Here is a 68794-nt window from a genome sequence, read left to right as displayed (position 1 = left end):
CAAATTCATGCAATCTGAGGTTTTAGGAGATGACTACGGCATGAGGTTCTTTATGTGTGAGAACTACGAATATGATCCACCTAAGCGATATGGCAAAGACCGGGCCAAGGTAGTAGGACAACATACGCTATTTTTCTCTATGACCTAACATTGAGTTATGATTCTAACTTGTGTTGGACAAAGTCTCCTCCGCCTCTTTGTGATTTTATGCAGTGGTTCGACACCGTGCAGTCGCAGCAGGCAAAGGACATTGTGGAACAAAAAACAAGATGGGCTGCAGAACGTTGGCGCCGAATGAAGCACGAGGAACAGCAAGAGGAGAAGCGCAACAAAGAGCAAGAAGAGATCCGCAAGAGGATGGAGGAGGTGGATCGTAAGGCGGCGGCCGAACGTGAAGCTGACAGGGAGAGAAAGCGAGAGAGGGCACGCCGTGCGAAGGAAGCCGGGCCCGAAGCAATTAGGAAGGGCAAATATCCTAGGTGCACTCAGTAGAGTAGTACCATGTAATCCCGGTATTTTACATTCCATAAGGCATGGTAGGTTTAGATGCAACAAGAAATTATCTTGTCGCGTGCACATGTCAGAACAATTAGTTGTTTATGTTTTAAGTTGAGAGCTTAACTCTGTGTGTTGTAGCATTTACCATTAATTTGCAGTTGTAGCCGGGAGTCTATGAAATCTTTGAACTTTTCCTTAATATTTTCGGAGCTTTTCATGTCACTAGAATACTAAAAAGCACACATTTTATTAATATAACGATAAGAATTAAGAACTAAGAAATACATCAGGGTCTGCTGCTAAAAAGCTCGAATAGCTCAAAATAGGAACCATAGTGTATCTAGCTGCGAGTACGAGATCACAGGTTGCCACTGCTCAGCACGGCGATCACGGGTTTCCCAAATGTCGCATTCTTTGCCCAGACATACGTGACAAAAGACGACAACCCAATAGCAGTGTTCTTCCAACATTTCAAAAAGATGTGACAACACGGCAACCACACCAGCTCACCTTCAAAGCAGTCTCTCTGGCGAGGACGACGGACCTGTCATTCTACAGCGAAGGTCTGTGGCGTGTAGTGGGGAAGGCGGCATCTAGGCGCGATCGACCGAGCGGCAGTAATGCAGTGCTGTGAGTCTGCATGCACAGAGATGCATCGAGTAGTCATTTCGAGAATCGAATCTAGCCTTTTCAGTGTTAGGTCAGCTAGCCTCTTCACTGTGTTGTCATGTAGGTTTTTTTGGTGTATTTACACTCCACACTTCGGGTATCAGACCTTTGTGCGCCTATAAATACTCCCAAGTTTGTGAACTCCCAGCACAACTCAAACATCAAACCTCATTGTATACCCAATGTCTGGAGGTGGGTCTAGCGGGAAGAATTACTATGGTTTTGGGAAAGGAAAAGGGAGAAGAAAGGGAGACCCTATAATATGGGAGGGGCCTCTTGGACCTGATTCCTTTCCGCAACCAGTGTTTGAGTTTCCGCCACAGCACAAGAGTGAATTTACCAATGAAACTCCTCTTCGACAATACGATAACCGTAGAGAACCGTGGCCAAAATGCAGACATGGTGAGGACTGCTTAGTGCAGATGTGCACCGACGGGATGGATGGCGGTCGGCGTTTCTTTAAATGTCCACACGCATGGGTAATACTCGGTTGTTTCATTTCTTTATCTTCAATGAGACACCTTACATGAAATTTATTTTGCAGTCTTCCGATGCTCCAGAAAACTGTGGTTTTACTAGGTGGGTAGATCATGCACCAATTGATTCTGTTCAGGAGTTCATCGAGTACCTCCAGATAAAGATCTTTGATCTGGAATGCAAGGTGAACCATTATGAGGAAGTGAGCGAGGGTAACAAAGACGACGAAGTTGATGATACCAGCAATGCAGCCGGTTCATAGGATGAACCATGCACTATTCCTTACTGCAACTGCCCTTGTCACAAGAAGATGGGCCATGTGCCTCCGGCACCACCGCCTGCACCACCAGCAATGGGTGGATACTGCGGAGAAGGCTCAACGCAGTTTACTACGTGGGGGTACGGCTACTAGGACTACCCTAGTGCTAGTGACATGCTGCATCATTGTGTTTGTTCTGTTTTTTTTAAATTACCTAAGGCATGTTAGGTTAGTCCGGAATCTATTTACCGTAGTTTACAACGGGTTCTGACATGCCACTGCATGTGTGATGTGTGTTTCATTATCGTTGTATTATGATGTAAAATTTGGTGGTTCACATTACGTAATGCATTTCTTAGTTCTTATGTTTATTTCGTGTCATGTCCGTGCCCAGCAGAGGGCTAAGAGAGTCCGATGCCATAGGGGTGGTTACATATCTCTGATGTTTATTTGTAATGAGATAGCTGTGGACCGCTTATTTATACACTTCAACGTTCGCCTCTGATCACTCTCGTATTTTCCATTACAATCAATAGATGATATGTTTATACTTCGATGCTCCATTACGACTAAGTACGATTCAAACTCGACATTATGTACATGTCCAGTGAATGCAAGTTTGGTGCGAGACATACATACAAGTATAATACAACATTAACAATACTAAATGCGAATACATCTTAAACCGATGAACATCATATGTTATAGATCATGGCATAAAATCATCTAGGTCGTCATCCCAGTTGATAAATGGTGGTGCTGCAGATGGTGTAGTATGGCTCGACGAACCTCTTGGCTTTCCCTTTCTCTCTTTTCTGATTTTAGGTTCATGTACAGGGGGATGAACATCATGTGTTGGAGGCCATGGTTTGGGGGGCATGAAGTCATCCATGTCATCATCCCAGTTAACACAAGTTTGTGCTGCAGGTGGTGCAACATGACTTGACGAACCTCTTGCCTTTCCCTTTGTCTCCTTTCTGATTCTAGGTTCATGTACAGGAGGAGTAACATCATGTGTTGGAGGCCAGGGTTTGGAGGGCATGAAGTCATCCATGTCATCATCCCAGTTAACACAAGTTTGTGCTGCAGGTGGTGCAACATGACTTGACGAACTTCCGGGCATCTGTTCTTGCGCAGGCCAAGTACTATCACCCGAAGATTTTATCCGCCTCCTTCGTCTAGTTTGCGGCATAAGTCCACCACCGAAGATACATACCAATTTACGGAAATTTGGTATCGTTTTGTTAATCAACTCCGTGTCCTTGGGGTAATCCTAGCATATAATTAAAAAACAATGTTACTGTTTCATAAATATGGATTCGAAATGACGGGCGGGATTACAACTAAATGAGAGTTACTTTAATGTGCATCTCATACACCTCTGGCCGCATCCATATCTTAGAAGAACTTTGTAAGAATCCAATGATATTAGGATGATTCGCTAGTTCATATACTCTCATGTATATCTTCCGACGTTCTATCAGGTGTTCCTTTACATCTTGCGTCGTAATACCTTGAAATAATGTGAAATCTTTAAACTCTACTACTTTGGATAACACCATCTCTATCGTACCATCCGCTAACGGATCCAACTTCTTACTGATAACAAGATGGGTCATGATATCAAGTATTACATTTGAGCCCTGTCGTCCCCCCATAGGGCGACCGGGGTATATTTTTGAAATTTTCCAAAACAGACATATATTTTTGAAATTTTAATTTTTTTTTAAATATAAAAAAGAAAAAACCGTGAGGATGACATCATCAGGCATGGGCCATGGCTCGCCACTAGATACCGGGCCGAGCTTGATTTTTCCCACGAGACGGAGAGCCGGCTCCAATCTTGAACAATGCATGCCTGATGAATGCTCCCCGATCTGGCGATCTTCTCTGCCTCTTGCACGGAACACCACCATTTCTGGGTTCCAGCCGGCGTCCGGCGAGAGGTGCCACGGCCCAGCCCCACCGGTCACCACCACGTGCTCGATCACACTGCTCACTGTATGTATAACATCGATGTCATACCCTGATTGCTTTGGATTTACTTTTTCAAAAAAAAAAGATTGCTTCGGATTTTATTATTTGGATCTGGTCGATCGTTAAAAAGTTTCATCAAGCTAGCTAGCTAGCTAGCACTCCCTAATTAAGGTAGTTCAAATTTGACTAAATTTATAGAAAAAAATATTAGCATCTAACACATCAGATAAGTAAATTATGAAAATATATTTTATAACGGACCTAATTATTCTTATTTTCACATTCAAAATATTATAAATCTTTTTTATAATAAGTTGGGTCAAACTTAGAACAGTTTGATTTAGAATAAATCAAAATATCTTATATTTCAGTGTTAGAGGGAGTAGACTGTCATTGTGCGGTGGGGTGTGGACTATTGTACGTGTTGTCAAACTTGCATGCCAAATAAAATGCCAGACACACCTAATGTGCTTAACAGTGCGATCGAGAGTGTGACGTGCATATGCACTATATATGGATCTGGGTGTGCGGTGATGACCAAATAGGGAGGAAAAAGGAGGCGAATGCGGCGCCATTCATGGATCCATGATCTCCCGTATACTATGTTAGTGGAGGTGGATACGCACTTCCTGTGATCTTCCTGCTGCTTCCACCAGTGGGATCGGATAATTATAAAGTCACACAAAGGTTTTTTGTTTCGTTTGGTTACTATACAGATCAAATCATAGATTTGACAATTTGTATACATGTGTGTCTCGATCGCTTTCACGACCGGTTACTTCTTTCAATGGTAGGTGACCGGCCGTCATCTCAACAGTCTCCCATAGGTATTCAGACAAAGGGGGCATGTGTACGTACGGGCGTTCCATGCCTTATTTTACATCAGTGAGGAAGGTTACTACGCACGTGTGACCTGTGGTGAGAGTTTCAAAACCTTTTATCGTTCTGCAATTGTGGTTGTGGTTCGTGGTGATGCCGTGCTGCCATGCCTATTTGTGCGTGGATGCGGTTTGACTCTAGCAGGTTTGCTTTTGTGTACTTAATTAATTGCTTGGTCTCTTTCTCCAGTGGAACTTTCACGACCCCAAATTTAAAAACATGTTTAACATTTAAATAACATCATCATAAGCATCATCAAGGCATAATGGAGCATCATGTGCATGTGAGTCTTTGCTTGAAATTTAAATTGATGCTTGTTTGAATGAATGCTTGTGAAGAAAGTTTAAATTTTTCTACACAACTTGGCCTCCAAAAATTTTATTCAAATACTATATTTCAAATGTTAATTTAAAAATATTTTTTTAGGATTTTATGACCTTTGAATAGAGCCACAAAATTCTAGGAAATTTCAAAAGTAGTCTCTTTGTTCTTTTTGTTGCGACCAAATTACAAAAGCTTTACGAGTGATTTTTGCTGCATCGTGTTCTTGGCGATTTTATCTATCTATAGTAAAAATTTGGTGGATTTTTTAGCCCACGAACACCTTTGTTTTGAATTTCAAATTCATTTTCTTTATTTTTCTCGCCCGGGCCCACCCGTCAGCCTCCCCTTCTCTTCCTCCTCCCTGTTCTGCCCGGCGCGTCACACGCGTCGCCGCCACCGGCCATCCATGTTCCGCGCGCATCCTTATCCGAAGTGCCCTCCGCTCGCTCGCCCTCTCCTTATCCGCACCCGGCTCCTCCCTCCCCCCCAAAGCCTAGCCTTGCTCCACCATGGGCGCCGCGGTCTGAGCTTCGTCGCAGCCGCGATTCACCGCCGCCGGTGAGGTCCTCCCCAATCTAGCGCACGCACCACCTAGCCCTCCCCATCCTCGACCGATTTGGGCCCTCACCCGGCCTCATCCCCCTCCCTGCTGGGCTCTCGGCGGAGCTCGCCGTCCGCCGCCGCCCAATGCCGCCGCGCCGCCCGTCCGACGCCGCTCCTCACTTGCGCCGCCACCGGTGAGGCTCGCCGCCATCCCCTCCACCCCATGCGCGCCTCCCCTGCCCCACTCCGGCCCCGCCTCTCCGCGCCGCCTCGTGCCGCAGCCGTCACCGCACGTGGGCGCGCGCGTCGCGCCGCGTGCACGCCGTGGCCGCGCCCACGGCGCTCCTTGGCCGCGCGCACCCTGGGTCAAGGCCACCCGGCCTGCCTTGACCTGGCCCGGGGGAGCCCCTGCCCATGGGGCCCACCTGTCGGCCTTTGGTCTGGCTGGTGTGGTCGGATCTTTGTGCTCCTAGCATTTTCAAGCATGTTTATTTAAGCAGCAAGTTTGCAAAATCCATAGAAATTCGTGTATAGCTCCAAAAAATACGAAACTTGTTTTGTTGGGTTCGTATCGTTGAGATCTACTTAGGTAAAATGTTGTTTTGTATGTTTCCTTGCTGTTTGTTAGGGTTTTAGTGTGTTTTCGTTTGTTCTGTCCGAAAATGGTTTAATGCAGACCTTTTGGCTAGAAGGTGATAAAATGGTAAAACTAGTTTTGTTACCTTTGTATTCATGCCTAGTATCTATGCTTGTTGTGTAAGTTTATTTTTTAATTCTTGCATCGCATTCATGCATTCTAGTGACCGAACCGTCGGAGGTCGAACCCGTGGAGCCCGTCGAGTCTGTTGAGCCCGAGCCCGGAGTCCCATTCGCGGTCGAGCCCGAAGTTAACCAAGGCAAGCAGCTAAGCATATGTCCTTGCACCTATTTAATCTGATTTAGTTTAGTTATCTCACTCGGATATTACTGGGTTATATAGTATGTATGTATTGCATTTTGGTACCTACTCTCTTGCATTATCCTTCTTTGAATTGTTATCCATGTCTTTGTCACTTGTTAGTCAATGAACTACTTAATTTGACTAGATGCTTAGCTTTACTTAGAATACTTATATCGGTTGCCAGAAAAAAGATGTTTTGGAGTATCACACTTGCCGGTTATCCTTGTTGCACTGGTTCGGCTTGGTTGTAAGGGTTTGGTAGTACCGAGATTCGAGTGGAATGGTAGGGCCTAGAGAATGGAGTCTCATGGGCATAGTCCACTTGGACCGATTAAGGACCGTCCGTGGATGACGTCGGTTTTGAGCACCTTTCCGTGCTACCACATATCTAATATAATGGTATGGATGAGCCAATTACCTTCTTTGACTTGATCATTGATGTGCAGTCCTAGATACGTGGCTAAGGGCTATGCAGAGAGGCTTAGTGTGTCCCCAGGTGGAACTATGTGTAGGAAAGTTTAGAGATGTCCCCGGTGGAACTAAGTCTCTACGCGTAAGCTAGGTGTGAAAATTTCAATGATCGAGCCTTGTTGGGAACGGTTGACGCGAGTACCCCCTTATCCAACTTTAGAGGGTTGGGTGAGCCACATGGTCCTTGCGTCTTGTGGGTAAAGTAGTACATCCTTGTAAGGTTATAATTAATTCGAATTGCCGCGCTCTCGGTTATGACCACGCTCTTTATCCCATGAACTCTTCGTAGAAGTGCGGACATGTTGGAATGTATTTTAGTAACTCGGGAATAACTATGTTATTCTTAATATGTTCTACTAAAATCTAATGGGGGTTCAGACAATATTAATTAATTTTGCTAGGTGTTAGTTTAGAGAGATCATGCTTATGCAATAATTACTTAACCTTGAAGCTTTTACTTGAGCCTTTGCATGATCCTTGTTTATTTAATCGCGTAAGTCTTGCGAGTACCTTTGTACTTAGGGTGCTTCTAACCCTAGTTGCAGGTGAACCGGAAGTGGTGTTCGGCCATTTCTACCCTGCCGTTCCAGGTACGGGGGAGGAGTAGTCCGTTGAGGCTAAGATGGTGTCCTTGAGCAAGACATCATCATCGTAGTAGGTTTTATCGTAATCGAACTCCGTGAGAGCATGTAAATACAATAAATTTTAAGTTCCTGTTTAATATTGCTTTCGCGAGTCCAAGGTTTGTATTGGAAGTTAGCTGAACCCTCCTATATTGAACTTGTAATATTAAGATTCGAACTCTGGTATTGTAAAACTGCTCTTTGTGGATTATTGGCGATGTATTCATTGTAAACAGTATGTGCTTATGCTGATTCTAGGCGTATGTTGGAGCACATACCGGGACTACCGAATTTGATATTATTTTGGATGAATGACGTGTGTAAGCATCTAGGCCCTCTAGGTATGTTTCGGTGATTAATGACAACCATTATTGTGACTAATGAGTTTGTGCAGCTTAATGAAACATTATTGCTCATTTGGTCATATGTTAAAGAGGCCCCTAAATTTCATTATTCAAAAAGTCGATCTCGGTATTCAACTCAAATATTTAACAAGACTAAGGATCTTTCTAGTCCTAAGTGTCGTAAGGTTGAGAAGGACACTTAGGTTAGTATAGGTTTTATAGTTTTGTAGATGTCGCACTATTAAGAGGGGTTAAGGCTAAAGTAACTTGAGCATGGACATGGTCAATCAAAAATGGATGCACACTATGGTCACTCAGGCTCTAAGAAGTTCAAATAAGTGGTTTTCAACTTATATCTCAAGAATATTTGAATTTCATTCAAGACTCAAATCAGAAAAGGCAAAATCAGAAAAAGTCTATACACCGGTTTAACCGACGACTCCATTTTTCTATACGTCGGTTAAACGCAGTTATCAGAGTCTGGACAAGTACATACACCTGTTAAACCGACGATATTTGAAATTAGTGTCGGTACAATTGTCCAGAACGTTGGTTTTCCAGGGTGTTTCAAGATTACATTCACCGGTTAAACCGACGATATTTGAAATTAACGTCGGTGCAATTGTCTAGTGAGTTGGTTTTTCCAGGGATTTTAGAAGTTAAACTCACCGGTTAAACCGACGATGGATTTGAGTTAATGTCGGTGTAGTTGTCCAGAGAGTTGGTTTTTCAGTTGATCAGTGGACAACTACACTCACCGGTTAAACCGATGATACGTCAGTTAATCTGCCTGAGTTGTAACGGCTAGTTTTCCAAATGGGCAGTTTACATTCATCGGTTAAACCGACGATGACTTTTGGAGGACCGTCGGATTAACCGGCGTGGTGTACTTTTCTGGCAGCTTTTCTCCAACGGCTCTATTCGTTTGAGCTGCCTATATATACCCCTCCAATGGGTCATTTTGAGCTCTCTTGACACCAGGCAACATTCATACACTTATACTATTGTTGAGAGCCACCTTGAGCTTCATCTTCCACACATTTGTTCATTCAATCATTCAAGAAGCAAGACTAAGGACTTGAGTAGAGAGAAGCTTGTGTGCATCTGTTCTTGGTGATCGGTTCTTGCTCAAGTGAAGGCCCTAGCTTGTTACTCTTGGTGATTGGTAGCACCTAGGTGATCTTGGTGATTGAGGTGTTTCTTCCGGAGCTTGCCAAGGATTGTGGGAGCCCAAAGAAGTTATGTATGTGGCTTGAGCTCCACCACGCCGGGATGGTGAACGGAGACTCTTAGTGAGCGCCCTAGTCTTGGTGACTTGGGAGGTGACAAGACTCTTAGTGAGTGTCACAACGTGGATTAGGGGTGTGTGCCAACACATCGACACCACGGGAAAAAATCCGGTTGTCTCTTGCCCACTCTTTACTTTCAAGCACTTACTTTCATGCAATTATTCATGTGCTTGACTTTGGATATCATAACTTAGCTCTACCTTGCTTAGTTTTTATAGCTTGTGTAGTTTGCTTAGTTAGCCGGTTGGTGAATTGAGCCTTACTAGTATTGCATAGGTTAAGGTTGCTTTATTTTGTCTTAGAATTTTGAAAAAGGCCCAATTCACCCCCCCTCTTGGTCCATCGATCCTTACAACATGTCGGTTATTCGTATCTCTAGATGTGGGATAACACATGGCACGCTCTCCGGCAAGCACGTGTTAACTCTCATCTGGATGATAATGACCGGCGGTTCATTTAAAATAGTATCAAATTGGGTGGTTCTCACAACGGGTATCAGAGCCGAGGTTCCATAAAGTGAACTTAAAATTTGCTTAGTGGGTTGAGAGTAAAATAAAATTTGATCACTTGCACTAAGATTTATGTTTGTTAAAAATTTGAACTTAAGGTAAAATGCTATCCTTTTTCCTTCGTCTTAGAGCTAATTCTTCCTTATTGCTTCACTTGTTTAACTAAAATGTGCTTAACCCCTCTTGTCTTTATGAGTAGCGGGAACGTAGGAAAACCCTTACCTGCTGGAAGTCTTTTGAGCCATCTACCGGGGTTGAGAAGGTGGGAATCACCCATTGTCCTAAGTGCTAGTAGGAGGGTTGTAGCGCTGCTGGGCAATGCGGTTGTTTCGGGTCGTGAGTGAGTGCTAGAACGTTAAGGCGTGCTCACGATGTGAGGAGACGACATGTTGCATTCATACATTTCGCATGCATGCACTCATACATTTATAATATTGTTGGAATATAATTGAGACAATTTTCTCAACCTTTTGTTCCCAAAACCACCCCCACTTGCTCGTATGAAGTTCATCTTTTTATTCTCTCTTGTGTGTACCCAATCACCATCTAGAAAATATTTAGATAGCTCTCCACACCACATCATGCCCTCTATATGAAAAACTAACCTCTACTTTCTTATATGTGTACAAAATGCTACCGGAGAAACGCTAGACATATCCTACCACACCACTCCACCCATGCTTTTGTACATCATCCCTTCAACGTTTTTCTTGTCTAGGTGAATATGGCAACAATACAACCGGAGCTTTAACCCTTCCTTTCTACCTACAAAATCTCGAGACGAGATTTTCTTAAGGGGGGAGAATTGTCACGACCCCAAATTTAAAAACAAGCTTAACATTTAAATAACATCATCATAAGCATCATTAAGGCATAATGGAGCATCATGTGCATGTGAGTCTTTGCTTGAAATTTAAATTGTGCTTGTTTGAATGAATGCTTGTGAAGAAAGTTTAAATTTTTCTACACAACTTGGCCTCCAAAAATTTTATTCAAATACTATATTTCAAATGTTGATTTAAAAATATTTTTGTAGGATTTTATGACCTTTGAATAGAGCCACAAAATTCTAGGAAATTTCAAAAGTAGTCTCTTTGTTCTTTTTGTTGCGACTAAATTACAAAAGTTTTTCGAGTGATTTTTGTTGCATCGTGTTCTTGGTGATTTTATCTATCTCTAGTAAAAATTTGGTGAATTTTTTAGCCCAATAACACCTTTTTTTGAATTTCAAACTTGTTTTCTTTATTTTTCTCGCCCGGGCCCACCCGCCAGCCTCCCCTTCTCTTCCTCCTCCCTATTCTGCCAGGCGTGTCACACGCGTCACAGCCGCTGGCCAACCTCGAGCCACGCACCGGCCATCCTCGTTCCACGCGCATCCTTATCCGCAGTGCCCTCCGCTCGCTCGCCCTCTCCTTATCCGCGCCCGGCTCCTTCTCCCCCCCAAACCCTAGCCCTGCTCCACCATGGCCGCCGCGGTCTGAGCTCCATCGCCGCCGCTGGTGAGGTCCTCCCCAATCTAGCGCGCGCACCACCTAGCCCTCCCCATCCTCGACCGATTTGGGCCCTCACTCGGCCTCCTCCCCTTCCCTGCTAGGCTCTCGGCGGAGCTCGCCGTCCGCCGCTGCCCAATGCCGCCGCACCGCCCGTCCGTCGTCGCTCCTCGCCTGTGCCGCCACCGGTGAGGCTCTCCACCTTCCCCTCTACCCCATACGTGCCTCCCCTGCCCCACTCCGGCCCCGCCTCTCCGCGCTGCCTCGCGCCGCCGTCACCGCGAGTGCGCGCGCACGCGTCGCGCCGCATGCACGCCGTGGCCACGCCCACCCCGGGTCAAGGCCACCCAGCCTGCCTTGACCTGGTACGGGGGAGCCCCTGCCTGTGGGGCCCACCTGTCGGCCTCTGGCCTGGCTGATGTGGCCGGATCTGTGTGCCCCTAGCATTTTCAAGCATGTTTATTTAAGCGGCAAGTTTGCAAAATTCATAGAAATTCGTGTATAGCTCCAAAAAATACAAAACTTATTTTGTTGGGTTCGTATCGTTGAGATATACTTAGGAAAAATGTTGTTTTATATGTTTCCTTGCTGTTTGTTAGGGTTTTAGTGTGTTTTCTTTTGTTCTGTCCGAAAATGGTTTAATGCAGAACTTTTGGCTAGAAGGTGATAAAATGGTCAAACTAGTTTTGTTACCTTTGTATTCATGCCTAGTATCTATGATAATTTTCTTGGATTTGTTTAGTTAAGTTTGCATGCCTTTTCTGATTTATCTTATTTTGAATAGCTAAAAATTGATCTATTTATGATTAATTATTGAAAAATGATTTTGCTGCAAAACTAATTTTCATGAATTTCTTGTGATGTCCTCTGCATGCTCAATTTAAAATGAGATTTATGCTTATTGTGTAAGTTTATTTTTTAATTCTTGCATCACATTCATGCATTATAGTGACCGAACCGTCGGAGGTCGAACCCGTGGAGCCCGTCGAGTCCGTTGAGCCCGAGCCCGGAGTCCTGTTCGCGGTCAAGCCCGAAGTTAACCAAGGCAAACAGCTAAGCATAAGTCCTTGCACCTATTTAATCTGATTTAGTTTAGTTATCTCACTCGGGTATTACTGGGTTATATAGTATGTATGTATGTATTGCATTTTGGTACCTACACTCTTGCATTACCCTTCCTTGAATTGTTATCCATGTTTTTGTCACTTGTTATTTAATGAACTACTTAATTTGACTAGATGCTTAGCCCTGCTTAGAATACTTATATCGGTTGCCAGAAAAAAGATGTTTTGGAGTATCACACTTGCCGGTTATCCTTGTTGCACTGGTTCGGCTTGGTTGTAAGAGTTTGGTAGTACCGAGATTCGAGCGGAATGGTAGGGCCTAGAGAATGGAGTCTCATGGGCATAGTCCGCTTGGACCGATTAAGTACCGTACGTGGATGACGTCGGTTTTGAGCACCTTTCCGTGCTACCACATATCCAATATAATAGTATGGATGAGCTAATTACCTTCTTTGACTTGATCATTGATGTGCAGTCCTAGATACATGGCTAAGGGCTATACAGAGAGGCTTAGTGTGTCCCCGGGTGGAACTATGTGTAGAAAAGTTTAGAGATGTCTCCGGTGGAACTAAGTCTCTACGCGTAAGATAGGTGTGAAAATTTCAATGGTCGAGCCTTGTTGGGAACGGTTGACGCGAGTACCCCCTTATCCAACTTTAGCGGGTTGGGTGAGCCGCATGGCCCTTGCGTCATGTGGGTAAAGTAGTACACCCTTGCAAGGTTATAATCAATTCGAATTGTCGTGCTCTCGGTTATGAGCACGCTCTTTATCCCATGAACTCCTCGTAGAAGTGCGGACATGTTGGAATGTATTTTAGTAACTCGGGAATAACTATGTTATTCTTAATATGTTCTACTAAAATTTAATGGGGGTTCGGGCAACATTAATTAATTTTGCTAGGTGTTAGTTTAGAGAGCTCATGCTTATGCAATAATTACTTAACCTTGAAGCTTTTATTTGAGCCTTTGCATGATCATTGTTTATTTAATCGCGTAAGTCTTTCGAGTACCTTTGTACTCAGGGTGCTTCTAACCCTAGTTGCAGGTGAACCGGAAGTGGTGTTCGGCCATTTCTACCCGCCGTTCCAGGTAGGGGGAGGAGTAGGTTGTTGAGGCTGGGATGGTGTCCTTGAGCAAGACATCATCATCGTAGTAGGTTTTATTGTAATCGAACTCCGTGAGAGCATGTAAATACAATAAATTTTAAGTTCCTGTTTAATATGGCTTTCGTGAGTCCAAGGTTTGTATTGGAAGTTAGCTGAACCCTCCTATATTGAACTTGTAATATTAAGATTCGAACTCTGGTATTGTAAAACTGCTCTTTGTGGATTATTGGCGATGTATTCGATTGTAAACGGTATGTGCTTATGCTGATTCTGGGCGTATGTTGGAGCACATACCGAGACTACCGGATTTGATATTATTTTGGATAAATGACGTGTCGGTTATTCGTGTCTCTAGATATGGGATAACACGTGGCACGCTCTCCGGCAAACACGTGTTAACTCTAGTCTGGATGATAATGACCGACGGTTCGTTTAAAATAGTATCAAATTGGGCAGTTCTCGCAGGAACAAACTTTTCTAAACAACACGGCGTCGGCATGCATCTCTACACTACTAGAAAAAGAGCTCTTAGCACCGGTTGGAAACAAACTTAGGTACCGGTTTTTCAACCGGTGCCCCCAAAGTGAGACCAATAGGATCTGACTTTGACACCGGGTAAATCACCCGGTACCAAAGGCAGCTACGCCTGTAAGACAGCTACGCCCGTTCCCTCTCATCATCTCCCGTTCTGTTGCTTGCACTCTCTCCCATTCCCATCCCATCCTCCACTAGCATCCCATCCTCTACTTGCAGTAGAGATTCATTCAAAAGAATCAACAACAAAATATTGAATTGATAAAAAAATACTCATAGATCCGACAAATCATTCAAAAAATCATTCACAATCTATAATCCCACATGCATCTCTATTTAAAAAAATAAGAAAAAAAAGAAACAATGCCCCCGGTCCGGGACTTCCATGAGCAGCCAGTCCCTCCTCATGTCCTCCGGCAGCGCCATGAGCGACCTGAACTGGCGGTCGTCGCGGACGAGCGCGCTGTAGGCTCGCAGCAGGTCGGCGCGGGCCAGGCGGGGTCAGATCGCCTTGAGCGCGTTGTAGATCTCCCCCGGGAGAGCGACGCCACCCCGTCCGCGCTCGCCGTCACCAGCCTGCAAGGAAGAAGAAGACGAGGAACGGTTGGCGAACCATCACCGGCGGCGGAGTGACCCATGGCCCGACTGACCGAATCGAGCTCGAGCACGAACCTGTCGTCGGCCGCCAACGCCGACCCCGAGTTGGAAACGGAAGCGGCGCGGGTCCAGGTTGAGCCGGCCGCGGGGGGCGGCGCCGGGCGCCCGGACGAGCGGAGGAGGCACGGCGGCGCGCGCGAACGGAGGAGCTCTGCCTCCGCGCACCGGGGCGCGCCCGGGAGCTCGAGCAGACGAGGCGCGACGTGCGTGAATGGAGGAGCTCCGCCTCCGCGCGCCCGGAGCTCGAGCTGTGGGTCCTCCACGTCCGACGACGAGCCCGAGGAGGAGTTGTCCCCCGCCGGCCCGCGCGCCCCTCCGTGGCGGCGGCGGCCGGCTCCCGCGGCGGCGGCGGCCGGCTCCCGCGGTGGCGGCGCCCCGCGCGCCCCTCTCCGCGGCCGCGGGAGATAAGGTGGGAGAGATGAGAGGTAGAGAATGAGAGATGAGAGAGACGAGAGAATGAGAAATCGATGTGAGAGATGAATGGAGAGGGACTTAAAATATCGCGGAGCCAAACTGGGCGGTAGGCCATGTTTTGGTGCCGGGCAATTCTTTCAACCGGTGCCAAAAGACGTGTTTTCAATTGCCTCCAACCGGTACCTATATCTAAGGCATGCACTGACACTGGGTTATGGCGTGACCCGGTACCAATGTCTGCACCAATAGCACCGGGTCGTGCCTCCACCCGGTGCTATTGATGCATCGACCATTTGGTACCGGCTCATAGCATTACCCGGTGCCTTTGTCAGTGCATTGGCACCGGTTTGTGCCGTGGCGCATCTTGCCAGCGCTCGGCGCAGGCCAATAGTACCGGCTAGTGTTGCAGCCGGTGCTGATGCCTTAAATTAGTACCGGTTCAAACAACAAGTGGTACTTTTGGCCTGGATCTTTGGCATGTTTTCTAGTAGTGCTAGTAACTATTAATTAAACCTACTATATTATCCGCTTCTCGATCTTTTGGCTGATGAACATCAAATAATTAACCAAAGCAAGCTGGAAGTCATTATTATTAGCTAGCTATTAAGCATGTAGGGACTATCAGAATCTGACCTGCGCTGCTTTTCCTTGGCGATGATGCCACTATACGACACCTGTCAGCATCCATTTTGACATATATTTACATGCATGGTTAGATGGCCTGATCAAAGAATTTGAATCCCTCGCCATATGTTTGCTAGAATTTTGCATCCTCTCTGGCTCGGACAACTAATATATACTGGTATGAACGCCTTAGCTTCCTTGGCAGAAATAAATTAGGTAACTTTTGTACGAAAATGCATTGGCCTAATTTGTGACGATCTCTAATTTGTGACGATCTGTGCGGGGCTAGCTCGTTCCTATTTTTCAGTTCCAACGATTCTTTCTTGCAACTTCAATTGCATTGCAGATGAAAAATAACCATCGGAGAGATAAGGCACCCACGCTGCCACGCAGACACAAATCATATAGAAATCGGGTTTGACATTAGAAGAATTGCAATGGGTTTGCAAGGTCACCTCACCGCACACGATTTTCGTCCTTTCTAATCAAACTTCAGCACGCAGTTTTAAGGATTTTTTTTTTCATTTTTGCACGTAAAATAAATTAAAGCAGTTTCAACTCCGATCCATATATATTTTAGTATTCTTTACATGCATGTGGTTACATGTTTTGACTAATTTTAAATGAGAACACATATAGTTATACCCTTTTCTTTTTATAATATGAAAACTGATCAGTCTATATTTAGATTATGTCGTTGACTCGAGCACGCACACCCCATGCATCCATCACATTCCATATGACCAAACATCCGGTATTTTTCCAAGAAAGAAATCTCCAGTGCCAACCCTCTTCCAGAGCCGTCCTTATCTTTCCCGCTAGTAAGTGCTACCGACAATCAAATCTAGGCTGTGTTTAGTTCCAAAAAAAAACTCCCCCCAATTCCAAACTTTCCATCACATCGACATCACATCGAAACATTAAATATAGCAAATGACGTATGCATAGAGCATTAAATGTAGATAAATAAAAAACTAATTGTATAGTTTTGATGTACACGACGAGACGAATCTTTTGAGCCTAGTTATGTCATGGTAGGACAACAATTATCACAAATAAACAAAAAGTGCTACAATATGCTACAGTGTCCGATGTGACTTTTCGCATCCCTTTTTCCTCCATCTAAACACAGCCCTAGTAGGCTTGTGTGCTCATTGTGTACTTCTATCTGAGCATCACATCACATCATATCACAACGCCTAGCAGGCTCCAAACTGCAAAGTGTAGGTCGCAGAGACGCGATCTCTTTCTCCCTTCCACTAGCACATATATATGTCCATGCAGCCCGTTAGCCCGCTCGAAGCACGATCAATTTGGCCCGGTCCAAGCACGGCCCGGCCCAGTCCAAACCGTATCCGGGCTGGCCCGGCCCGCTCCTCGTGCCCGGGCTTGGGACGTCACCCCAGCCCGTGGGCTGGCACAGCCCGGCACGGAGTTAGCAGGCCGGCCCGATATTGACCCGCTAACTCCAATGGCCAACACAGCCCAGCCCAGCAACACTCCACCCCTCTCTTCTCACGTCGCGCAGCGCCACCGCCCCAACCTTCTCTCGCGCAGCGCCCCCGCCTCCCGCTCCCCTCCCTTCTCGCGCAGCGCCCCCCGCCTCCCGCTCCCGCCCTCCCCCGAGGCCGGAGACTGCGACCGCGTCGCCGCGAGAGGGCGAGACGCCGGCCAAGACCGCGGTTCCACCCCCGCCACGGCGCCACCTCCTCGTCTCCGGTCCGCCCCGTTGGTCGCCGCTCCTCGGCTCCGCCTCCCGGCCGCCGCCTCGTCGTCTCCGCCCCGCCGGCCGCCGTCTCGTCGTCTCCTCCCGCCCGGGCGCCGCCTCGTCGTCTCCGCCCCGCCAGCCGTAGCTGCCTCCTCGACGCCGCCCCCTTGCCCCGCACCGCAACCCTAGATCTAGCGCCGCCGCACTTCCTCTCCTCGCCTCATGCTCTCCTCCCGCGACCGGCCGCCGGCGACCCGCGCCTCCTCCCACGACCGGCGAGTCGGCGACCCGCGCCTCCTCCCGCGACCGGCGACCCGCGCCTCGCCGGTCCGCCGCCCCTCCTCCCGCGGGCGACTGGGCAAGTCCGGCGCGGCGGCGCCCCCTTCGTGGGCCGCTGGGGGCCCGAGCCTGACAAGCAGGCCGGGTTCCGCGGGCTGGCCCGACACGAAACGGGCCCGCGGGCCCGTGCTTGGGCCGTCGGCACAGCCCGTGGGCTGACCCGGCACGGCCCGCTAAGAAGTAGGCCCGGGCCAGGCACGACCCGGAGATGACCGGGCCAGGGCTGGCCCGGGCGAGGGCCGGGCCGGGCAGCCCGAATGGACATCTATACTAGCACACTGCCAGCAGCAGAAATCGTCAGCGCCGCCGTTGAAGACGTTGTCTCTAGATCTCCCGGCCCGGCCGGTCGATCTGCTTTCCATGGCGCGCGGATCCGACCGAACCCCACATGGCTGGCGATGATGGAGAGAATTATTTAGGCGTGGAGTGTTATCGACACAGTTATCAAAATTAGAAATTTGATTTAGAACTGTGTCGGTGGAGTGTCATGATGATGACATTGTTTTTACATTTCGTGACATCTTTATTTTATCTCTTCTCATACTATTAGTATATATTAACAAATTTAATGTCTATGAACTCTAATAAGATTGGCGGGCGGCTCTGGGGATCGATAATCGATCCACCTCGCGCGCACCCGCCGGCCGATCGATCACGGCGCAACAGTGACTGATGCTAGTGGATGCCAGTGCGAACTGATCAATGAAGCTGCGTCCATGCACGGCAAGCCTCGTACGTGGCCGTGATCCCGCCCATTTATGGTGCTCGGCGCATGGCCAAAGCTTTTCGAGCCAAAAAAAAAATACCACCACCACCAGTCCACCACACCTATAGCTAGCTAGTGAGCTATTAGGAGCTAGGACAGGTAGAGCGAGGTTGCCCTCTTACCGGCAATTCCTAAGCAACACATAATGTGCTAGTTTGACCTCCGATGATGTGACCCCTGTTCACTAATGCACTTGCTTAGCTTCGTTAATCTTCTGCGCCAGGGCGTCAGCTACTCAGCTGGCTATATAAAGGCCTGTCCATCTGTCAAGACCTGACTACGGCTGCCTGCTTGCGTTCTTCTCCTTCCCTACAAAGCCGAAGGTGGATATATAGAGAAAGATCATGAGAAGCTAATTAATCCAGAATCAAGAAGAGGAAAGCTTCAACATTTCTGATCAGCTGATTTCTAGTGTAGCTTATTAGGTACTCATCACTAACTGCGGCGTGCGTGGGCGTGGCCATGGCGACGGCGGCGACGGGGAGGAAGGTGTCGGTCCCGGCCGTCCTGCTGGTGCTGTCCGTGCTCGCCTGCCTGCTCCTCGTCCACTGTTCGTACGGCTTGCTCGAGCTCTTCGGCCCGCCGGACCTCTCGCCGGAGGCCACGCCGCTGATCTTTGCCCTCTGTTTCCTCCTCCTCCTCCTCCTTGCAGCGGCGGCGGCCGGCAACCGGAGGGCTCTGCTGCCGAGGGAGACGGCCGGCGGCGACGTCGGCGCCCTCGGAGGGCAGGCGCTGCCCACGACGGCGGAGGAGGCCGCGGTGGGAGGGGAGGAGCCGCACCACCACCAGCTCGCCGACGACGAGGAGATGGCGGCGGCGGCGAGGCGGGCGGGGCTCCTGCAGACCGAGGACTACCCGGGGTCCGGCGCCAACAGCCGCCACGATCCGCGGAACCCGCACTGAGATTCGTGCCGGGCGGCCCTGCGTTCCATCCTTGTACAACGCATGCATGCTTGTATTGAGTTCACACCTAGCTAGCTCAAAACGCACGCTCAATCATCCGTATATGATTTTGCATAGATCAACTGTGATAATAATATAAGCACACACATGAACAAACATGATATAAATTTAATTCATATCATGAACAGAAGCAATAAGCTATGTAGAGCATGAAAATGCAGCTGCATGCATCTCGTTTGCTAGTGCTAGTAGTAGTTTGTGATCAGCCCTAGCATGTTGCATGTGTCATCAGTGTACCTCCAATTCAAGTGAACAATAATAATGAATAAACCAAAATTACAAAGTTGTTTTAATTTATTTTCGCATATCTGTTCAGACCAAGCTGTCAATCTGAGCCTGATTCTATGAAATTCAGCATATTTTTCGCTGTCACAGGCTCCTAAAAGCAATTTCGCTTTGTAGCGTCGTCTTTTCCTCGTACGAGGGCTAGTAGCGTCTGAAAATCTGGAGGGGCTCGCTCCTTACGTGGGCTGAATTTGACGCCTCGCATGGGCTGCTGATGCAAAAACGAAAGACCGTCCCGGCCCGGGCTGCTAAGCGGGCTTTGTATCTCTGAAAAAAGTGGGATTTTTATCATTTTCTTCCCTGAAGCAAAGGGTTTTTGTGTTGGGTCTGTTTGGTCTGCATTATTTCGGCTCCAAAAAATCTACTTTACCTCCCCCAACTTTCATGAAAATCTGATTTTCACCTCCAACTATAAAACCAGACATCTCGCCTCCTCCAAATTATGAAAACCATACAACTTTCCTCTTTGAGTGGTTTCAGGTTGACCTGGCAGCGGTGTTACAATTTTCTTTTATTTTCATACGTGCAACTTTAGAAGTAAGAAAATATCATCTCGCGAACTCTAAAGATCACGACATTTCATAGAATACTAGTCCATGAAGTGTGGATCACAATGCAACAGGATGCGCAAGATTTTATTGAATGGAATTTGAATTATTGAATTTCAAAAAGAGGCAAAAATCAATTTTTTCATGAACTTTAGGGTACTCAAATATCTGCTAAAAATCTGATAACATTATATTTGTGTATCCTTTTGAACCTTATATAGTGGCGGAGCCAGACCAAAGAATTAGGGGGGCGGTCTTGGTAATTGAGATGCTAAACTAATAAATAGTATCAAATTACTGTTCATCTAATGGAGTTTTTGCATGGCAAGGGGTGCCATGGCCCAATTTGGTCTCCACCTAGCTCCGCTAGTGCTTATATGTGCGACATCTTGGTTTAACACATGTTATATATAAAATATTTGAGTTGTGTATTTGGGTACCGATTCCACCTCCTTTTGAAATTCAACAATTTGAATTTCATTTAACAATATTTTGCACATCTTATTGTACTGTTATCCTTACTTTTTGGTTTACCGTTTTGTGAAATATCATGATTTTTAGAGCTCTCTAGGTGATACTTTGTTACTTCTAAACTTGCACATATGAAAAATCCAAAAAAAAATTGTGAAAATCGTTGTCATCTCAGCCTAAACATCTCACGGAGGAAAGTTGCTCGGTTTTGGTGAGTTGGAGGAGACCATATGTCCGATTTTGTAGTTGGAGGAGAAAAGGCATATTTTTCTAAAAGTTGGGGAGGCAAAGTAGATTTTTTTTCTTTTTTGGCTTTAGCTTCACTTGTTAGCGTAAAGTCGATAAATCCATACTAAAATAAATTAGAAGATAGATAAAGCTATTTTTTTTAAAAAATTACCTGCTTTGATTTCACTAGTTGGGTGAAGTCATAGCAAACAGCGGCCCTTACATTGGATGATGACTTCTTGAGCAACGAGTGCCATACTTCAGGTCAACATCCTTAGATAAAAGTTGTAACTGTACAACACAATATTCAACAAACACCCACATTTGACGACAAGATTATAAAACTCTAAATTATATTAATTGTCGTGGTGTGGCAAATCACAGCCGGGTGGCGGAATGCACCCGCCTAAACCCAGAGAGTGAGTACTCAGAGGTTAGCTAGGACTAGTTCGATCTCTTGGAAGAACACGATGAACACCTCCGGTTTAGAATGGTTCGGGCCGCCGGAGCGTAATACCCTACGTCCACTGTGTGCTGTAGTGCTTGAGTCTGGGTGAGCTTGGTGCTGAACCCAGCGTGCTTCTGTGTGTGCTCGAGAGAGCTCCCCTGTGTACAGCGAGCGCCTCCCTTTTATATCTCAAGGGAGGCGCGTACATGGCCATTGGGTCCCCGACAGGTGGGGCCAAACGATATAGTATAAAATAACGTACTGCTCATACATTATAGCGTTGCAGGCGAAGTAAATCTCATTCCTGGATTCCCTTGGCTTCTCCCAGAATCCTCCGTTCAGCATGTCCAGGCACTGTCTTGTTGAAACGGCGCCAGATGTAGCTTGCGGCGTCGCCTGCAGTGTAGCTGAACGGGCAGTGTAGCTTGCGGCGTAGGCGCAATGATGGAAAAGTGTCGTGCTGTCGTATCCAATTAATGCGGCAGACGGGCTCTGCGCGGCTGCTGCGCAAGCGGCTGCACTGTGTACCTCGGTAAAACACGGTCTACAGTGAGGCCTGACAAAGGCTGCCCCGCGTGCCGCGGCGGCAGAGCACGTCTCAACCACCCGCATTGAATGCGGTGGGTGGGCGAGTCTTCCAGCGGAAGACTCGCGCCCGTGCCCGTGCCCACGCCCGCGGGACACGTGGCGGCTCCGGACCCCCCGGTGGTATGTTGGTTCTACCCGCGTGGGAGGTCCGGATGGACGCGAGAGGTCCCGGACCCCTAGGGGGTCCGAGCCTTCGGCTGTTGGTTCGGAGCTTCCCTTCCCCAGTCACGTGGCGTCACCGGACCCGTCCTGGAGCGGGGAGTAGGCCCGGAGCCGTTGGCCCGGTGAGGTAAGCGCCTGACCCATGGGGCCCGGGTGCTCCGCCCCTTATGGCGTAGTTACGGGTGATTACGCACGTCCTGTCTTGCTGCAGTAAGAGTGGGTATCCCTGCTATAGGGTACTGACATTACCAATCTCGCAATACGTGGTTCACTAGTCTTTTAAAAAATAGAACAAACATACCCTTTACAGATAATAAATAGAATTTAGCTATAATGATATGCGATATATAATGCCTTCTCACAAAGAAATGCCAAAAAACAGCAATGAGACCCATTAATTTTGGAAGCGTGAAATAGATTTGCAAATACGCAATATACGAATAGGTATATGGATCTCCTGTATTCTACCGACGGGGTACTGTACAGTGACAGTGTACACACAACACACACTCGCCTCCGGCACCTCGTTCCCCGTTCCCTGATAGGCGGAGGCGGCCTGGTCTGGAGAACACCCCAGGCTCGAGCAAAGCCACCGCCGATCCGCTGCTCCTGACCCTTCTCCGCGGGCCGCGCAGGCATGAGGCTCCTCCTCGTCGCCGCCCTCCTCCTCTGGGCCTCCGCGGCGGCGGCGTCCAAGCCGCCCCTCGACACCCTCGGCATCCCCCCGCAAGGTTCGGCCGGATCTGTCCACGCCTGCTCTGCTGCTGCTGCCTTCTCCCCCACTTCCTCTAGTGCCTTCCGTAGATGCGGTCCTTGATTCGGCGTCGTGGGGGTTTGCAGATGAGGCGTACTACAGGGGCGGGGTGATCAAGTGCAGGGATGGATCGGGCAAGTTCTCCAGGGACCAGCTCAACGACGACTTCTGCGACTGCCCCGACGGCACCGACGAGCCCGGTACTGCTTCGCCCTTCTTGCCTCAAAAGATGTTTCTTCTCCGGGTGGGATTTCCCTGGGCTTGCTCTGTTAGCTTTCGTGGTTTCATAACTTCTGCGGTTTAGTCTCAATTTCTGGAGTTTTGGGATCTACGTAGCTGAAGTTGCTAAGCTGCGATCTTGTTGTAACTGCGGGGGCGCAACTAATCAGTTGAATTATGTTTGTCTTCCGTGTAGGGACATCCGCGTGCCCTGAAGGCAAGTTCTACTGCAAGAATGCAGGCCACACTCCAATCACGATCTTCTCATCACGAGTGAATGACGGCATTTGTGGTAAGTGGACTGTAATTGCTGCTATTTCTCGTTTGATTGGTTTGTTGTTTTGTTAAATAATGATGCGCAGACAAGGCTGAAAACCACCATAGTTGTTGGAGCTCAATGTATGCTGCGGCGCTTTGGTGCAATCTTAGTAGGCTACTCTAATTCTCCATCTCTTCCTTCCTGCCTTCTAGATTGCTGTGACGGGAGCGACGAATATGATAGCAATGTCACCTGTAAGAACACTTGCTGGGAGGCTGGCAAGGCGGCAAGAGATAAATTGAAGAAGAAAATCGCTACGTACAAAAGCGGTGTCGTTATTCGAAGACAGGAAGTTGAAAGGGCAAAAGAGGCTTTTGCTAAAGATGAAGCGGAGTTAGCAAAATTGAAGGGTGAAGAGAAATTACTCCAAGGACTTGTCGATAAGCTCAAAGGTGTGTCTTTGTATCCATTAGTTTTGAACCATTTGTCAATGAGTGATATGTCAAAGAAATGCAAACATTTTATGGAATAGTTTTAATGAAGTAAGGCTTTCCATCTATGTAGAGCAAAAGAAATTAATAGAGAAGGCAGAGGAAGAAGAGCGTCTAAGAAAAGAGAAGGAAGAAAAGCGAATAAAAGAAGAAGCTGAAAAGAAAGCCACTGTTGAAAAGGAAGCACAGGATGCTTCTCAGGAAGTAGAATCTAAGGAAACTGTCCCCCCTGTGCAAGAAGATGAAAGCAAGGTTGGCATTTTGTTCTATGTTTTTGTTGCCTTCCTAACTACCTTTTGTTGTGTTGATTACACTAACCTCAGTTTGAACATGTATCCCTTCTCTGTGACATTAAATATCTAAAATTGACCTTAAGTTGGGTGTTAGAAGATGAGCATGTAATGTGAATTTAGTACTGTGCTTATTATGCATGGGAAAGTAGGTTGTTTGGATGACTATGGATTTAATTATCAAATCATTAACATTGCTAATGAAGAAACCCTCGTTGCAAGATTCATATAATTCTCTGATCATTCAGCATCCCACTAAACCTAGTGTCATCTAATTCTGAAGCTACCCATATGCCCTGCAATATATTACTTTGTTTTATCTGTTGAACATAGGTTGGTGAACAACATGATGGGCATGCCACGGACCATGATAATCATGTGCCAGAAAGCAGGATATCTGTTGAGCAGGTATATTCTGATCTTTGGTATTACAAAATCAAGAGTCTACTGTTAGTGTGTCATGTGAGAAATTGACCAATAATATATGTTGCTCTTATATTTCAGCATGGTTCTGAAAGCCAAGATGATAGTGGAGCTGTAGTCGAATCGCCACCAAAGGAGTCTACACCTATTTTAGAGAAGGTTTATATGTTAACTGCTTGCAGATCGCTCAAGTTATTTCCCTTTTTAAATCAATGTATCATGCTTTATAAGAGAAGTGATAGGTATCGTGTCAGAGTCGCGCCGGTTGCGAAGGTTGTAATCGTGGAACGTAGGTGCTGGTCGCCCGGCGTCTCGAGGGGGAGGAGCACGAGAGATTAGATTCAATCTCTAGCTGACCTTCTCATTAACCGATCGTCTAGCCTTTATAGGCTCAAATCTTAACAACTGATAATGTTTGCAAATACTAAGGAAACTAATCCAAACAAATTGAATCTGTTCCTAAACTCCCGGCGATGCTGCCTAGCCACTGTTGGGCCGGCGGCGCTGGTAGGTCAGGCCCACCATAACATCTCTCCCTCCCTCGGAAAGCAGCTCGTCCTCGAGCTGGAAGTCCGGGAACGCTGTGTGGAAGGAGTCGACGGTCTCCCAGGTGGCCTCACTGTCCGGCAGGCCTGCCCACTTGACGAGAACGTGCCAGACTCCGCGGCGCAGCTGCGAACGGAGAACACGATCCGGAGCATGTAGTAGACGACCGTGCTGAAGTGGAGGTAGCGCCGGCGTGTCGGAGGGTGGCGTGCCGTGGAAAGGCTTGAGGACGCCCACGTGGAAGACATCATGGATCCGAGCACCCTCCGGTAGGCGCAGGCGATAAGCGACGTCGCCCACCCGCTCGAGCACCTGAAACGGCCCGGCGTAGCGAGGGCCGAGCTTGCTGCGCGCACCCGGGACCAGGGTCTGGGCATTCCGATGCAGCAGCCGGAGCCAGACCCAGGCACCCACGGCGAACTCCAGAGGTCGGTGATGTGCGTCGTAGTAGCGTTTGGCGTGGACCTGTGCTTGCAGGAGTCGATCACGGACGTCGGCGAGGAAGGTGTCGCGGTCCTGGAGGAGAGTGTCCACCGTCGCCGTTCGTGCGGTTGCCGGCTCGTATGGAACAAGAGCCGGCGGCGGTCTGCCATACACGACCTGGAACGGAGTCGTGCGAAGGGCGGAGTGGAAGGACGTGTTGTAGCAGTACTCAGCACAAAGCAGCCACTCGAGCCACGCGCGGGGACGGTCGCCGGTGATGCATCGCAGGTACATGGCGATGGTCTTGTTGACGGCCTCCGACTGGCCGTCGGTCTGTGGGTGGAATGCGGTGCTCATCCGCAACTGAACACCCGCCATCTTGAATAGGTCCCTCCAGACGTGTCCCGTGAACACCGGGTCACGGTCGCTGACGATGGAGGCCGGCATCCCATGGAGACGGACGATGTCGGAGAAGAACGCGCGTGCGACGGAGGCGGCCGTGTAACGGTGGCCGATCGGAATGAAGTGGGCATACTTCGAGAACCGATCAACCACCGTGAGGATCATATTCTTGTCATTCACCTTGGGGAGCCCTTCCACAAAATCCATCGAAATGTCAGCCCAAACCTGGGACGGAATGTCCAGTGGCTGGAGTAGGCCGGCCGGGTGCAGTGCCTCCGTCTTGTTCCGCTGACAAGTGGCACAGGCGCGTACGAAGTCGCGCACCACATTGCGGTCATGGTCGATGGCGAAGTCGCGACGTAGGCGTTGCAGAGTCTTCTGTGTGCCCTCATGCCCCGCCGTGTGTGCAAGCTGAAGCACCGCGGGCAGGGAGCGCGACGTGGTTGGCACGTAGACGCGGGTGCCGCAGAGGATGAGGCCGTGAGTGACCCGCCACGGCGCGCCCCGCGTATCCGCGATGAAGTCGCGGAGGTTCCGCAGCTGCTCGTCCTCCTAGAGCTCCTTGCGGATGTCGTCGTACAGGGCAAACGTTGGCCCCGAGATCGCGGCCAGGGTGGCCGTCTCCTGCTCGCGGCGGGATAGGGCATTTGCCACCGTGTTCAAGCGCCCTGGCATGTACTCCACAGAGAAATCAAAGCCAAACAACTTACTGGTCCATTGATGCTGTGGAACCGTGGAGAGGCGTTGATCCAGCATGTACTTCAACGCAAAATGATCGGTACGAACGACAAAACGATGACCCCAAAGGTAGGGTCGCCAGTGCCGGACCGCCTGAACCAAGCCGATGAGCTCGCGCTCATAAGCGGCCACCTTCAGGTGGCGCACCGCGAAGGGCTTGCTGAAGAAGGCCAGGGGTCCGACGCCTTGATGCAGGACGGCACCAAACCCCGTGCCTGAGGCATCACAGTTGACGACGAACGGCTTGGAGTAGTCGGGGAGCTGCAGCACTGGCGCCGTGGACAGCGCTGTCTGGAGCGCCCGGAGCGCCGTCGTGGCGGTGTCGGTCCACGAGAAACCCTCCTTGCGCAGCAACTGCGTGAGGGGCGCTGCGATGGTGCCGAAGTCCTTGATGAAGCGCCGGTAGTAGCCGGCGAAGCCGAGGAAGCCCCAGAGCGCGCGTGCGGACGTCGGCTGCGGCCATGTCACGACCGCCGTGACCTTGTCCCCATCCATGGCCACGCCCGAGGACGAGATCACGTGTCCCAAGTACGCAACCGAGGTGGTGGCGAAGGCGCACTTGGAACGCTTGACGCAGAGCTTGTTGTCGCGCAGAACGGAGAGGACGGCGCGCAAGTGCTGAAGGTGCTCCGTCCAAGATGAGATGTAGATGAGTATGTCATCGAAGAACACCAAGACGCACTTACGGAGGAAGGGGGGAGCACGGCGTTCATCAAGCTCTGGAACGTGGCTGGTGCGTTAGTGAGGCCGAATGGCATCACTAGGAATTCGAAGTGGCCGTGGTGGGTACGGAACGCCGTCTTCTCGATGTCGTCCGGATGGACGCGCTCCTGGTGGTAGCCGGCGTGGAGATCCAGTTTGGTGAAGAAGCGCGCGCCGTGCAACTTGTCGATGAGCTCCTCGACCACCGGGATCGGGAACTTGTCCTTCACCGTGCACTCGTTCAAGGCGCGGTAGTCAACGCAGAAGCGCCACGTGTCGTCGGACTTGCGCACCAGGAGTACCGAGGCAGAGAACGGTGATGTACTGGGCCTGATGATGCCCTGCTCCAACATGGCGGTGCACTGCGCCTCCAGTTCATCCTTCTGGAGCTAGGGATAGCGGTAGGGGCGGACCGCTACCGGTGCGGTGCCCGGCGGCAGATGGATGCGGTGGTCGCAGTCGCGGCGAGGAGGGAGACCCGTCGGCGTAGCGAACACGTCCTCGAAGGAGGCCAACAGGCGATCGAGGAGGTCTCCGTTGGTGGCGCGCACGGCGTGGAGGCGGTGCTGCACCTGGTCGGCCTGACGGGGAGACCCGAGGCCGTGCCACAGGACACGCCGATCCCGGTGCTAGAACGCCAGGCAGAGGTCGTCGAAGTCCCACAGAATCGGTCCCAGGGTACGCAGGAACTGTACACCAAGGACTAGGTCATAGCAGTCGAGGGGGATCACGTAGCAGTCCACTTGGAAGTGGTCGTCGACGACGTGGATGGCGACGTCGCGTGCGACGCCACGGCAGGCGGCGCGGTCCCCGTTGGCGACGGTCACCCGGGCGCCGCTGGAGTCGTCGAACCGCAGGGCCACCCGGTGCGCCGCAACCTCGCTGACGAAGTTGTGGGTGGATCCGGAGTCGAGGAGGGCCGTGAGCACGTGGGGCCCGATGGCGAAGCGGATCTGCATGGTGTCGTCCGAACGGATGCCGGTGATCGCATGTAGTGCGATCAGCGGCAGCGGCTCCCGGTGCGCGGTCTCCTCCGGCAGGTCGGTGTCGTCGGGGTCTGTCGTGGTGTGCAAACCCACAGCCGGGTGGCGTAATGCACCCGCCTAAGCCCAGATGGTGAGTACTCGGGGGTTAGCTAGGACTAGTTCGATCTCGCTGGAAGAACACGATGAACACAGCAGGTTTAGAGTGGTTCGGGCCGCCGGAGCGTAATACCCTACGTCCACTGTGTGTTGTATTGCTAGTGTTCCCTTAGTCTCGAGAGAGTCTGAGAGAGCCTGTGTGTGTGTGAGCTTTAGGATGTCTGAGCCTTTGTTCTAGCGGGCGTGCTCTCCCTTTTATATGTCCAAGGGGAGCACGTACACTGAGCGGGGCCCCGATAGGTGGGCCCGACGATGTATTATAAACTACACTTTGGCCTTCAATGCCTCAGATCCGGAGATCTTGTCGTCGGCTTTCGTGCGTAGCTTCTGACCAGAGATGGTCTTGAGCTGTCCTGTTAGAGTAGAGTCTAGCCTCTGGAGCCGCGCGTCGAGGTCATGATGAAGCGCCGAACTACTGACTCAGTCCGCTGTAGCAGCGTGCACTATTGCTCCAATTAGTAGGTGGTCATCATGACTCGTCGCCCACGCGCGCGACGCCGAGACACTGCTGCATGCCTCGGTAACAGACGAGCCGCCTCGGTAACTGGCGATCCACAGTGTGGACTGACAAAAGCTGCCCCGTGCCCAGCGGCAGCAGAGCATGCCTCAACCATTCGCACTTAATGCGGGTGGGTGAGGGAGCTTCCAGCGGAAGGCTTGCGCCCGCGCCCACGTCTGCGTGACACGTGGCAGCTCCGGACCCCTCCCGAGCAGCTAGCTGAGCCGAGAGCTCACGGAGCTCCGGATAGTCACGTGGAGGTCCCGGACCCATCTGCGGGAGTCTGGATGGCACGTGGAGGTCCCGGACCCACCTGCGGTGGTCCGGGTCCGTGGCCACAGGTGCTGAGCATTTCCACCTCTGGGACACGTGGTGACACCGGACCCGTCCCCGAGCGGGAAGCGGGTCCGGGACCGTTGGTTCGGTGAGATGGAGTCGGATCCCAGGGGTCCGGCTGCTCAGCTCCTTAGGGCGTAGTTACGGATAACTACGCGAGTCTTGGCACGGTAGGAGTGGGTACCCCAGCTGCAGGGTACTGACAGAGGCCCCCGGGCCCGCCTCGGGAAAGGCAATGAACCCGCAGGTGGAGCCACTATTGTGAGCAACTTGGCTGCTTCTGGCGCCCAACGGTGCGCGCCGCAAGGGTCTTATCCTGCGTCGTCCATCCTTTGGGTCACCTGCTGCATCATCACGTTTGGACCTGCACATGACTCAAGGTAGATGCTTAGTAGCGTGCCCACGGGTCCCAAATCCTGTTGGCTGTGATCCTTTGAGATAGACAGTTAGGCTCAGTGAACGGAGCTCAAGGGGCCGGCCTTTAGGTTAAGAGAAAGTCTGGACCTCCAGGTTCCCAGTCCTAGGTATTACGGCACTTATTCACAGGAGGTGGTGCGTGCAGGCTTAGGGTACGAAACCAGGCTAAACGGCTACACGGCTCCGGACCTCCCCGGAGAATGAGTGCGCTTTCTTGAACCTGCAGGCTCCCAGGGGTCCGAACCCCTCTCTTCCATGAGGGGTCTTGAGCTAAGTCACTAGCTAGCCAACTCAATTCGGACCACAATCACCGCACAAGAGTAAGAAGCCACGTGGGGGTTAGCGCAAACAGAATGCGTAGATTGAAATTGGAATGTAACATCCTTAGAGGCGAACTGAGAATAAACTTTTCCTTTATAACTAGATGTGTGATGTAAGCCAGAACACGGGTTTATGAGGCCGGAGCTGTCCGGACCTCCGGGCCCCCAGTCTTAGGTACTACGGTACTCGCCCTAGGGAGGTAGAGCATGCATGCTTAGGGTACGGAACCAGGCTAAGCGGCTACACGGCTCCGGACCTCCCCGGAGGGTGAGTACGCTTCCCTGAACCTGGTTTGCAAAGGTCCGGACCCCTCCACGGGGGAGGCTCACCGGACTGGACCACACGGAAGTATTACCTAGTTACAAAGAAAAATGTTTTATTTCCTGCTGGGCCTCTAAGGGTAGGACTTACAGAGATGTAGAGTCGGGGGTGCGACCGGAGTCGGCTTTCCGCCAGAGAGCCACCAGAGTCGGCTTAGTGCGACCGGAGTGGGCTTTCCGCCGGAGAGAGCCACCAGAGTCGGCTTAGTGCGACCGGAGTGGGCTTTCCGTCGGAGCGGGCTTGGTGCGGCCGGAGCGGGCTTGGTGTGACCGGAGTCGGCTTTCCGCTGGAGCGGGCTTCCTCACATGAGTGATGTATGCTGCGAGCTGGGATTTGTTGAAGTTGTGCTTCCCCCAGACCTGCTTGATGACGAGCTGGGAGAGCATGACCCGCTGTCGCCGTTCTGCTGACGCGGGCGCTTGCCGCGCGAGTTCTGGCCCCCGGGCGCTCGCCACCTAAAACATGGTGATGCCGAGCCGATGATCAAGCGAAAGCCAAGCTGCCCCTACCTGGCGCGCCAAATGTCGTGGTGTGCAAACCCACAGCCAGGTGGCGTAATGCACCCGCCTAAGCCCAGAGGGTGAGTACTCGGGGGTTAGCTAGGACTAGTTCGATCTCGCTGGAAGAACACGATGAACACAGCAGGTTTAGAGTGGTTCGGGCCGCCGGAGCGTAATACCCTACGTCCACTGTGTGTTGTATTGCTAGTGTTCCCTTAGTCTCGAGAGAGTCTGAGAGAGCCTGTGTGTGTGAGCTTTAGGATGTCTGAGCCTTTGTTCTAGCGGGCGTGCTCTCCCTTTTATATGTCCAAGCGGAGCACGTACACTAAGCGGGGCCCCGACAGGTGGGCCCAGCGATGTATTATAAACTACACTTTGGCCTTCAATGCCTCAGATCCGGAGATCTTGTCGTCGGCTTTCGTACGTAGCTTCTGACCAGAGATAGTCTTGAGCTGTCCTGTCAGAGTAGAGTCTAGCCTCTGGAGCCGTGCGTCGAGGTCATGACGAAGCGCCGAACTACTGACTCAGTCCGCTGTAGCAGCGTGCACTATTGCTCTAGTTAGTAGCTGGTCATCATGACTCGTCGCCCACGCGCACGGCGCTGAGACACTGCTGCATGCCTCGGTAACAGACGAGCCACCTCGGTAACTGGCGATCCACAGTGTGGACTGACAAAAGCTGCCCCGTGCCCAGCGGCAGCAGAGCACGCCTCAACCACTCGCACTTAATGCGGGTGGGTGAGGGAGCTTCTAGCGGAAGGCTTGCGCCCGCGCCCGCGTCTGCGTGACACATGGCAGCTCCGGACCCTCCCAAGCAGCTAGCTGAGCCGAGAGCTCATGGGGGTCCGGATAGGCACGTGGAGGTCCCGGACCCATCTGCGGGAGTTCGGATGGCACGTGGAGGTCCCGGACCCATCTGCGGGGGTCCGGGTCCGCGGCCACAGGTGCTGAGCATTTCCACCTCTGGGACACGTGGTGACACCGGACCCATCCCCGAGCGGGAAGCGGGTCCGGGACCGTTGGTCCGGTGGAGTCGGACCCCAGGGGTCCGGCTGCTCGGCTCCTTAGGACGTTGTTACGGATAACTACGCGAGTCTTGGCACAGTAGGAGTGGGTACCCCAGCTGCAGGGTACCGACAGGGTCCGTGACCTCGAGGTAGAAGAGTCGCTGGCACTTGTGGCCGCGCACGTACTGCTCGTCGCAGTTGAAGCACAGACCCTGGCGACGGCGTTCGGCCATCTCCACCGGTGAGAGGCGGCGAAGTGGGCGCGGCGGGGCTTGGATCGTCGTCGTGGATGGTGCCGGGGTCAGAGACGCTGCCGGCAGCGATGGCAATGGTAGGGGCTGGGGGCGCGGAGCCGGGCGCTGCGCGCGGACGGGTCCCGCGCCAGGGCGAGCCACGACGCGGCGCTCGTAGGCCCGGGCCAGCCCCATGGCGCGCTGCAGATCGGCCGGCGCCTGGAGCTCGACGTCGGTGCGGATCGGATCCGGAAGGCCGCCGGTGAATAGCTGAACCTGCTGCAATGGAGACAGCGGACCGGCGTGGGCCATCCTGCTCAGGAACGCCTCGACGTAGCCCACCACCATGCCTGGGAACGGGAGACGCGCCAGGTCGGAGAGGTGGTTGGTGCCGAGCGCGGGCCCAAAACGCTGTTGGCACAGCGCTTAGAACGAGGGCCAGGTGATGTTGCTCACGTCGCCGCCGTCGCGTTCCAGCATGAAGTACCAGTGCTGGGCCACGCCGCTCATGTGGAACAAGGCGAGCCACACCTTGTCGCCGTCAGGAGTGCGTTGGGCGCGGAAGAAGTGGTCGCACTTGTTCAGCCATCCCAGGGGATCTTCCTTGCCGTCGTTTCGCTGGTCTTTTCCCTACTAGTAGTTGAACCTGTATAAAAAGTTAAAAACCAGTTTACGACCAATATTATAACATATTCATGTGCTTCTTTATTTATTTTCAACTTTTTACCAGTTTAGTGCTATGCTCTCATCTGTCAGATTCATTTGATTCTGCGAGCCAGCAACTGCACAAATTAGTTGGTTACTGTGGATTGAATTCTAACTCCTGTTATGGTTCATGTGTGTTCTTCTAATGATATTTAGTCATTGCAATTAACTTAGTTGATGGCGAGTTGCTTTAACCAGTCTAAGTTTCAAACGACCTTTGGCTATTCTTTGTATTGATTAGTTCTCGGAAATTGACTAAAGATATATCTGTTCAGCGCTTTTAATTTGCACATCATCCTTCTTCGGCGGTCAAGGGTGGTAAAAACTTTGGGACATTATCTATATTACTTATACTAGCAAAGAAAGGTACAAATTGCAACATAGTAACAAAAAGATATACGGTAGGATACGCTTGGGCAATTGTTTAAATTATTGTATTGCAAATTCATCATGATATATTGTGCTGATAAATTTCAGGAAACTAGCTCTGACAATCCTGAGGGTTTATCAAGGGAGGAGTTAGGTCGTTTGGTGGCTTCTCGCTGGACTGGAGAAAGTGTAAATGAGGTTAGTAAGGACGATAAGAAGGGGCATGAAGATGTACATGAAATACCAGAACCACCAGAAGAAGCATCTGAAGACGAATTAGAAATACCAGAACCTGCTGAGGAAAGTTATGGTGGTTATCATTCAGAAGTTGAGGACGACAGGCATAAATATGATGATGACGAGTTTGGTCATGAATCAGAAGATGAATATGCTGATGATCATGATGATCATGTTGGATCTTATAAATCTGATGATGACCAGAAAGGTGGTCACCATTCAGGTAGGGTAATACAACCCCACAATTATTTGTGTTCTATTTATGTCACTTTTTAATGCTTATTTGTTGTTTCAGATTTAACTGCATCAAGACATTCCTCGTGGATGGACAAAATTCAGCAGACTGTACAAAATGTTCTCCAAAAATTCAACTTTTTCAAAACCCCTGTGGATTTATCAGGTAATTCATATGTGTGAAAATTGGCCGATCCTTAATGAATTATGAGGGGATGTTATAATACTTGCATATCTATTTTTTTAGAGGCTTCTCGTGTTCGCAAAGAGTATGATGATGCCAGCTCGAAGCTTTCAAAAATCCAGTCCAAGGTATCCACGCTAACTGAGAAGCTAAAGCACGACTTTGGTAAGTGTCATTTGAAACTTTGTTCACTATGTGATTGGGTGCTCCTGCCAGTTGTATATTATAGTGTAGCTACAATGGATTCCTGTAATTTTCTCTTACATCAAATGTTGCTTCCGATTGTCAAGAGTACACCCCTTAGCAAATTCACCTTATTGTCATGTTATTGCATAGAACTGATGATTGTTTGAACTTCTGGTGGAAAAGCTGCTGTCAAAATGCATAAAAAAAACTCTCACAAGATTTGGCAGTGAAGTACCTCCTAGATAAAATAAAGATCATGCCTCAAAATTTCTGCTGGGTACCGTTTTGTTCTACGACCTGAGAGTGCTTAAGTTGTAGAATTCACCTTTGCGCAAGACTAGACACCTTGAGTGCATCTTTACCTTTGAACTTAAAGTTCGCAGAACAATATTTTTGTACAGTACTGTTAATAGCTTTTTCAGCGTTTATCTTGTTTATTAGTGTAATTATATCAAATACCTTATGCGCATCTTTACCTTTGCACTTTAGCAATATATTTTTGTCTATAGTGCAAGTTAGTAGATGTTCTAGATGCCCTTCATCTTGTTTATTAGACTACATGATGCATTGCCTCTGTAGAGTGTAGAGTACAAATATCTGTGGAATTGGAATTTATTGAATAATAACATATTCCTGACAGGTAAGGACAAGGAGTTCTATTCCTTTTATGATCAGTGCTTTGAGAGCAAGGAGGGCAAGTACGTATACTCGTCCAATCTCTCTTGTCCCCCTGTCTTGTTTATCATTTTTTTAATCATTTGGTTCTCATTTGTGAACCGCATCTCTATGGATAGATATACTTATAAGGTCTGCGCATACAAGAAAGCAACACAAGCTGAAGGACACAGTTCCACAAACCTGGGGTATGTTTATATTTCTTTTCTGTATTCTTATTATCTTTCTATTTGTAAGTTAAACTCCATCATGTAGCTCTTTGTTGTGTTCCCTCTGATAACGAATGAACCTAATTTGTTATGGATTCGCGTGGAAACACATTCTCATTATTCCAAACTCTTAGCTTTTTAACCAAAATAAATTTGCATATTAGGATTCTTCTAAATACATATGATAATTTCAAATCAAGGGTAACCGTGTTAGTATTTAAGAAAATGCAATGCATTATGTTTTGGAAGGTGAAAAACAATCCCTCTTTACATGCGACATAATTAGTTGGCTGATCTTTTTCTCTCATCACGTCTTTATGCCATGAAATGAATTTTTCTGCCATCAGGCGTTGGGACAAGTTTGAAGAGTCGTACCGAGTAATGCAGTTTTCAAATGGGGACAGATGCTGGAATGGACCAGACCGAAGCCTGAAAGTATGTATCTCATATTGTGTTCCCTTTCTGTTTGCAGGTCGTAAATTCTAATCCTTTTTATTATTTACACTTGTGCAGGTTAGGCTTAGATGTGGGCTGAGTAATGAGCTTAATGATGTCGATGAGCCTAGTCGATGCGAGTATGTGAATTTGTACTGATTCGGTTTCCATCCTTCAAATTCATACTACACCATCTTATTATACACCTATTACCGTTGCAGATATGTGGCTGTATTGTCAACTCCTGCACTTTGCGTCGAGGAGAAGCTGAAGGTTCTCTCATTTCTTTCACAAATGCCTTAATATCCCTTTTTGCACAGAGACTTGGTCCTTATAAAGTTGTTAATTTGACAGGAGCTGCAGAGCAAACTTGACGCCATGTCTTCGAAACAGCCCGGGCATGACGAGCTCTAAACTATCCTGGTGTGATGCAAGAAACAATAAAGAACATGTCACACCGGGAAGCATAACTCTCACATTTACATTCATAACCAAAGAGTGGCAGTCTGTGAGGTATATGAAGAGTGAAGGTCCAAGCTGGGGAAATGGTATGTAGTGTTCAGATCACCACCGAGGCAATGTTAGGTTGCATAGAACCCTATTTTTAACTGAATTCTTAGGATGTTGCAATTTTCCAGCCTCGCCCTGACTTTTGTTTGGTAGAGGCGACTGCAACTGAGCTTTAATTTGTGAATTAGCATTGCTATATCCTCTATGTTAGGGAAAGATGCTGGACCCGTGTTGTGTCTCCAGCTTCATTGCCAACCGGACATCAGAAATTCAGAATGTCTTAGAACTTGTTACACATTTGGTGAAAACCAGTTAGAAACAGTACACATCCGGAAACATCATAATCTGAAGCCCCAGGTTGTTACGGAATCCTTCGTTCCAGTCATTTGAAAATCGAGGGAATTTGCCTGGTTACCATCAATGAAACCCTACGTACTTTGCCGTAGCTTAAATGGCATTCTGGCAATCGGGATCCTTTTGAATTAGAGCTTCGTTTGATATTGGTGTTTCGAATTCCTAGATTATGAATTGCTGTAGGATTCTGGCAATCCCCGGCTTCTGGAACGAAACGTGGTCGTCAGGCAGTTTGAAATTGTCCGTGGCAACAAAACACGGGTCCCGTCAAAGTCAAAATACAGGGGCGAGGAGGACTTGGCTTTGGCAGATGCCAAGGAAATTCAGGTACGGACAGCAAACCTTCTTGAACGAAAACCGAGGGACGACAAGAGGATGCTGTGGGTGGAGTGCAGCATGGTCGCAACGGGACAACAAAGAGAGAGGGACGCCGACACGCTGTGTGGGAGACAAGTTATTAGCCACTTGGCCAGACCATCGTCTTCTGATGAAACAGAAAGAAAACATAGCTTCGCTTCCCGTTTCAAACTAGTATATATAATGTCGGCTTCGCATGGTTGAAACCGAATAGGAGCATTGCACTACATCGAACCTAGCTGAGAAACATGAATTGAATTGGTGGATTTAAGTCATCAATCAATTGAATATTCGAATTGACATCCGAATATTCGATGTGACAACAACTTAAAAAATTAAACGAGGCCTAAGCCTAGCTCCGTGGAAACGACGATTCTCACGGAAAAAGCTAGGGGCTCCGTACAAGCATCCAATCACGAGTTGGGTGGCCACCAAAAGCTTGATTGGGAGTTAGCCACTTAACCAAACAAACCCATAGCACCTCAAATACAATGTATTGCACCTCAACTTCTATCTCTTCTTTGTATCACCTTGCTAACCACATTGGAGCAGCCCTTATTTTCCCATACACATTTACTCAGCTTTTTTTTTTGGAGTATAGCCTAGAGCCGGCTCTCGTAGCAGCAACTTTTTTCACTTGTCTTTCTCCTTAGCAATTCGCATGTGTGAAAAATACCTCTTTTTATGATATATAGTGAGTGATACATGGTCCTGCTTAAATTCAGAAATGTCCATGCCTAAAATATGAAAAATATTTAAGGGTACGGTGAACACTGAACAGTTATGTACTCTACCATTTTTTCTCTTTCTTTTTTGAAAGAATTTTTTTCTCGTTCTCAAAGAAATTGATTTTTTTTAAATACAAAATTGAAAATTTTGAATCTGGTCGCGTCGGCGATAGTTTCGCGCATCCGGAGGGGACTCACGGAACAATCCACCGCCGCCCCCGCCCCCCCTGGTTTTGACTTTTGACCGCACAGGGTTTGGCTGGACTGGCAGAGACCACGCCACGGCCATTGGGGTCGGTCCCCCTCCTCAGCTCCTCTTTCCCTTTCCATCCCTCTCCCGGGCCCCACCTGACTATTCTATTCCAGACCGCCATTTATTTATTTATTCCCCAGGAAATCCTCTTCTACCGCGCCCCCATTCTTGGAGAGCAAGAACAACGCAGCCCAAAAGCGAGAGAGACCGGTGGAGGAGCGCAGCAGCCCATTCCCACACCACACGCGCCGCACCTTCTTCGCTTCCCCTTCGCTTCCGTCTCTCCCCGCGCAGATCTAGCGATGGCGGCGGCGGCGGCGGCGGGCGGCGAGCCGGCGTGGGGGGAGGCGCCCGCGGGGCGGCGCCGGCCCAAGACCAAGATCGTCTGCACGCTCGGCCCGGCGTCGCGCTCCGTCGAGATGATCTCGCGCCTGCTGCGCGCCGGCATGTGCGTCGCGCGCTTCAACTTCTCCCACGGCTCCCACGAGTACCACCAGGAGACGCTCGACAACCTCCGCGCCGCCATGGACCGCACCGGGATCCTCTGCGCCGTCATGCTCGACACCAAGGTCCGCCACCCCCCCCCCCTCTCCCTTCTCGATCTCCGCGGCCGCCTCGCGCCTCCCGTGTTCCACAGCCACCCGTTCGCGATCTGTGATTTCCGGCGCTGCTGCTTCCCTGCTCTGCCGTGCCGCCTGCTCCACTCATTAGTAGTTGTGCGCTGGCCTTCATCATCTTGCGGCTTTCGGGTTTTCCCGTTTCAGTGGTTAGGGTTACTTCCTACAGTATGACTGTTTTAGCCCAAAATTGAAGTTCCCCTGCTCCAATTTTTGAGAGATCTTGACCTATTAGATGTGATCTCTAGCTCCTAATTTCGGCGCAGCCGTTTTTGGACGCTTCTATGTACCGCTTTTTTTTTTTGAACAAAACGCTTCTATGTACTGTTGCCCGTTCGTGATTCCTGTGGCAGAAACCCCGACCATTCCTGTTAGTCGAACCCGAAGTGCCTTTGTCTGTGCTTGTGCTTGCGTAGTCTGCTAGGACTCGCTTTTAGTTACCACAGGTTAATTCCGGCCTGTACCATTTAAGCTGCCAACTGTGGTCGACCAACGGAAATCTCTGAAGATCTGTGCATTGATGTCCACTGTCGGGCATTAGCACGCCTTACATGTCGATTTTGCATTTGGATGGAGCCACTCGTTGTACTTACCTCCGCCTGAATCAGCATTGGTTGGTTTGCTGGTGTCAATTTCCTTGGGTTGTTGGCTGTGGTCCTCATCCCACAGCCACTTGTCCTGGCTATGTCTCAGCCTTAACTGAATTTTGTTGGGTTCTGGTCTGTTTTTGACCTAGGGTGCTAAAGTGTTAAAGTCTGATAGCATTGTATAACTGTCAAAAGTTCTGATGAAATACGAGAAATCACAATATTGTTTTGAGAACTTTCAATGTTTTAGTTCCGATGATATAAGAAAATGCAGATAGTGAATCTTGTTGACTAATTGAGCAAATGAATGATGCTACGGAAAAGGCATCACAATTATTACATCTACAGTTTTATTTTATGCTTTTCTTTATTGATTTTTTATATGTTCTTCTGTCATTTACGTGACTCATAATTATTATTGTGGATGCATCCCTGACGTAAGTATAGTCTTCTGACGCAAATGAGTATCACCATCGATCTCCAATAGGTTTATGTCAGCAATTGATCGTGGTCAGATTTAGGGTTGGGGCAGCCATCCATATTCAAACACAATTAATGCAGAAGAGTGCTCAGTCTTATCAGCTATTATTTAGCTCCCATTGTGTTTACGTTACCTTGACGGAATTTATTCTGTTTCTTTGTCCCCTTGACCTTGAGGGCAGATGGCCTCAGTTGTCTAGTTTCCTGCACGAAAAGTGCAGCAGATCCAACTTAAAAACCCTGAGGCCTTATTTTGTAGTTGTCATTCAGGACGTGAAAAACATGATAAATATACCTTATCAGTTGAATTTTTCCTGTAATTCTCCCTTTGACCACTGTAGGGAGCTGCCAACTAGTGGGACTCTGCCCGATACGCCTCTAGGTATTGGGCATACTGTTTATTTAACCCTGATCTCTAATCGCACATCTGCAGCATGCCTGATAGTTCGGATGGGATGAAATCGTTTAGCTAACAGTATTTTAACTCAGTGCACATTACCTCATATGACCAGCCAAACCACATCCCTACTTGCATTCCCTTATCCTGCCCCAACTAAATGGGCTTTTGTTCCATGGACTTACTCTAGCAACCAATCCAATAAACCCTCTTAGCTAGCCAGTAGCTTACAACCCTAAATATACATTATTGTGATTGCAGATCTGGCATAGTTACTGAACTTAGAAAAGGTTAGCAGCAATTTGTTTTCAAAATATTTCTGATTGATTTATGAAAGTTTATCCAGTAATAATAATTTTCAGAAGCACCATTTGTGGATAACTAACATCGACGTAGTTGTAGTGTAATTACCCTTTGTTGCTACTCCATGGCTCTGTTGGATCAATGTAATTTCTGTTTGTAGTGCAAAGGCTGCGGTCAAACTTGAGCATTGACCAATACTATGCATGTGTAGTAAAGGTTTGTTGTCATACTAAAATGTGCCTGATTTGTACATGGTTTGTGCTGCTTTGATAGAGCATATCACTGATTTTATTTGGTTTGTTTGTATCAGCTGTGATATGCCTCAGTTTCAAATCTTTACATTTAGACATGTACTGAAAAATAGAAGGCATCAAGATGTGCCATCCTTGTATTTTGTTGTAGAAAATTGCAGTATGCATTGTTGGCTGGGTTGTAGTGATAAGGTGACGCTGTTTGAGGTTTTCTTTTCTTTCTTAATCGGAACACACATCTCAGTTCAGCTTTCCTGTGAGTTGTGAGCACATTCTACTATGATATCCAATAGTAAATTTTCCATGCATGGACATCTTATTAGTATAAATAGCTTGCTATTCTGTAAAAGGAAACATAATCCTCACTCTTATATTGCATGAGCTGTATGGCATATGAATTATCTCTGGGTTCACTTGTTGTTTTTCTTTTTTGCCATTGCACAATTGTATAATATAGTGTATACTGGTCATATCTTCATGGCATCTACTGATATATATTGCAGGGTCCAGAGATCCGAACTGGATTTTTGAAAGATGGGAAGCCTATTCAATTGAAGAAGGGTCAAGAAATCACAATTTCCACAGATTATAGCATTAAGGGTGATGAGAAAATGATATCGATGAGCTACAAGAAGCTCGCAGTGGATCTGAAACCAGGCAGTGTCATATTGTGTGCTGATGGTACCATCACTCTTACTGTGCTTCACTGTGATAAAGAGCAAGGCTTGGTTCGCTGCCGTTGTGAGAACACTTCTATGCTGGGTGAGAGGAAGAATGTTAATCTTCCAGGAGTTATTGTTGATCTCCCAACACTCACTGACAAGGACAAGGAGGATATCCTTAAGTGGGGTGTCCCAAACAAGATTGACATGATTGCCTTGTCATTTGTTCGCAAGGGTTCAGATCTTGTGGAGGTTAGAAAGGTACTTGGCGAGCATGCCAAGTCCATAATGCTGATGTCAAAGGTATGGATATGGCATTCTCTTCTGAGTTTCGAGTTAATAGATTTCTGAATTCAAGGTTGTAATTAATTTGAATGCGCAGGTTGAGAATCAAAAGGGAGTAGCCAACTTTGATGATATCCTGGCAAACTCTGATGCGTTTATGGTGGCAAGAGGTGATTTAGGGATGGAAATTCCTATAGAGAAAATTTTCTTTGCACAGAAGGTGATGATTTTCAAGTGCAACATTCAGGGAAAGCCTGTTGTTACTGCCACTCAGATGTTGGAATCTATGATCAAGTCTCCTCGCCCTACTCGAGCAGAAGCAACTGATGTTGCAAATGCAGTGCTTGATGGCTCCGACTGCGTCATGCTTAGTGGTGAGACAGCTGCTGGGGCATATCCAGAGCTGGCTGTGCAGACTATGGCCAAGATCTGCTTGCAAGCAGAGTCTTGTGTTGACTATGGTGCTGTATTCAAATCAATCATGGCCTCAGCTCCAATTCCAATGAGCCCATTGGAGAGCCTTGCATCATCGGCTGTCCGCACAGCAAACTCTGCCAAGGCAGCGCTTATCTTGGTCCTGACTAAGGGAGGAACAACTGCTAGGCTTGTGGCCAAGTATAGGCCATCCATGCCGATACTGTCTGTCGTAGTTCCAGAGCTGAAGACCGACTCCTTCGACTGGACCTGCAGTGATGAGGGGCCAGCACGGCAGAGCCTCATTGTGAGGGGTGTGATCCCAATGCTGAGTGCCGCCACTGCCAAGGCCTTCGACAGTGAAGCCACTGATGAAGCTGTCGGTTTTGCCATCGAGAATGCGAAGGCTATGGGGCTATGCAACACCGGCGCGTCTGTTGTGGCCCTGCACCGGATCGGGACTGCATCCGTCATCAAGCTCTTGACTGTGAACTAGGGGGGGCAGGAACACCATTTTGCCTGGGGGTGATTTTTGTGAGTCTGCTTAAGCATACCAGCATATCTTCTACAGTTTTTGTTGCCAAAGATAGTGACTTTGGGAGTTCGGGTTTTGGTTCCTTGGGTGTCACGAGGCTGTGAGAATTTATCACTAGAGGTTAGGCATTTAAACAATCACCAACCAATATAGCTACTTATCTGCAGCTGTGTTGCTGCTGCTACTATATTATTTGAACTTCATGATTGTTTCACATGCTTGCTGATTACTTTCTGTTCATTGGCTAGAAATATGCTTGTTTATGCGTTCGTACAGATGATCAAATGTCGATTGGTCTTCAGTAAAAAAACAATTACCCGTAGACTAGCTATCTGGAGTGCTGTTACCACTACAGGCCTTTGAGCCGTTGACAACTCTGTCAATCTTGAAGCTGCATACTGGCATAATCAAATACATGTGGAGCGATGTGGCATGTTAGAGCATCTCTAAGAGCTCTTGTATCTATGAATAGTTAAAATTCTGATATTATGTAAAATGAAATAACTAGCCAAAAAAAGATGAAATCCAACAGTTTTTTCAAAATCCAAAAAGGAATGCGCTAGGCAAAGATGCCCAGCGGATAGAAAACGAGATAGAGTTTCTATTGGATGAAGTTTTTTCTTCTTTTTATTTTTTTTAGCTAACTCACAAAGATACCAGAGCTCTTGGAGATGCTCTTAAACCTTTTCTTATATGCATAATAGAGATAATTTTGATTGTGATGCCGCTCATCAAACTGCCAGAAACCCAAGATAAGCGCTCTGCAGAAACCATATTTGACTTGTAAGACGCTGCTAGCACCAGATTCACGCAGAAGGCAAATTCATACACTTGCCCATATCTGTTCTTTGGACGACCAAGAGAACTGTATCACAGTGAATATCACATGAGCAAAACTAACACACTGAAAAAGGGGCTCCAAATTTCCATGGCACCAACCCGGCATGCTTCCTCCCTATGTACACTGGCACCGATGGGCTCGCTCGACCAGCACCAGCAGCCATCATCGTCATTGCTCAATCCTCCCAATGCTGAGAGCTGCTGCTGCTGCTGCTGCTGCCGCCGGACGGCGAGAACATGCTGTTGAGCCACTGTATGGTCGCCGGCAGCCGCCTGTTGCCCTCTTCGGCTTCCGCAACGGCATTGCCGATGTGCTCTGGCTCGGCATTCCCAGCAGAGCCTGCCCTGCCATCCCCGCCGCCGCCATTGTCGTTGCCTTCGTGATCGGCATCGACGCTGACATAGCCACCGCCGTCGGGGCCACCGCTGCACGAGCTCTTGTTGTCGTCGTCGGCCGGCAGCTGGAACCGGCAGACGGGGCAGGAGCTGTGCATCTCGAGCCATGGCACGATGCAGTTGGCGTGGAACCTGTGCCTGCAGGGCATCTCCCGGGCGCGTTCGCCGGGCGCGTAGTCCTCCAGGCAGACCGGGCAGCTGGCAGCCTCGTCGCCGGTGCCCCCCGCGATCTCTACGGTGGGCATTGCCTCGACGGCCTCCTTCTTGGCCGGCGGCGTGCCTTGGCGACCGGCGTCGCCCTCGGTCAGCTGTTGCACCAGGGCGTCGAGGCCGGTGCCGAGGAAGTAGTCGCCCAGCGCCACGCCATGCTCGCCGCCGGCGGCGGCGCCGATGAAAAGGCTCCGGCCGAAAGGGGTCAGCTGGTCGCCCTCGATGGCGACGTCGGCGGCTGCTTCCAGGCGCTGCAGCTGGCGCTCCCGGAGCTCGTGCAAGAGGCGCAGGAACGCGGTGACGCGGCGGCGGCGGCGCGTGAAGTCGTGCTCGTCCCAGTCGTGGAGGAAGCCGCCGGGCTCCTGCTGGCGCCGGCTGCGGCGGCGGCGGATGGAGCTGTCCACCGTGCTGAGGATGGCGTGCGCCCAGATGGAGCTCGGGCGGTCCGCGCCGGGGTACACCTCGGCCAACGCGCCGCCGCCTTCGCCGCCGTCGGCCGCTGCCGCGCTGCGGGCGGTCTCCATCTCCTCGAGGAAGCCGCTGTGGCAGTGCGGGCACTTCATCTCCGGCTCGCCCTCCGCGGGCCTCACCGCCACGGCGCACATGTGGCACCAGTACCTCCCGGCGCCCTCCTGCTCCGCCATCGCTGCTGAGCTCCTCGCGCTTTCCCCGCCAATGCAGCTACCCTAGTTGTTCGGGGGGAAGATTCAGCTGCGACGAATCAACCGGGAAGGAAAGATCAGAGCCCTGACGCTACGCTACAATCAATTGCGAAAGGTCTAATCAGTGATGTTATTGGGGGAACAAATTTTCGAGCTCGCCGGGGCCAATGTCTCCCACGGAATGCAGGAATGGAGCATTTCTTGATGCGCTACAATCACAGATCGAATCATTTGCATGTTCTTGTGATACACGGATCAGATGCGGGCTTCTTTGAAAGCTCGCAAAGACAAGGACACGCGCTCGTGCTAAGGTATCATCTACTACGCAAGAGCAAGGTCAAATCATCAGGCCGCCATCATCAGTAAACTAACACGCGATTCAATCAGGAAAACAGGAGCATGGCAACGGGATGCAACAATCTCATTGAATCCCCCCGAGATGTGGATCAAACAAGGTGAAAACGAAGAAACAAGCTCAAGAAAATGCACATCACATCATGCATCAAGTTCCATTAAAAAGGAAAAAAAATCCTTAACCACCCTTTCCGCAAGATGAGCATAGGCAGCACAGCAGACACCACCCCAATCTGACGCTAATACCAGCAGCGAGAACGGATCCAGGAGATGCACAGATTGGAGCACGAGAGAGGGGGGGGGGGGGGGGGGGGGGGGAGCGTGAAACGAAGCGAGCAAGAGGCAATCAATCAATCACCTTGGGCGCAGCAGGGCAGGAGGGCAGGGCATGTGGGGGAAGAGCAGCAAGGCCAGAGGGGCCGGGCCTCTCCTGCCTCTGCTTGCCTTATATTATCAGCGGCAGCAGCATCCTCCTCCTCGCATCGATCACCACCTCGAGCTCCTCCTCATATAATACGCCGGGGGGAAGGGGAACACATGCTCAGGGCAGCGATTAGGAGGGGCCTCCTGCCGTGCCCACCTGCTCAATTATTGCGCTGGCCTTCTAATTTTAAGCTCTCTCCCCCAACACCTGAATTCCTCGCTGTTCTTGTGATAAAAAACGGGGTCCCCCCCCCCCCTTCCCTTCGGCTTCGGCTAAAAGTTCAGTGGTGGCGGCATTTCGCTTTTCCGGCCAGCCCAGAAATAGGCGAGGATTCTGAAAAGGGCGAGAAATATAAATATATTGAAAAGAAATCTGTAAAAGAGTTGGGCTCGCTTCCTCGCTGATCATCACTGCATGTGCCCGTGATTCCGAGTGGTGGTGGGTGCCACATCAGCTGAATATTCTAAGGATAGTTTTTTTTGTTGTTGTATATATATTTTTTTTTGAAAAGGATCGTTCTCCCCATCTGTGTGTATGTGTGTGTGAGAAAGAAAGATTCTGATGTAAGCTCTCAGGGGCCCTTTAGTTACCAAAAATTTTCACCCAAAAATTTTCACCTCTCCTTTAAACACGTGTATGAAGCACTAAATGTAATTAAATAATAAAACTAATTACACAGTTTGGATGTACACGACGAGATGAATCTTTTAAGTCTAATTAGTATATGATTAGCCATAAGTGATACAGTAACCCACATGTGCTAATGATGCGGTCAAAGGCCTCAAAAGATTCGTCTCGTGGTTTCCAAGTGAGTTCTGAAATTAGTTTTTTAATTAGTGTCCGAAAAACCCTCCCGACATCTGGTCAAACACACGACGAAACATCCAAAATTTTTTGCTTTTGGAACTAAACGGCCCCTTACTCATGGGTGCACTAACTGTGCGCCGGCAAAACAGTGGAGTTCCTTTCGAAGGAGGTGAAACGGGGCAGGCAGATATTACCAAACGGACACGCACGCGGACTCTCACGTCTCTCGCGTCGTCCCCGTGCGGGCGGCGTGGGCCGTGGGAGACCCAAACCCTAGCAGCCACCGCCCCTCTCTCCCGATCTCTCCCGCCGTGCCGCTACCTAAGCGGGCCGCCGGCAACTCGCGCGGGCCGTGGGGAAGGCGGTGGCGTGGATCCTCCCCCTCTCCTCCTGTGGTTTAGCGCGGGCGCGGCCGTCTCGTCCTTCGGAGGGTGCTCGCCGGCGCGGCGCTTCGCGGCGGCGGCGACGGGGGCCACGGATCCGGTGGCCGTGCGGCGAGAGCGCGCGCCTGTGCGTTAGGGGCGGCGGCTTGCGCAAGATTGGCGGCGGCGGCGGCGGCTGGCGCGGACTAGGGCGGCGCTGCTGGGGCCTGGCGCGGACGGCGGCGCTGCTGGGTCCTAGCGCGGGCGGCGCCTGAGCGTGGGGGGCGACGACCGCCGCAAGCTACTGGAGGCGGGCGGATCTCGGCTACAACTGGTTGCGGCCTGCTGTGGCCGGGGGCCGTGGTGGGTCGTGCCTGGGTCATGGCGGCCCGATGTTGGTGGAGTTGGGGGCGTGCTGCGTGCGGGTGATGGGTGCTGAGGTGAGGAGGTGGTGCTCCCCCTCTCCCCTCTGATGGCGATATTGGTCCGGCGTCGCCTTGGTGATGGGGCTGGGGCCGGCTGGTGCTTGCTTGTGGCGCCATGGTGGTGCTTCGGGCTGTATCTGGCCTCTTCCAGTAGAGGCGTTGCGGAGGAGAGGAGAGGCGAGCTACTGCCTAGTCCAAGTGTGTGCGACAGGCACGGTGCTGGGTCGGGCGAAAGCCTTCACTAATGGTTTTGTCGGTGGCGATTGTGGCGGCGCTCTTGTGGCGCCGTTCTTCCTGCTGGGGGCACCATTGTGATGCACCGTGTCCTACTGCACTGGGTTCTCTAGGGTGAAAATTCTGTCCATTTATGGACGTGCGATGGCGGCGCCATTGGCGTCGTGCCCTCCTTGGAGGCGCCGTATCTAGAGACCCGCTTTGGCTACGCAGTGGGGTGGTTGGTTGGCGGAGTTGCTCGTGCGCAACGGCGGAGGAAGCGTGGCTGGTCCGTGCTGGCAGGGAGGTGCAAAGGGCCCATGGGTGCTGGAGGCCTTGAGGTGGCGCGCATGGTGCGGTGGTGACTCCGGTGACGGTTGGACGGAGGTGTCGCTCTCCTAGAGATTTTAGATATCTGAGTCCTTGGTAGAGGAGTGCGAGACGGTGGGAGAGGCGAGGCCCCCACGTAGAGTGGCCAGGATCAGTGGTTTTCTTCGGTGTTGCGACATGAGTGTTCTACTGAAGCTCCACTAGGACAGGAGAATCGACGATCGTGTGTGTGCGGCTTGAGGGGGATAGTCTCATGGTGGACGAGTTCGAGCTGCCGCTCAGGCCTGCCGCGGGCCGCGAAATTTGGCGTGGCATAGCGTTGGTGACAACGGCGCAGTTCGCGAGTGGCTTGTTTTGGCTCATCTCCCAGATTGTGGCGGTGTAGTGTTTTGTTGTGTGCGTTGTTTGTGTGGTGATGGTGTTCGCTTCGACGTGTTATATATGAATGTTTTTTTGGGAACAAGTCCATTTTACCCCCCTGAACTTGTCAAAAAGTCCGCATTACCCCCCTCAACTACAATACCAGAAATAGAACCCCCTTCAACTCTCAAAACCGGACAAATCACCCCCCTGGACTGTGTGGAGACAGTTTTCCACGGTGGGCCCCACCTGTCAGCCTCTCATCTCTCTCTTTCAATCTCCCCAAGCTCACTGCTCGGGGCCATGGCCTGCTCCGCCCGCCCGCACGCCGCCTGCTCCGCCGACGAGGGCCCCACCGCGGCGTGCATGGACAGGCGCTGCAGCCCCTCCGCAGGGAGCAGGCAGGAGGGGCGCGCACTGCACAGGCTGTCGGAGGAAGAGATGGGGGCGCACGAGCTCCGCCGGCGCAGGTGCTGCCCCACGCTAGAGCCCGACCGCCGCCTCCAGCGAGCCGCATGGCCCTATCTCGCTCCCACCGGCCGCCGCGGGGTGTGCCTGCTCGTCGGCCGTCCCTGCTTCAGCAAGGACGCGCGGGGGAGGAGAGCTCCGCCGCAGCCATGGCCCTGCGCCGGGAGAGCAGGGGCAGTGGGCGCCGCCACGAGGCCCGCCACCGGCCCGAGACCGAGGAGGGAGGAGTGAGGGCGGCGGAGGATGGCGTGCCGGCATGGGAAGGGAGGGAGGGCCGCCGAGGAGTGAGTGAGGGAGGGCGCGCGGCGACCGGCGCATGGAGCCAAGCTCCGCCACGATCGCCGCGAGCTGGAGCTCGACCGCGGCCGTCGCGGGCCAGCTCCGCCGCAGTCGGCCTCCTCCACCACGGTAGGGTGGGAATGGCTGGCGGCCGGGGAGGGTGGGGATGGCTGGCGGCTGCGGGGTGGGAGAGAGAGGAAGTGAGAGAGATGAGAGGCTGACAGGTGGGGCCCACCGTGGAAACCGCCTCCACACAGTCCAGGGGGTGATTTGTCGGGTTTTGAGAGTTGAGGGGGGTTCTATTCCTATTATTGTAGTTGATGGGGGTAATGCGGACTCCTTGACAAGTTGAGGGGGTAAAATGGACTTTTCCTTTTTTACATGATGTGGTAGTGCTCCTGTCTTTTATTAAAAAAAGATATTACCAAACGTACATCCAAGACCGTCTCGTTCGAAATTCCAACTCGATTGGGATAAGAGTTGACGGGAAACAAACTGAGAAGGAAAAGATGTCCAAAGGATTTAGTATCTTAGTGACCCGGTAAATATTCGTTACAAACCATCTTTTCGGTATATACGTGAAAAAATTTGAAAAATCATGATTGCAAGTATCTAAGAAGTTTCAAATGATTGGATAACTCTCAAAATTATTATTTGGTTCATTTTACCCCTCAAACTATGCACTTTGGTTCAAATTACCCTCTAATATAATTTTACAAGATGATAGCACACATCATAAAACATATTCGAAACATGATAGTACACATCATAACACATCTTAGAAACATACATCATATTTTTTATTATTTATATGGGTTAAGATATTTAATAATAAATTAATTATATAAAAATAATAATGAACAATTATAATAATATTTTAATATGCATTGTGATGTCCATTACTACTCTGCCAAATTTAAAGTTAAAATTCAACTTGTGTTATTATGGGGTAAAATGGACTAAATTGCATAATTTAGGAGATAAATTGAACTAAATTATAGTTTAGGGGTTATCTAGACTTTGACTATAGTTCAGGGGAGTAATTTAGAATTTTTCTTTTTTAAAAAAAATTGTATCTCAATTTTCACCACAAAATACATTTAATGATGTTCGTTTGAAACTTTCTGAATACTTGCAATTGCAATTTCTTAGAGAACTTTCTCGTTTTCTCTGAAAAGATGGTTTGCCACGAATTTTTTTTTTGAAGAAAGAGAAAAGAAGAAAAAAAAAAGAAGGTGGGGCCTACCAGTCGCGAGCACGCGTCTGCTAGTGGCCTCGTTGATGTTCACTCTCATCATGTTTGGTAAGGAGTTCGTCCAAACCAATTTTATTCATGTTGCTTTATAGCTAGATGTTGATATTTTCGCTGGATCATATCATTCGAACAGTTTTTTGCCACAGAAACCACACCGGTTGGGGGCCGTTGAGCCGTTGAACGTGTGTCGGTGTGTGTGTGTGACTCTTAAAAGTGCGGGTTTTTTTACCCGTTCTTTTTTAGGGGAAAAAAGGCTTTTGACTTGGTGGGCTGGGCCAGGCTTTATCCCAACGATGGCCCTGTTTGGTTGTTTTCTAGGATGGACTAGCACGTATTTTGATCGTTAATTACGGTGTCAATCAAAGACAGTTTACAAAATCAATTTCAGAACCACCGCGTTAGAAACCCTGAAGAATCTAATGATGCTTTTGACTGTGCGATTCAATGACAGTTACTGGAGAATCACTGTAGAAAATCATCGATTAATTACGTCATTAGATTCGTCGCGAAAAATTACACCCATTTCTGAAAAGATTTTACAAATAGATTTTATTTAGGTCATCATGCAGGTCATCATGCATGCGAGATTCTCTTCTCAGAAAATGTGCGTGCTAAAATTTGATGTGACAGGGAATCTTGAAAATTTTTGGGAACTAAACTGTAAACTGGGCCTCTGCGGGCTCAACAAGCAACCATGGCCGGCGGTTTTTTTATTTTTATATTTTTTATTTCTGTTTTTTACAAAAATATATTTTCGAGTTGGAAATTAACAGAAATATACCCCGGCCGCCCCGCTGCCGGGCGGCCGGGACCTGGCCGCCCGGCTGCCGGGCGGCAGGGGCTAAACTGCAAAAAAAGAGGAAACAAAATTGCGGCCAGGTCCCTGGGAACCGGCCGCCCGGCTGGGGGGCGGCCGGATTTTTTTTTTTACAATTTAGCCCTTTTTGCGAAATAATTGAACATATGTGTCCTTTTTATAACTTTTTGCAGAAATAGACCCTAGGGGTGGGCGCTGTAATATGTGGCGCCGAGATAACACGTCTTGACGCCACAGATCACGGCGCCGAGGTGTCACGCACGCACAAGCAATCTAGTGAATCTTCGAACTTGCATTTAATATTTTCGGACATTTTCAGGGGACTAGAATACTGTGAACCACACATAAAATATAACGGTAAGAATTAAGAACTAAAAACTGCATTACACAATATAAACCATATGAATTACATCATAATACAACGTTAATGAAACACACATCAAACATGCAGTGGCATGGCAGAACCCGTTGCAACTACGGTAAACAGATTCTGAACTAAGCTAACATGCCTTAGGTAATTTAGAAAAACACAACAAACACAACGATGCAGCATGTGACTAGCAATAGATAGTCCTAGTAGTCATACCCCCACGTAGCAAACTGCGTTGAGCCTTCTCCGCAGTATCCACCCATTACAGGTGGTGCAGGTGGTGGTGCCGGAGGGGCAGGGCCCTTCTTCTTGTGACAAGGGCAGTTGCAGTAAGGAATAGTGCATGGTTCATCCTGTGAAGCGGCAGCATTGCTGGTATCATCATCTTCGTCGTCTTTGTTACCCTCGCTCAATTCCTCGTAATGGTTTACCTTGCATTCCAGATCAAAGATCTTTATCTGGAGATACTCGATGAACTCCTGAACTGAATCAATTGGTGCAGGATCGACCCATCTGGTAAAACCACAGTTTTCTGGAGCATCTGAAGACTGCAAAATAAATTTCATGTAAGGTATCTCAACGAAGATAAAGAAATAAAACAACCGAGTATTACCCATGCGTGTGGGCATTTGAAGAAACGCCGACCGCCATCCATCCCGTCGGTGCACATCTGCACTAAGCTGTCATCACTATGTCTGCATTTTGGCCACGGTTCTCTACGGTTATCGTATTGTCGTAGAGGAGTTTCATTGGTAAAATCACTCTTGTGCTGTGGCGGAAACTCAAACACTGGTTCCGGAAAGGAATCAGGTCCAAGAGGCCCCTCCCATATTATGGGGTCTCTCTTTCTTCCCCCTTTTCCTTTCCCAAAACCATAATAATTCTTCCCGCTAGACCCACCTCTAGACATTGGGTATACAATGAGCTTTGTTGTTTAAGTGCTGCTGGGAGTTCACAAACTTCGGAGTATTTATAGACGCACAAATGTCTGATATCCGGAGTGTGGAGTGTAAATGGACCTGAAAAGCCTACATGACAACACAGTGAAGAGGCTAGCTGACCGAACACAGAAAAGACTAGATTCAATTATCGAACTGACTACTCGATGCATCTTTGTGCATACAGAGCATTTAAGTGCATGCAGACTCACAGCACTGCATCGCTGCCGCTCGGTCGATCGTGCCTAGATGCCGCCTTCCCCAATACACGCCACAGACCTTCGCTGTAGAGTGACAGTTCCGTCGTCCTCGCCCGAGAGACTGCTTTGAATGTGAGCTGGTGTGGTTGCCGTGTTGTCACATCTTTTCGAAATGGTGAAAGAGCACTACTATTGGGCTGTCGACTTTTGTCACGTTTGTCTGGGCAAACAATGCGACATATGCGAAACCCGTGATCTCGTACTGGCAGATAGATACACTATGGTCCCTATTTTGAGCTATACGAGCCTGTCACGAAGTTTACTCTGTATGCGGTAGTCGTCATCATCGTCGGCGGGATCTCGGCCGCTAACTCCTCCCGCAACTAACTTGTCCTTCATTAAATCACGGAAAAAATTCGCAAGAGATTCCCTTATTTCACGAGCATTATGGAACCCCCAAACATAACAAGTTCACATCAATAATATCTATAGAAACAAATGACAAGTAAACTACCACAATCATAAACAATCATAATCCGAACAATCGAAACAGTCCACAATGCCGCCGGAGAAACAAGTGCAAACAACTAACGACCCCTACCATTCCGACCTCTCTTTCGTTGTGCGTGTACGTGATCTGTAGGGTAGCTATGACGTTCCGGTGGCCCCACGTTTCTGGCAGGACGGCGGAACTGAGCCAGAGGTGTATGCAAGCTGGGATCATCGTCCTGGGCAGGCGTAGCAAACAACCGTGTAAACTCGTATAAGGAGGCCGCGGCGTTGTCTTCAGACCACCCTACAGATCACAAAAAAAAAATTCAAAAGGTGAATGCAATTCCGTACAAATTATTGTACATACCCTGTGTTGGAGGAGGTGGTGGTGGTGGATAGGAAGAAGCTCCTTCATATCCTCCTGGTGACGGCATAGGGTGATACGAAGACGGCCCCGCTCCAGTGAACTATTGTGATCCTGAGTATAAATAATAACGTATGAGTCTTCGACCATAAAACATAAGCAAATAAAATTATGCACCACATATTTACCTAAAGTCCCTCCATCATGTGGCATAGAGGTAAACTGGGTTCCATGAAATGGAGCCCCTTGCGTGGCACCTGGCCCTCCATAGGGCTGAGAACCGGGGTACCCATACCCTGTGTGGAGTCGTATTTAAATAATGCATATAAACATACGGATCGGTAAATATCACACCATACCTTCTACCTGTCGGTGGTATAAGGGAGGCTGCTGCCATGCGGAACCACAAGGAATCGACGTCGACGCTTGCGACGATCCGTAGAAATCCTCGTACTCCGTCCGCGTACCAAAGGCCTGAAGCATACCTCGGGCTCTATCACGTTGAGTGGTCCAGGCCTCGAGTTGTGCCGGCACGCTCATCGTAGACCCGCCATGAATCCTCATTACATTCAGTGAGCAATCTAATTCAAGCAGCCTGCATGCCTCGAACTGCAACAAAAAAAACTTAGTATACAAATATTAAAAGATCGAAAATGCCGTCAACATTTACTCACCGCCCCAGCTAATGTCTCATCCCTTTGTTGTGCATACCGATCCTGAGAAGTCGCAACATGCGGCTGTTGATGCATGTCAACATACGTCAAACGGCAACGAGTCTTCGGTTCGTACCAGGTCAGGTACGCTCGAAACGAAGGCTCAGTGTGTGGACCGGTATCCTCTGCTCGTCTGCATCATCCCACGCAGCCACCCATGGTTGTAATCTAGTGACCCACATTGTCGAGAAAGGATGCCCAGCCCTTGATAAACTGCACGTTAAATAGAAATTAGTTTCACATTATTAGTACATGGGTGCTCATACATTTTTGTTACCTATGATCGTGGCGCTGAACACGATCCAGCGCTGAAGACACAGGGAAAGACTGGCGTCGACCGAACTGCCTCATGACTCTATCCGGGCAGTGGGCCTCAACTGCAACGTCGTACACCAAAGCTGCAGTAGTCATCCATAGGACCTGGTCCTGTGTGCACACCGAAGATATCCCAAGCGGTGCACGTGCGGCTATAGCCGAAGAACTGTATGGCTCCCACACAATGTCTTCTGGGGTCAATCGATCAAATTCGGCAACAAACTCAGGATAAGACCGCCGGGTCTGTAGATGTGCCCATGTTTTCTGCAAAAATAAAAATTATGTGTCCATAAGAAAGGTATTGAGGGAACAATGTATGACCATAGTACGCATAGAATATAAATTTTTATCGTGTCCCATACCTGTCGAGAGTACCAGAGAGTCCCCATGGTGGGTCTGTCGTCCTCCATGTCACCGTACATATCCGGCGTGTACTGTGACTGGTCAATCATGGGACGACCGATCGCAATCCTCTCGTAAGACCAAAGCTGTAGCAGAATTGAGCACCCTGTTAGGACATCATTCCTATCATTCTGCCGTGATGCCTTGCAGAGTCCACGATATGTGCATGAAAGAGCCGCTAAACCCCAACTATATAGGGGTATGGCATCCTCATCTGCATCGGCGATCTCCTGTGCGTATGGCAGAAGCACCCTATCCACACAGTGCCCCGTGTGAGTTGTTGAACAGGATTTACCCAAATAACCACAGCAGGTACGCCTCGAGTGATCTAGTCACGCTGTAGTCATCAGCATCGGCTGCCAACAGATCCGGCTGCAATGAAGTACGAACATTGAGAATAAGAAATACATTAGTTATTTCAAAGCCATAAAATACATCAACACATCGTTTTGTACGAAATTGTACCTGAAACTGTAGGAGCCATGACTTGGAAGGGCCTTTCGACTGTGGGTGCTCATTGAAATCTTCAGGATCAATCGTGGTGGCAACACCTGCAAAACGTTCCTCAAGATCCTTCAGCCACGTAGAAGGTACCACGCGGGGCTCGACAGCGTCTCCGGTGATAGGAAGACCAAGAAGCATCGCAACGTCCTGCAGGGTCGGTGCCATCTCCCCACAAGGGAGGTGGAACGTGTGTGTCTCAGGTCTCCATCTGTCAACGAGAGCTGAAAGTAGAGACCTGTCTAGCTTCACCAAAGCACTCTCAGCAAGATGAGCCATTGTGAGAAGACCTGTATCGCTCAGCCTGCATCATACAGTGCTCAAATGTTAATACATTATATAACGAAATGTATAACGGATAAAAACAGAAAATATACGACATATCACCTGGGCACCCATCGTGGGTCTACAGCAACCAACTCTGCAAGTGGACGTGGACGCAGCACGTTTAGTTCTTGGTGCTGAACCTTCGCAAGGAAGGACCGGTGACCCGAGTCTATTGTTGGGTCCAGCAACGCAGGAGTAACCCCGGCCATACCTAACACGTAAGATCAAAATAATACAATACAATCACACACATCTAAATATTTCTAATATTTCCTTATATTTCCTAAATAATTTATAAGATTTTCTAAGCATTAATAATAATTTCTAATATTTTGTAACATTTTAGAAATTTTCTAATATTATCTTGCAATTTTTAAGATTAATTAATTAGATTGCTAATGTACTATATCAACGCTAATCACTACAATTAACTACACCTAAATGTACCACTAATCAGTCCTAATAATAATTAAAATGATTGCTAATCTACTGTTTCAACAAAATAGTTTCTATAATATTTTATAATTTTCTAACATTCTCTACAATTTTCTACAATTTTCTATAATTTTCTAACATTTTCTAATATTATCTTGTATTTTCTAATACTTCTCTAACAATTTTCTAGTATTTTCTAATACTAAATCTAACACTTAATGTACGATATCAACGCTAATCACTATAAGTAAATGCACCTAAATGTACCACTAATCACTCCTAACAATAATTGAACTGATTGGTAATCTACTGTTTCAACAAAATAATTACAACATAATCTATTTATAAAATGTGGAAAATTTTAGTTACCTAAAGTCGCACAACATAAAGGCACATATGTTCAATTATTTCGCGAAAAGAGCTAAATTGCAAAAAAAAAATCCGACCGCCCCCCCCCCAGCCGGGCGGCCTGGGAGGAGGCCGGCCGCCCGGCTACCGGGCGGCCGGTTCCCAAGGACCTGGCCGCAATTTTGTTTCCTCTTTTTTTTTACAGTTTAACCCCTGCCGCCCGGCAGCGAGGCGGCAGGAGTATGTTTCTGTTAATTTCCAACTCGAAAATATATTTTTTTTTTGTAAAAAACAGAAATAAAAAATATTAAAATAAAAAACCGCCCATGCCCGCCTCAGGAGGCCTGGGCCCGCCACCTGACCAAAGCACAGAGCACGATGACTCACGACTGACCAGGTCACGTGACGACTCACGAGCGGTAGCACACACGCTCGAGCCACGCGTGCCTGACCGGCGGACGCAGATGGCGGCGGCTCCGGCGGCCGCACCGGCTCGCGCCCTCGCGCCCTCCTCCTCCTACTCTCCCCCGAGCCGCGGCGTCAGCTTCTGCAGCGGGACGTCCCGCCCCAACGTTCGCGCCGCCGCGGCCTCGGCTTCGGCACCGGGATGGCGGCGCTGGGAACCAGCGGTCTCCGTGGCGGCGGGCTCTGCTCAGTCGGCGCTAGGAGCTCTAGCCGTCGACCCCAAGGTCTGGAATTCTTTTTTGCTTTGTTTTTTGGTGCCGTAGGTGCGAAATCAATTGGGGACTGGGGCAAACTGTGAGCATCGGCGCTGGAACCGACGCACAAACCATCTTATGCATTTGTGATTTGTCTGAATAATTTATTAGAATCTGAAGCGCACACTCATAGCCCTGAACTCCTGATCTATCCTACTTTATGCGTTTCCTCATCTCTTGTAAATTGGTAATGTTGGAGATTTGGTAAGTTGCCATGATAGTTGTCTACTGCATAACACATTAAGAATGATGCAATTATCATTGCTGATTGCTCTTCCACCTAGTATAGTAAAGTGCTTCTGTTTTTTTTGGAAGGTACATAACGCATTTTACAGTGCTGCAGATTTAAATTTCCACAAGTTTACTGGAACTAAGAACAATCAGAACATTGGATCCTCCATTTTGTGCTTATATTTAGACCAAGATGCATTTTCCCCCACCGAATATTCTCTTAAAATGCATTTTCTGCTAAGGCATTGTAAATATGTAATTGGTTTGGGCAATTATATCTCGTGCTTGCTTGGAGAATTTTGGGTTCATCTATCTTTCCTTAACATGCTGACATATTCCTCTAACCTTTCGAATACCAATATCTTTCTGCTGTAGAGTGTAGACTCTGGTAGTAGGTAATACAGCTAATTCAGTTATTGCGCTAGCACTGCTGATTTTGCACGGTACAGCTGTGAATGGAAGAGAATATCTGTTTTTTCTTCTAAGACACAGTTTAAATTGTCATTAGTGCCTGACATAGGTTTATTATTGTGCTTGTCAAAAAATCAGGTTGACACATTACTAGACAGTGTGAAGTGGGACAGCAAAGGGTTGGCTGTTGCTATTGCGCAAAATGTGGATACTGGAGCCATTCTTATGCAGGGGTTTGCCAACAAAGAAGCCCTTGCAAAAACTATATCAAGCAAGAAAGCTACATTCTTTAGCCGCTCACGGTCTTCCTTGTGGACAAAAGGGGAGACATCCATGAACTTCATCAATGTGCATGACATTTTCCTGGACTGTGACCGTGATTCTGTAAGCATATCCTGCGTCATGCATAAATACTTTCGCTTTGATTTCTGCGGGTACTAAATGCGTTAATATTTTATTTCTCTTGAAACTTAGATAATATACCTTGGAAAGCCTGATGGACCTACCTGCCACACAGGAGCAGAAACCTGTTATTATACTTCAGTTTATGATGCTCTACAAGGTTCGAAGGTACCCATTATTAAGTTCTCCCTTCCTGCAATAGACTCTACTTCTGATTATAATTAAAATGTGATCTACCTTCTCAGCCGAATGAAGATAGGCAAGTCACAACAACCCTATACTCACTCGAAGATACGATTAGTAGACGGCAGGAGGAGGCAACTGAAGGAAGTGGCAAGCCATCATGGACGAAAAAATTACTGCTTGATAACCAGCTACTTTGCTCAAAAATACGGTCAGTAGTTTTATGTTCCTTTTTTTTTGGTACTGCGTTATAAAAAGTGTCAATAAAATTATAATGGTATGACAACAAGCGTGGAGCCTTTTCTCTCCCGGTTTACTAAGTTGTTCATTTTTAAAATAGACAAATGTGTTTGTTGATATCCTTATTATTTTGTGCTATATCTGTCATCTTTGCCATCTTTAGCTGTCCACGTATGGTTTTTTTACGGGATATCAGTTTGTTCCTGTGTATTCTTGCTGTCAATTTATTTGATAGTTCACAGTTTTTTTAACGTATGGTTTTTTATTGTCACAGTGAGCATGTGTGCTCAGGTCAACTTCAATTTTAAGTGTTCTTATTTTCTGAGGTGCAGTTGAACCAGTGGTTTTGTTCATAATATTTTTAAATTACACAATGGTAACATTATGGAAGTAATTTTATTAAAATAATAGGCCCCTCTCATTTGAGCTGAATCTAAACGTTCAAAACTGTTTTGTGCATCAAGGATCACAAAGGTTCAACAGGGAACTTCCACCAGCTTTAAATGTTTGTGGCACCATGGAATGATCCACTAGAGAAATCTCTTCCTGATTGTCATATTATGTTGTGCGTTTTTTGTTTTCTCAGATTTTGACTTGCATTTAATCTATGCTGAACGAGTCCAATATTCAAATTGTATTGCATCTGGCCTTTGATTTTATTAGATACTGAATTAGCTTGATACCTCAGTTGTGTTTATTTATGATCCTATAGTACTGTATTTGATTGAAGAATTGATGGATTGACTTGGCCCAATAGAATTAATTGGCATAGGAGACCAAAATAGATAAAATGTATGCAGTTGACTGTTTTGTGAATAAATGCATATATATTAAAGAATGGTGCTGCCATCAGCGTATTCCTAGTTTTAAACGTAAACAAGTATTTCTGGAGCTACATCATACATTGTGTGTGGTCCATATGATAGTACTGTTTATCAAATAAAATGTATACTAAGCCTAGCCTTAGTATATGGCAACTTAGTGATTTGTAAACAAAAAAGGATTGTATTTATATTCTTTTTAGCTTGACTATTTTATCCTTGCCTATCTAACAATATAAATTCATTAGATTCATCTTCAGCTACTCCTTTCAACAATTTCATACGGTAGAATGCACATGGAGAATAAAAAGTACCACGACAGAGCTAGTCAGAACATATTTGCTTCCCAATCTGATACTCCACATGTTAAAATGGTCCTAGTGTCTGATTCTTCTTTTTATTCTTATTCGAAAACTTTTGATGCAATTATCTTATGTTTTTTTCTTATATAACTTAAATTTGGTATCATAAATCAGCAGTGGGAGGTGCTATGCAAGATATAACTCGTAGCATAGTTACAGTGTTTATTCATTGGCCTCAACTAACAAGACACCCTGTGTGGCAAAAAAAAAAAGAACTCCTAGCATAGTTACAGGCCTCATTCATTTGCCTCTATGTCAGGATTTGTTTGTTAATTTCTCTTTTTGCATATTTTCCAGTGAAGAAGCAGGTGAGCTGATTCAAACACTGCTGGAGAACGAGGACCAATCTCGCACGGCTTCGGAAATGGCTGATCTGCTGTACCATGCAATGGTGCTGCTCAGAGTCAAGGATGTGAAGATGGAAGAAGTCCTTGAGGTCCTGAGGAAGAGATTTTCGCAGTCTGGTATCGCGGAGAAGGCCAGCCGCAATAAATCTTAGTGTGCTTAGATAATGGCAGATGACTTCTCCAATTCCCTGTTGTATTCCAGCAGTCAACTCCCAGTGTGAACTGTGGAATAGTTTTGTGTTTGATGAACAGTAGCGGAAATGTTCCCCCCTCCGAGAAGACTGAATTACAAGGGTACTGTTTTGATCTTGAAGACAACTGAGGCCCCAATAAAGTTGTCTCATATAGACATGCAATTATACACCCTTTCTTTTTTGTATCTGGAATGCATTCTTTATCCTAGAGACCTAGAAATTGCCTGGCTATTAATAAGCACAATTTTCTATGACTGAACCAGTGCATAATCGAGCACAAAGTTGAGGAGGCAGTATTGTGAGCTCACTGGACTTGAGGAACAAGAGTAGCCATAACACGAGCAAAAGATAAAGTTTTAGGTATCCATTTTGTTATTGTACTAATCAATGCTGAGTTAGAAAATGCAAACAACGGAGACAGTATATGCCCTGATGCTTCGCGAGTCAAAAATTAATCCACAGCAGACTAATAGTCAGACGGACTCACTGCGGAAAGACAAGCAGAGGAGAAAGCGCTTGCTGGTATCACAGTTTCGAATGGGCTGGACTCCACATCGATTTGGATGTCGATGCTAGACGTAGATGTAGAGCATCTCTTAGATTACCCACTCTGTTCTACTCGCAACCAACAATAATATTTTTCTCTCACACCAAATCAGTACCAGCCACAGCCAGCCGAACAGAGTGCTTATATATTTTTTTCCTCCATAACTAATAGTATTTCTATATTTTTAATTGCCAGTACTGCAGCAGGATACTCAAAGACAAATAAATTCTCTAGATTTGAGTAAGAGGAAAACACTAAAAATACTTTAATATTGAAGATGAAATTGATAATTTTCTGTAGCATCTCCAATGACCAAAAGAAAAATTTATTATTATTGAGAAGAGATGTGAGTAATCTGGTCCATCTCAAAAAAGAAGTGACTAATCTATTGGATTTTTTTTCCCAATACCAACACCTCCACTGAGTCGGTCTCGGTCAAGAATGAAAGTCGGTCAAGAATGAAGCTGCGCAATAAAATCCACCATCCCATAAAAAAAAGTGTAGAATCCACCTCAGCATACTGCAGGCACAGATTTCAGTAGTGCACTATATTTAACCACAAGCCACCGTATTCAGTAATTTGATTCATCGTAATACTATGCTTGCAACTTGTTGAACCAAAATAAAACTCTAATGAAACTTCATTCACGGTGGATTTGCTTTATTGTATTCATATATGATATCTGTTGGAGATAAATAAGATAAAATTTGAGCAGTTTTCTAGAAACAAACCCCGGGGGTGGCACGAATGGTACTATGGTAGGTTCAAACTTCAACAGGGAAATTTGCGCGATTTTGTACTAACGCGTGGACCAAATCGAAAACCCCCAAACTCCGGCTCCGGTCGGTCTCACGCCGAGGAGCGAGGGAGAAATTCCCCCCATCGATCTCCCCCCTCCGCCGCATGGATCTCGCCGCCGCCTCACCGGCGCCGGAGCCCGCCGCGGAGGAGCCGCCTAGCGCCTCCTCCGTGCTCGACAGCCTCGGCGCGGAGGTGCTGGCGGTCATGTCCCCGGTCTCCATCTGCATGGCCCTCGTCGTGCTCCTCATCTCCCTCCTCGCGCCGCCGTCCTCCGGGTCCGCGGGGGCCTCGCCTCCGCCGGTCACCGCGGCGACGCTCGTCTACCTCGAGTCCCCCAGCGACACCCCGGGCCAGAAGCTCCTCGGCGCGCTCCTCGATGCCGCGGTCTTCGTCGCCCTCGTCGCCGCCGTCACCTTCGTCCTCGTCGCGCTCTACTACTACCGCTGCACGGGCTTCCTCAAGAACTACATGCGCTTCTCCGCCTTCTTCGTCATCTTCTCCATGGGCGGCGCCATCGCCGCCGCGGTGCTCCGCCGCCTCGCGGCCCCGCTCGACGCGCCAACCGCGTTCCTGCTCCTCTTCAACGGCGCCGCGGTCGGCGTCCTCTCTGTCTTCGCGTCCGCCGTTCCCATCCTCGTCCGCCAGGGGTATATGGTCGCGCTCGCCGTCATCGTCGCCGCCTGGCTCTCCAGGCTTCCCGAGTGGACCACATGGATCATGCTCGTCGCCCTCGCCCTGTACGACCTCGTCGCCGTCCTCGCGCCGCGGGGACCACTCAGGATGCTTGTGGAGCTGGCCTCCTCCAGGGATGACGAGCTCCCAGCGCTCGTCTACGAGTCCCGGCCTACAGTCGGCCTGGCGACAAGTTCTTCCTCTTATGCTTCGGCCATGGGGTCGGTGGAGATGCAGACCATGACAGATTCTGGTCGGGCTGGTGGTAGCCGGTATGACAGGGTGGAGCAGGATGAACATGCCAGTAGTGCTGTTGTGGAGATGAGGGATCTTGGAAGAGGCCGATCAAGCATTGGTGAGATGAACAGATCAAGAGGTTCTGTGCTTCAAATGGATAACCTTGAAAGGGAGGTTCCAGTGACTTCAGCGAAGCTGCCATCAAATGAGGGTGGGAGTTCACAGCATGCCGTCATTCAAATTGAACAGCATGGGGAAGAAGAGACAGCGCCTCTTGTGTCGGCAGCATCTACCAACAATGCAGCTTCAGATGAGGAGCATAGACAAAGTTCATCCTCGGAGCCTCTGGATTTTGAGATGTTTGAATCTACCAGGGGCATCAAGCTGGGCCTTGGTGATTTTGTTTTCTACAGTGTGCTTGTTGGGAGAGCTGCTATGTATGATCTGATGACTGTGTATGCATGCTACCTTGCCATCATTGCTGGACTCGGCTGCACCCTAATCTTGCTGTCGATATGCCGGCATGCACTGCCTGCACTCCCGATATCTATTATGCTCGGAGTGACATTCTACTTCTTGACGCGGTTGCTGATGGAGCCATTTGTGGTTGGTGCCTCCACAAACTTGGTGATGTTCTGACTTCTCACTGATATGCTGTTGTCATCTAGATCTGTCTGAACCAAAAGAAAGTGGTTGATTAGCATTCTGTCATTCTATGTGAGAGTGACTAATATTTTGTTGGTCACTTTCTTAAACAGTCATATCATTTTTATTTGTTGCTAGGAATGCTTAAGACCTTAGACTCTGAGGTAGTATCGGAGATGGACTAAGCCCATGTCTTGTTGTGTAGTTCTATCAACCTGGCATGATATTCAGGAAGAGCTATTCTGCATTCCATGTTCTTTGGCTTATTATATTCTTCTTGGAAGTAGATTAGTTGTGAAGTAATTGATCATCGATCATGTTTTTAATCAGTCTGTTTTCAATTAACTACTCATTTTCCATCTATAGATGAAAGTTTTTGAACAGGGTTTAGCCCTCTTTGTGCATTTTTCTTCAGGCCTTTTCAATTAATAGATTCAAGTAAATATGGAATCGGTAGCTAATGCTTCTGACTGTTCTAATTTGCAAGTAGTTTGAAAGAACTGAATGATTGTGCAAGAATTGGTACCTTCTCGGAATCTTCTTTAGGTTTATTTTATTTTAGCATTGGAAATTCTTAGGCACAGATGAGGCTAAACATCTTAAATAATTGTTCCTGTCAATTTTTCGATTATAATTAGTGCAAATTCGTTTTTCTTATACCATTCAACATGTTATACTAGGAAGAAAAATTGTTTTACGCTCTTGTCAATTCCAGTTACTTTTATGTCACCTGAAAATGCTGGTAAAACATTTTTTTGTGCTGTCCTTGTCAAGCACTTAAGTTATTTTAAGCTTAGGTAAATCAATTGATGGGAATTTGAAGACCATTTTTCAATTAGAAACCAGATACTATTTCTGATGAGGTAACATAGCAAAACTGAATGCATGGCTGATCTCAGAAACTAAGTCCATCTTTTGTTAAGTTCAATTTGTCCCCAACTCAAGCTTCATTTTTTGGATTACGCTACAAAAATAGCGCTTAACTGATGGCTTAAGCTTTTAATAAAAGTGAAGGACAACAGCAATGGCAATGGCTTGAGCCATGGTCTTGATTCACGTTCTTTAGTTACCTGCATTTGACAGTAGCTTCCCCTTTTTATCCATGGGCCGTAAATATCCTCTATATAAGCAAAGGTTCCTCTTATGGATCTGCCTATACGCACCGGTAATCCCAGTTATGTGAACTTGGCAGAAAGCCTCTTTTTTTTTTTTGTATCCATATCCATCCTCTAAGCAATCTAGAATCAGTTGTAAAATCTTTGGCAGAGATTGTGCACTATGTCAATTTTTCGCAGACATTATTGTGCCCTCCCAGCTGCTTATCTTTTATAAGCAGCACCGAATCATTTGCAAATAAAAAAAGGTTAATATTAGGTGCTTCTTGGCAGATGAAAAAATTACACTACATATAACGACATGTTGTTACAAGATAAATGGGTTATAGCTACAAGTCGGCCATATGTGCTTGCAGCCTTGCAGTTTAGTTGTGTGGTTGTGCTTCTGTCCTCTAGCAAGTAGTTGTATATGAATTGTGTATTGAGTTGGAGATTGGCTGAAGACGGTGTGCACTCTCCTATTAAGTGGAGGGAGTTGACTTACGGGATGTTAGACTTAAGCTGCTGCAGTGTGCACTGTGGAGCCCCAAATATTTTAGCAAATTAATGGGTAAAGGAATACGAAGTAACACAAAGCTATACTGTTGATGTGGGTGTTGTGTTGAGTTAGAAATGAGGCTACTGCACAGAGCAGTGGAAGGTGGTGCGAACCAAGATCACAATTTCTAGAAGGTTATTAAATTGAATCGAGGCCACTATTTCTGAAGATTACTGGATTGGTATGGGCGATGGGCCAGCTCTTGCCATATGTGCTGTTAGTTAATCATCTTGCTTGCTGTACAGCATCATTTGCTCGAGTTGAATTATGTATATATGTTGGCATATATATGAGGCATTATGTATAGTTTGATATGCAAATTATGATAAAGAATTGTTGTTCTAGTGAGGCGATACTGGTATAGCGCTGATTATGATCCTAGACCAGCTGTCTTGTTTGAAGTATTATTGCTAAAAGTTAAAAATGACCTATTGGATTCCACAGCGGAGTTTCTCTTTTAAGGACTGCCCATCCAGGAAAGTAAAATTGGCAATTTTTTGTTAGTCATTTTGTTGGATTAGAACTTACCTTAAAAAGATACCCCTGCACTCGTAAACATGCGATTTCCTAGCGAGGTATTCGCTGTCACTGTATTGGATTCCACAGCGGAGTTTCTCTGAACATTGAAAGGTAAGAAGCTCTTTTATGTTCCAGGGCAAGAAGCAGAGTAGTAGAACACCATAGGCTATGTCATCAAGCTCAAGCATAGCATGATATTCTAGCTGAAATTACTCTGCTCTGCTCTGGCGCACTTTTTATCCTCGATGCTCGTCGATATGGTCTGGAGGAAGCATGCAGTCGACGGGGTCTACATCACTCTTGACGCTAGAATAACCAACATAGGCCCCGTTGAGTTCAAAAAAAATTTTCTACAATGTCTGTTACATCAAATCTTCACATACATGTATGGAGCATTAAGTGTAGTTGAAAAAATAATTAATTATATAGTATAACTGTTTTATACGAGATAAATCTTAGGAGTTGTCACAGCCCTGAAAAAAAAGGAAAAAGAAAATAAAATCCTCCGCCGGGCCCCACCTGTCAGCCCCTTCCCTCTCCTCCTCTGTTCTCCCGCGCGCCGCGGACGCACGCGTCGCCGCTGCCGGCGTCCAACCTCGCAAGACGCGCCACGTGCCGACCATCTTCGCGTTCCGTGCCGCCGCTTCGCTCTTCTACTCACCCCTCTCCTTATCCGTGCCCGCTCGACCCCCGTTCCCCGCCTCAAACCCTAGCCCGACTCCCCATTGCCGCCGGCCGAGCTCCCGTCGCCGCCCGCCGCCGTGATTCGGCCGCTCCGGTGAGCCGCGGCTCAATTCTTCGCGTTGGGAGCTCCCTCGCGTCGTCATCCTTTGATTTCGCCCCTCACCCGGCTCTCTCTCCCTTCCTCCAGCGCCGTCGGCGACCGCCTCCGTCCGCCGCCGCCCCTCCTCGTCGCGCCACCTCCTCACCACCGCTCCCCATCCACGCTGTCGCCGGTGAGGCTCGCCTCCATCCCCTCCGCGCCGTGCGCGCCTTCCCCGGCCCCTTCTGGCCCTGCTTCGCCGTCCCGCCTCGCGCCGCCGCCGCCGGCGCCGCGCGTGCGCGCGCGCGTGCCGTGGCCGCGCTCCCGGGTGGGTCAAGGCCGTAGGCCTTGCCTTGACCCAGCCTGGTGGGCAGCTGGCCCGTGGGCCCCGCCTGTCGGCGCCTGGGCTGGCCGGCTGGGGGTGCACCTAGCAATTTAGCTAGGGTTTTATTAGGTTTAGTTTTTCTGCAATCTTGAAAAATCCATAGAAAATCATGTATAGCTCCAAAAATTGTGAAACTTGTTTTGTTCGATTCCTCTAGCTGAGATCTGCTTAGGAAAAATATTGTTTTGCATGTTACTTTGCTGTAGTTTTATCTATAGATTTATCTTGCAAAAGTGAGTTTATTGCTTGGTTATTTGTGTACTGCTAGAAAAATGTCAAACCAATTTTTGTTAGACTCCTTGTGAGGTGTAGTTTTCAGTGGTGCAGCTTGTTCACATGATTCCTTGCTGTTGGTTAGGGTTTTATTTCGATTTCATGCTTGCTGTCCAAAATGTGGTTTAATATGGAACTTTTTGCAGGAAAGTGATAAAATGGCAAAACCAGTTTTGTTAGCTTTTTTTTCATGCCTAGTTTCTATGATAATTTTCTTAGATTTGTTTAGTTCAGTTTGCATGCCTTTCCCGATTTATCTTGTTTAGAGTGGCTGAAAGCTAAAATATTTATGGTTAATTCTAGGAAAATGGTTTTGCTGCAAAACCAATTTTAATGAGTCCCTTGTATCATCCTCTGCATGTTTATTTTATTTCATGATTTTTGCTTGTTGTTAAGTTCGTTTCTTAATTCGTGCATCGCATTCATGCATTTTAGTGACCGGACCGTCGGAGAACGAACCCGTGGAACCCGCCGAGTCCGTGGAGCCTGAACCCGGAATCCCGTTCGTGGTCGAGTCGGAAGCTAACCAAGGTAAGCAGCTAAGCATATTCTTTGCACCTTTCTAATCTAATTTAGTTTAGCTATTCCACTGGGTATTGTTGGGCTATAAATGTAGTATGTATGTATTGCATTTTGATACCTATCTTCATGCATAATCCATCCTTGATTTGTTATCCCTATTCTTGGCACTAGTTAGATAGTTAATTACTTAATCTGACTAGATGCTTAGCCCTGCTTAGAATACTTATATTGCTTGCTAGAAAGGAATGGTTTGGAGTATCACACTTACCTGTTTATCCTTGATCGCACTTGAGCCGGAGCAAGTATAAGTTGGTAGTATCGAGATTCGAGCGGAATGTTAGGGCCTAGAGAATGAAGTCACATGGGCATAGTCCGCTTGGATCGATTAAGGACCGAGTGGACGACGTCGGTTTTGAGCACCTTTCCGTGCTACCACATATCCAATATAATGGAACGGATAAGCCAAATACCTTCTTTGACTTGGTCATTGGGGCCCGGTCCCAGATGCGTGGCCAACGGGCTATGCAGGGAGGCTTAGCAGGTCCCCGAGTGGAACTATGTGTAGGAAAATTTAGAGATGTCCTCGGTGGAACTAAGTCTCCACGCGCAAGCTGGGCGTACCCTCAACGGTTGAGCCTTGTTGGGAACGGTTGACGTGAGTACCCCCTTGCCCGGCGTGATCGGTTGGGTGAGTCGCATGGTCCTCGCGTCGTGTGGGTAAAGTAGTACACCCTTGCAAGGTTGTAATCAATTCGAATTGCCGCGCTCTCGGTTATGAGCACGCTCTTTAACCCATGAACTCCTCATAGAATATCGTTTATGCTGAGAATGTTTCATGTTACAGCTATGATCAGTTATAGATTATGTTACTCTCTTAACCAACTAAAAGTGTTGGGTTGGGCAAGATTAATTAATTTGATAGGTGATAGAGTAGAGAGCTAGTGCTTATGCAATAATTACTTAACCTTAAAGCTTTTACTTGAGCCATTGCATGATCCTTGTGTACGTAATCGCGTAAGTCTTGCGAGTACTTTTTGTACTCAGGTTGCTTTCTAAACCTAGTTGCATGTGAGCCCGAAGTGGTGTTCGGCCATTTCTACCCCGCTGATCCAAACGCGGGGGAAGAATAGGTCGTGGTGGCTGTAATGATGTCCTTGAGCAAGGCGTCATTACTTTAGTAAGTCTTTATCGTAACCGAGATTCGTGAGAGCATGTATTTTCAATAAGCTCTAAGTCTCTGTTTAATATGACTCGCGTGAGCCCAAGGCTTGTAAGGTGAAGCTGGAAACCCACCTATTTTGAACTTGTAATGTTACGCTGTGAACTCTGGTTGTATAAGACTACTCTTTGTGGTTTATTTAGCAATGTATTCGATTGTATACGGTATGTGCATATGCTGATTCTGGGCGTATGTTGGAGCACATACCGGGACTACCGGATTTGGTATTATTTTGAATGAATGACGTGTCGGTTATTCGTGTCTCTAGATGTGGGATAACACGTGGCACGCTCTACGGCAAGCACGTGTTAACTCTCATCTGGGTGATAATGACCGGCGGTTCGTTTAAAATAGTATCAAATTGGGCGGTTCTCACAGGAGTGCTCCTGCTCTCCGCTCCGAGGGCGGAGCCGGAGCTGGAGCAGGTGAAGCTAGTTGTGGAGCTAGGGCCTGTTTGGCAGGGCTCCGGCTCTTTCAAAAACAGCTCCAGCTCTGGCTCCTCTAGTGGAGTGGCTTTTCTGATGGAACTGAAGCCGTTTTGGTAAATATTTGTCAAAACGGCTTCACCCTATTTTTCATAGATGGATTGAAGAAAGAAATGTCCATAATACCCTTATGTTTTTTCTATTATTTATCTTTTCTTCTCATTTTGTTTCTTTCTTATTTTTCTTTTATCCTTTCTCTCTATTTTCTTTTCTTCCCATCTTCTCTTTCCTCCTTATCCTCTTCTTCCTTCATGCTCCCGTCGGCCTCCCCTGCCTTGTGCTCCCGCCACCGGCTGCTAGCTGCTGCCCTGCCTCGCGCAGCCACCTGCGCCCTCCGCCGCCGCCGCTGGGGCTCCTACCGCCGCATGC

The 68794-nt window shown here is 48.3% G+C and overlaps 6 protein-coding genes and 1 long non-coding RNA gene across 12 annotated transcripts; 5 read left to right on the top strand and 2 right to left on the bottom strand.

Moving 5' to 3' along the window:
* Nucleotides 1-18673: 18673 nt before the first annotated feature.
* Nucleotides 18674-19764, top strand: LOC120706549. Of its 4 annotated transcripts, XM_039991230.1 has the most exons (3): nucleotides 18723-18827; nucleotides 18922-19054; nucleotides 19157-19764. In XM_039991230.1, exons 2-3 carry the CDS (start codon nucleotides 18967-18969, stop codon nucleotides 19405-19407), a joined length of 339 nt encoding a protein of 112 aa, XP_039847164.1. In that variant the 5' UTR covers nucleotides 18723-18827; nucleotides 18922-18966; the 3' UTR covers nucleotides 19408-19764. The 4 variants fall into 4 exon arrangements, 3 of the variants coding, with proteins under 3 accessions (XP_039847162.1, XP_039847164.1, XP_039847163.1); XR_005688346.1 differs by having other exon boundaries at nucleotides 18674-19058; nucleotides 19157-19254; XM_039991228.1 differs by having other exon boundaries at nucleotides 18722-18827; nucleotides 18922-19764.
* Nucleotides 19765-22671: 2907 nt separating this feature from the next.
* LOC120706548 (glucosidase 2 subunit beta-like) lies at nucleotides 22672-36408 on the top strand. Of its 2 annotated transcripts, XR_005688345.1 has the most exons (17): nucleotides 22713-22928; nucleotides 23038-23151; nucleotides 23367-23462; nucleotides 23642-23881; nucleotides 23994-24172; nucleotides 24544-24618; nucleotides 24715-24792; nucleotides 33402-33753; nucleotides 33826-33930; nucleotides 34012-34113; nucleotides 34775-34832; nucleotides 34929-34997; nucleotides 35366-35453; nucleotides 35532-35593; nucleotides 35675-35726; nucleotides 35808-36001; nucleotides 36175-36408. XR_005688345.1 is itself a non-coding variant. In XM_039991226.1 (16 exons), exons 1-16 carry the CDS (start codon nucleotides 22835-22837, stop codon nucleotides 35865-35867), a joined length of 1824 nt encoding a protein of 607 aa, XP_039847160.1. In that variant the 5' UTR covers nucleotides 22672-22834; the 3' UTR covers nucleotides 35868-36332. The 2 variants fall into 2 exon arrangements, 1 of the variants encoding a protein (XP_039847160.1); XM_039991226.1 differs by having other exon boundaries at nucleotides 22672-22928; nucleotides 35808-36332.
* Nucleotides 36409-37799: 1391 nt separating this feature from the next.
* LOC120706547 (pyruvate kinase, cytosolic isozyme-like) lies at nucleotides 37800-42415 on the top strand. The gene is made up of 3 exons (XM_039991225.1): nucleotides 37800-38224; nucleotides 40794-41255; nucleotides 41335-42415. Exons 1-3 carry the CDS (start codon nucleotides 37958-37960, stop codon nucleotides 42145-42147), a joined length of 1542 nt encoding a protein of 513 aa, XP_039847159.1. The 5' UTR covers nucleotides 37800-37957; the 3' UTR covers nucleotides 42148-42415.
* Nucleotides 42416-42939: 524 nt separating this feature from the next.
* LOC120706545 (E3 ubiquitin-protein ligase SIRP1-like) lies at nucleotides 42940-45357 on the bottom strand. 2 transcript variants are annotated; one of them, XM_039991223.1, is made up of 2 exons: nucleotides 45007-45357; nucleotides 42940-44343 (listed from the first exon to the last, which is right to left on the bottom strand). In XM_039991223.1, the coding sequence occupies exon 2, from the start codon at nucleotides 44274-44276 to the stop codon at nucleotides 43203-43205; it is 1074 nt and encodes a 357-aa protein (XP_039847157.1). In that variant the 5' UTR covers nucleotides 44277-44343; nucleotides 45007-45357; the 3' UTR covers nucleotides 42940-43202. The 2 variants fall into 2 exon arrangements, with proteins under 2 accessions (XP_039847157.1, XP_039847158.1); XM_039991224.1 differs by having other exon boundaries at nucleotides 42940-44390; nucleotides 45007-45355.
* A 6998-nt stretch (nucleotides 45358-52355) lies between these two features.
* LOC120710550 lies at nucleotides 52356-53036 on the bottom strand. The gene is made up of 3 exons (XR_005689925.1): nucleotides 52941-53036; nucleotides 52756-52866; nucleotides 52356-52692 (listed from the first exon to the last, which is right to left on the bottom strand). It is a non-coding gene; the product is annotated as an uncharacterized LOC120710550 (long non-coding RNA).
* Nucleotides 53037-56141: 3105 nt separating this feature from the next.
* LOC120706544 (histidine biosynthesis bifunctional protein hisIE, chloroplastic-like) lies at nucleotides 56142-59885 on the top strand. The gene is made up of 5 exons (XM_039991222.1): nucleotides 56142-56482; nucleotides 57293-57538; nucleotides 57629-57724; nucleotides 57802-57950; nucleotides 59460-59885. The coding sequence occupies exons 1-5, from the start codon at nucleotides 56258-56260 to the stop codon at nucleotides 59659-59661; spliced, it is 918 nt and encodes a 305-aa protein (XP_039847156.1). The 5' UTR covers nucleotides 56142-56257; the 3' UTR covers nucleotides 59662-59885.
* Nucleotides 59886-61035: 1150 nt separating this feature from the next.
* Nucleotides 61036-62951, top strand: LOC120706543 (presenilin-like protein At1g08700). Its single transcript, XM_039991221.1, has one exon. It carries the CDS (start codon nucleotides 61155-61157, stop codon nucleotides 62598-62600), a length of 1446 nt encoding a protein of 481 aa, XP_039847155.1. The 5' UTR covers nucleotides 61036-61154; the 3' UTR covers nucleotides 62601-62951.
* The last annotated feature ends 5843 nt before the right edge of the window (nucleotides 62952-68794 follow it).

Source organism: Panicum virgatum, chromosome 5K (genome assembly GCF_016808335.1).
Source record: "Panicum virgatum strain AP13 chromosome 5K, P.virgatum_v5, whole genome shotgun sequence".
Classification (NCBI taxonomy): Eukaryota; Viridiplantae; Streptophyta; class Magnoliopsida; order Poales; family Poaceae; genus Panicum; species Panicum virgatum.
Note: the sequence above shows the minus strand (reverse complement) of the source record. Positions and strands in the feature narration are given on the sequence as shown.

Coding starts and splice junctions, on each gene's coding strand:
- LOC120706549 (XM_039991228.1), top strand. CDS start 18,967: ATGGCGACGGCGGCGACGGGGAGGAAGGTGTCGGTCCCGGCCGTCCTG.
- LOC120706543 (XM_039991221.1), top strand. CDS start 61,155: ATGGATCTCGCCGCCGCCTCACCGGCGCCGGAGCCCGCCGCGGAGGAG.
- LOC120706548 (XM_039991226.1), top strand. CDS start 22,835: ATGAGGCTCCTCCTCGTCGCCGCCCTCCTCCTCTGGGCCTCCGCGGCG. Junction 23,152..23,366: donor CGACGGCACCGACGAGCCCG/GTACTGCTTCGC, acceptor TCTTCCGTGTAG/GGACATCCGCGTGCCCTGAA. Junction 35,594..35,674: donor GATGAGCCTAGTCGATGCGA/GTATGTGAATTT, acceptor TTACCGTTGCAG/ATATGTGGCTGTATTGTCAA.
- LOC120706544 (XM_039991222.1), top strand. CDS start 56,258: ATGGCGGCGGCTCCGGCGGCCGCACCGGCTCGCGCCCTCGCGCCCTCC. Junction 57,539..57,628: donor TGGACTGTGACCGTGATTCT/GTAAGCATATCC, acceptor CTTGAAACTTAG/ATAATATACCTTGGAAAGCC. Junction 57,951..59,459: donor CTACTTTGCTCAAAAATACG/GTCAGTAGTTTT, acceptor CATATTTTCCAG/TGAAGAAGCAGGTGAGCTGA.
- LOC120706547 (XM_039991225.1), top strand. CDS start 37,958: ATGGCGGCGGCGGCGGCGGCGGGCGGCGAGCCGGCGTGGGGGGAGGCG. Junction 38,225..40,793: donor CCGTCATGCTCGACACCAAG/GTCCGCCACCCC, acceptor TATATATTGCAG/GGTCCAGAGATCCGAACTGG. Junction 41,256..41,334: donor CCATAATGCTGATGTCAAAG/GTATGGATATGG, acceptor TTGAATGCGCAG/GTTGAGAATCAAAAGGGAGT.
- LOC120706545 (XM_039991223.1), bottom strand. CDS start 44,276: ATGGCGGAGCAGGAGGGCGCCGGGAGGTACTGGTGCCACATGTGCGCC.